Source organism: Squalius cephalus, assembly GCF_949319135.1.
Source record: "Squalius cephalus genome assembly, chromosome: 8".
Taxonomy (NCBI): Eukaryota; Metazoa; Chordata; class Actinopteri; order Cypriniformes; family Leuciscidae; genus Squalius; species Squalius cephalus.
Genome location: NC_137129.1, coordinates 37,396,475 through 37,468,563, shown reverse-complemented (window position 1 = coordinate 37,468,563; position 72,089 = coordinate 37,396,475). Strand labels below are relative to the sequence as shown.

General features: G+C 37.7%; 2 protein-coding genes across 2 annotated transcripts in view; both read left to right on the top strand.

Moving 5' to 3' along the window:
- The window catches only part of trappc9 (trafficking protein particle complex subunit 9), a 215,446-nt gene extending 210,235 nt beyond the window's left edge, over positions 1 to 5,211 (top strand). The window contains exons 22-23 of the mRNA XM_079879309.1: positions 809 to 1,032; positions 4,100 to 5,211. Of these exons, the coding sequence (XP_079735435.1) occupies positions 809 to 1,032; positions 4,100 to 4,276 (401 nt within the window). The 3' untranslated portion in view covers positions 4,277 to 5,211. The remainder of the gene's footprint in view (positions 1 to 808; positions 1,033 to 4,099) is intronic.
- Positions 5,212 to 24,528: 19,317 nt separating this feature from the next.
- kcnk9 (potassium channel, subfamily K, member 9) lies at positions 24,529 to 68,003 on the top strand. The gene is made up of 2 exons (XM_079878672.1): positions 24,529 to 25,747; positions 63,088 to 68,003. Exons 1-2 carry the CDS (start codon positions 25,189 to 25,191, stop codon positions 64,014 to 64,016), a joined length of 1,488 nt encoding a protein of 495 aa, XP_079734798.1. The 5' UTR covers positions 24,529 to 25,188; the 3' UTR covers positions 64,017 to 68,003.
- Positions 68,004 to 72,089: the final 4,086 nt, after the last annotated feature.

Here is a 72,089-nt window from a genome sequence, read left to right as displayed (position 1 = left end):
GAAATCATTCTGATATGATGATTTGATGCTCAAGAAATATTTCTGATTATTATCAATGCTGAAAACAGTTGTGCTGCTTCATATTTTTGGGAAAAACGGGATTTCAGAAATAGAACATTGGAAATAGAAATAATTGATAACATTGTAAATGGCTTTACTTTCAATTTAATGCACATTTCTGAATATAAGTATTAATATCTTTCAAAAAAAACCTTTAGTGTATATATATATATATATTTAATTGGTATATTTTTTTTGTGAGTTTTCATTTCATATCTTTTACAGCTGCGCTGTACATTTAGGAAAGTTCTTGACTTCTTGTGCTCATTCGCATCCAAAGAATTGGAAATATATTTCTCCTGAAATGATGCTTCATTTTTCTGAATCATACTGTAATCACAAAAGCCAAACTTTATATTAAAGAGATGTTTCATATTTGATGGTATTGGTTTTTCAGGACCTGTGTGCTCACTGTCTTTTAGATGCTGGCAGGTTTTTTACACTATGTTGCACATTTCAAGATGTTACAGTGAAAACCTCATTTACTGTAATAAGAGATCAGGTTCATATTGGGGTTTTTTAAATCACAGTGTGTAATGAGTGTTCTGTGTATACTTGCATCTGTTGGCTTCATCAGCCTTTTGAAGGCAAAGTTTGTATTAGATGAAAGATTATGTTGTTTTGAATGGAGAGTTTGAGGTTTGAACTCTCTCTCTCTCTCTCTCTCTCTCTCTCTCTCTCTCTCTCTCTCTCTCTCTCTCTCTCTCTCTCTCTCTCTCTCTCTCTCTCTCTCTCTCTCTCTCTCCAGATGTTGTGGTTAACGGTAAGCCGTGTGATTGTGACGTGGTGGCCGACTGCAGGGTCGGAGACGCTGTGCCGTTAGAGGTGAAACTGACCAACCGCAGCAAGAGCGCCGTCGGACCGTTCTCTCTGACCGTCGTCCCCTTCCAAGACTATCAGAATGGAGTCCAAAACTACGACCTGCAGGATGCCGTCACTTTCATCGGCTCCAACACCTTCTACATCGACACGGTGAGCCAGTGACACACACAGCAGCAGGACGCTGTGTTCACATCTGTTCTTTATTAGTAGTAATTTCTAGATAAGAGTAATAGTAAAGTCATTAAAAAGTTTGGGAATTATGTAAAGACCAGAAATACATTATTAATATATGATTATTAATATTATTATTATTATTATTGTTATTATTTACTAATAATAAAATACTACTTATAATAATAATAATGAAATACTAATAATATTATGCATATATCATTTATTTATTTAATTAATTTGTTTGTTTGTACAAAATAATTACAAGCAATAGAAATGTTGTTAAGATCATAAGTGTAAATTCAGTCAGCTTATATTTTTATACAGTGCTATGCATAAGTTTAGGCAACCATGCTAAAGTTGACTAAAAAGAGGAATAAAAAATCATATTTTGCAAATTTAACTTAATGCCTTATTTTAAAAAATTAGGAAAAATCCAACCTTTAAGGACACCAATTTTCTTTGTGAATGAATAATGTATCGTAAATAAATAAATGTTCTTCCTTAAAATACAGGGTGCATAAGTTTGGGCACCACTATGTTAAATTCCCATAGAGGCAGGCAGATTTTTATTTTTAAGTATTTTTTTAATTTTTTTTTTAGGATACTATGCATCCTGATAAAGTTCCCTTGGCCTTTGGAATTAAAATAGCCCCACATCATCACATAGCATTCACCATACCTAGAGATTGGCATGGTTTAATTTCAGTTAGCCTAAAAGCTAGTTTGATTTGCATTGCTCTCTCTAGGTATGGTGAATGCTATGTGATGATGTGGGGCTATTTTAATTCCAAAGGCCAAGGGAACTTTATCAGGATGCATAGTATCCTAAAAAAAAAATTAAAAAAATACTTAAAAATAAAAATCTGCCTGCCTCTATGGGAATTTAACATAGTGGTGCCCAAACTTATGCACCCTGTTTTTTAAGGAAGAACATTTATTTATTTACGATACATTATTCATTCACAAAGAAAATTAGTGTCCTTAAAGGTTGGATTTTTCCTAATTTTTTAAAATAAGGCATTAAGTTAAATTTGCAAAATATGATTTTTTATTCCTCTTTTTAGTCAACTTTAGCATGGTTGCCTAAACTTATGCATAGCACTGTATATATATATATCATTTTTAGATATCAATATATTAATATTTCTTTGTTAGTAAAGCTACTACTATTACCACCATCACTACTACTAATAGTAATAAATAATTTATATTAACATTATTTATTATAACAAATAAATAGTTGTTATTATTATAGTATTAGTCCAGTTTCCAACTAAACCTAAAGTGCATGGAAAGTAGACTGATTCCCAACTAAAATAACAAACTGACTGAGTGATCTGAGGCTTTTTCCTCTGAGACCAGAAACAGGATGAATGCAGTGCAGACTGGCTTCCTTTTCACTCTGTTCACTGTTTTGTCCAGTTAAAGATGAGTTTGGTTCTTTGTGTTCACACTTGGGATGTTCGGTTCAATTAAAACAAACCCTGGAGCGATTGCTCTGTTAGTGCGGTTCATTTGAATAAGTGTGAACGCTGCCATCCGAACTCTGGCGTTCATATTTCAGTCGAACCGCACCAGAGTTTGTTTGGAAGCGGACCGAGACCCAACCTACCAGCAACCAGGTTGTGAACGTATCCCCATGACTTCAGGTTCTGTATCTTTAGGTTCGGTGTAAAAAATGCCAATGTGAACGCTATGCGGATCAGAACTAAATGTTTTTGTTTGTTTTTTCAGACCAAACAAACCAAGCGAACCGAAATACAAGTGTGAACACACCCTTAAAATCAGAGTTTGGTTCTTTTAACTCTTTCCCCGTTTTCACTGTTATACTGTAGGGGGCGCTATGACACATCTTCTGAAAGAGTACTGAATCTCCTGATCAAAACACAGGAGAAGAAGAAGCAGAAACAAGCGACATTGTAATCATATGCATATGTAATATGCATATAGCGCGAGCATCAATAATAAACAGCATATCAGTCAAAACTGTGAGGCATTAGGGGTGTTGATGGACTCGATCTTCTCCATCTGTGTTTTGATCATCGTTCTGAATATGATCCAGATGTAGTCTTTGACAAAAATGTGATTTTCTCTAGCCTGGCAAGCCAGACCTACATCAAGATGTTAGGTCTGGCAACTCACCATAGACACGGCTCAATCCGAGGGGCGGGATAAACGGCTGTCTTTCAAATTCACTCTGCACGCAATAGGACAGCGCTTCAACCAACCAGAGCGTTTTCCCAACAGCGGAGCTAGTTGATAGATTCAACTTTTGCCATATCAGGCCGGCAAAACTACGAACACATCTTCCTTTTTTTAAGAATGACTTAAGTGCCGTTCTTTGCTCTTTTCTCAAAGAAAAACTTAACTCCAAGTCCTCCAGAGTCGCGGCCAAAGCCGAAAAACTGTTCTCCAGCAGCAGCCGCCATTCTTTGTTTTCAAGTAGCAGGAAACTGTCGCAACTCTGTCGTCATTATGTTAAGCCCGCCCTGCCTACTCTATACACGATGTGATTGGCCTGACCCAATTTAGGTTTTTGCAGCTCGAAAGTCAATGGAGAGTTGCTAGACTGCCCTGGCTGCAAAATAAATTGTATTTATTTTATTTATTTATTAAATTTTATTCTAGGTTTCTAGGCTAGATTTTCAAATTGTTTTGCTCAAAATGTTGCTTTTTTATAAAACTTACCCACATTCAAGTGTTGAAAAAAAAAGAATGCATGAAGCTATTTTTTTGTTTGTCTAAAAGCAGAGGGTCTGTTCTTTCTTTTGAAACACTGCATGTTCAGATATTCATACCACAAAATATTCTGGGGGCAATGAAACTTTTGTGAAAATGGTCAAAACTTTTTTCTTTTTTTTTTTTCTTTTTTTAAACGCTGGCGGGGAAAGAGTTAAAAAGGACAGACTGTCTTTGTTTCTGTATGACCCTGACAGGACGAGGAGTGTGTAGGAAACAGAGCTGTGTGGTACTGCTGTTGGCAGTGATGAAGTCAGCAGGTGTGTGTGTGAGCAGTGATGCAGGTGTGTGTTCTCATCCTCAGGTGAACCCCACGGAGAACTCAGTGTGTGTGGGAGCCCTGCTCTTCTTATACACCGGTGATTTCTATCTGAACATCAAGTTTCAAGACGACAGCACGAGCCGCGACCTGCCGCCCGCCTGGTTCTGCCTGCCCAGCGTCCACATCAAAGCCCAGGAGCCAATCGAAGCAGCCGCCTGAACTGGTGAACTCTGACCTTTGACCTGACAGACTCAGTAGGCTTCTGAAAAGGGGAGGAATCTGCCGTTATCTAAAGCACCTCTGAGCTGATCTAGATAGAACAAGTGCAGTACCAGTGTATAAAGCTTTTACAGCTTGGAGATTCAATTTCAATTCATGTCAAATCCTCCACTTTCCGATCAGTTTGACGGTTCTGAACCCATCATGCTCGTTCTGCTCTTTAGAGATAGGCAGACTGGATGAAGAACACTTTTCAGCTAACCACTAAGTGAAAACATCAAAGGAGATCTCACAGTTTGTTCCTGAATCGTTCTCTTTAAGTGATCGTGACTGCAGAGAAATGTAAAATGTTTTCGATTGCTCAACACCGTCATGTTTTCAATGCAGGAATCTGAAGGAAACATCTCCAGCTCATATTTCAACTCATAACAAGAAATTATATTGAGTTGAAGCCTATTTTTACAACTTTTGCTTTGCCTTGCGACAATTTGTTTTGCCTTACGAATGACAAGCACATTTTTGTCTAGTCTCATTACTGTAATGTCTTCGCTCAGGCATTTTATTTATTCGTTTGTATTACTCTAAATCATAAATGGTGAATAATTAAAATGCTTTAAATATACATACACATAATTAGTTGGAGGGGAAATGTTCTTAATTGTCATAAAAATATTGTCACAATTTCAAAAACTCTTAATGGGTAAAACAGGTTTCTCTTTTTCTTAATGCAAAGCATCATTTACTATTTCCTTCTTTTGATTTTTAGCTGAAATATGACCTGGACATGTTCTCGGCAGGGGTTCACATTAATAGTGCATGTAAATATGAGTTATGTCTGTCACAGTAGTTTCATGTATGAATCTATACAGCTGTAAGGACATTTGGATTTTGGAGTTTTTCTTGGGTTGATGCATAAATATTTTTTGTGACCCACGGCTTTGATTCATGTTTATGTAACTATGAAATTGGTTTCTTTAATGTGTTTGCTCATCAATCTGATGTCTATTAAGCTGATGATTTTAATCAATCTAAGGGACGATGTACTAAAAACGTAGACCTTTTCACGTAGAGACGACAAAGTTGTCAAAACGATTCCCGTTCACACGGATCCGTGAAAATGACTAAAAACGTTGTATTATTCATGCCAGGCCAGTAGTTGGCGATGGCACTTTGTAAAGAAACACTACACGCCTGTAGACTGGATGCATAATACGCATGCGTATGATGTCACCATTTTTGTGGTTTATATGTAGATGAATACGGTACCGTTTTCAAAAACTTGCACTTTGAAGCACGTTTTCAAAAGTTTGCGTTTTTAGGCCCCCAAAATGCTCTTGTCGTCTCAATGAATGGCCAATAGTTAAATCAGTTTTTAGTTAAAACGGTGTGGTGTAAACGGCACCTAAGATTCTAAGCTAAAGATTTGATATGTTGATCTCACTCTTTGCAGTTATACTAATTAGAAAAAATATTGATTAAATGTTAATGAAAAAATCTAAAATATTATCAAAATATAGTGGTTTGAAGAATTGTTCAGTACTTCAGAATTAATGTCTTCTATGCGTTTCAAAAACCTATAAAACTCAAAAAAGACCCAGACTTAAGATTGAACTTGAGCACAACACGATATGAATATGTTAAACCAAAAGCACATTTCACCTCATAATATTCCAGAAACTGAGGTGATTTTCCTGAGGTGAGCGTTTTAGCAACCGATGATTGCCAGAAATGTGTTATTAATGCTTTTATTGTGGTGTGGTCCAGCGATGATAATGCAAGAGGCGGTAGAGATGCTCTACATTATGTGCTATAATCGTAAGTGATTGCAGATGCTGTAATTCAATTAGCTTTAAACGTCCACTCAGGGATTCCTCTGCTGAGATGTTTCAAAAGCCATCTGAACAAATTGTCTTAAAGCACAGAATCATTACTTGAACAGGTCATTTGCTTTATTCACACATTATTCATAAGGTTTAGATTATTATATCAGATTATATATATTACAGTATAGTAATTTATGTACAACACTCAGGTACACTATACATACACATAAATTACATGCTTTTTTGGGGCGGTACATAATGGGTCAAACACAAGTAAATTGACGAGCGCAAACCTTAGTAAATCGCGTTGCATTTATTTAAGTACTCTCCTCCCATAACTTTTGCAAAAATAACCCTGTCCACGTCTTTTCAGCGCTAATTTTTCACTGCCGGTCTTTAGTAAATCCTGACAGTAGTTTTTTAACGCCAAAAGAGGTTAATAAATCTGACCCAAAGTATCCTGCAGTGAATGAATTATTCATTTACAGTAAATAATAGGCAATACAATTATATTTAAAAATATTATTTGCTTTTAGTATTTAACAAAAAAAAAATGTTAAATTAAATTAAAGCTGCAGTCCGTAGTTTTTTTAGAAGCACCATCTTCTGTTCGAAATCTGCAATTGCAGTGTTTCGCGGCATTATTAACTTTCATTATTAACTTATTGAATCGAGCTAAGGCAAGCAGATAGATTGAACACTGGCTGGTTATGTACTTGATCACAAATTTATTTTGGATAATTTTTAACCCAAAAAAGTTACGGACTGCAGCTTTAATTGATGTAAAGCAAAATGAAAAAAGAAACAAAGCAATCCTTAGCAGTCTTTCCTTGTATAATTGTATCAAATACAACATATTAAATAATCTTGCAACCACTGGGACAAAAATTAAAACTAAATTAAGAAGATTATTGATTGTAGACATTTCATTTCAGATGCCCGTAGAGTTCAAAATGTGCAAGTTTTTATATTTTTCCCCCATTCACAGACATTTATCTTTTTTTAAAACTTTCAGATAAGATTAACAGCTCAAGTCAGTCAGCAGTGATCAAAGAGAAATTAATCATTTTAACGACATTTTAAACTTTTCATATTTATCTCAATTAGCATGAGTTAATGAGCCAAGATGCTTAAACACACACAATCTCTGAATGATGAACCAAACAAACCCAGAATATTCAGTTTTGTACGATGTGCGCGCGTGTGCGTTTGCTAATTGAAAATTGTGTGTCATTGATGTCCGTGTGTGTGTGTGTGTGTGTGTTTCCTTCATGTTCCGTCATGAATGAGATTATCTCAGCACAGGTTTCCTGACGTTCACTTTGATCTGCTGTCACCACAGGATGGAAAAATTCAGTGGCTTCATCAAACACACACACACACACTCACACACGAAATATAGTGAAAATGCAGAATACTTAATCTTCTCAAGGAGATGAACTCTTCTACTAATGCTGTCTTACTGTTCCTCCCAAACAGACGTTAAACCTACAGCACATCACAGGGTGCCGCCGCTGGCCTGTGACATCATCCATTCGACCTTGAACTCAGTTTGAGGTCATATGCAAACTCTATTCAAGTATGCAAATACAGATGTGAATATTTTCGCATTGCAAGCATGCAGTTATAAGTTACGTCTGAAATCACATACTTATTTTGAACGAGTGCGTATTTCGCGAGCGCTTAAAAAGTACGTTCTATAAAGTATGGATGTAATCCAGACATTCGCCGTGTTGTCATTATCATGTGACCTACCAGCGTCGCTTCACTGCCATTCACAAATCCTCTCCCGTTAATTACTCATGTCGTTCCAAACCTGTAAGACTTTCGTTCATCTTCAGGACACAAATGAAGATCTTTTTGATGAAATCTGAGAGATTTCTGTCCCTCCATTGACAGCTACGCAACTGACACTTTGACGCCTCAAACAGTTCATAAAGAGATTGTAAAACTAATCCGTATGAATTGAACGGTTTAGTCCAAATATTCTGAAGAGACTCAATCGCTTTATATGATGAACAGATTTAATTTAGTCTTTTATTTATATATAAACAATTAATTCACACATCAGTTGTGGTAAATGGAAGCTCAAGGATGTTCGCTTTACGTGTGAGAACCAATGAGGTTCATTCTCATGTTCCGCAGCACGTTTGAGCTTCAACAAGAACCAATGAGGTTCATTCTCGTGTTACGCAGCACGTTTGAGTTTCAGCAAGAACCAATGAGGTTCATTCTCATGTTCCGCAGCACGTTTGAGCTTCAACAAGAACCAATGAGGTTCATTCTCGTGTTACGCAGCACGTTTGAGTTTCAGCAAGAACCAATGAGGTTCATTCTCGTGTTACGCAGCACGTTTGAGTTTCAGCAAGAACCAATGAGGTTCATTCTCGTGTTACGCAGAACGTTTGAGCTTCAACAAGAACCAATGAGGTTCATTCTCGTGTTCCGCAGCACGTTTGAGCTTCATCAAGAACCAATGAGGTTCATTCTCGTGTTACGCAACACGTTTGAGCTTCATCAAGAACCAATGAGGTTCATTCTCGTGTTACGCAGCATGTTTGAGCTTCATCAAGAACCAATGAGGTTCATTCTCCTGTTATGCAGCACGTTTGAGCTTCATCAAGAATCAATGAGGTTCATTCTCGTGTTCCGCAGCACGTTTGAGCTTCATCAAGAACCAATGAGGTTAATTCTCGTGTTACGCAGCACGTTTGAGCTTCAACAAGAACCAATGAGGTTCATTCTCGTGTTACGCAGCACGTTTGAGCTTCAACAAGAACCAATGAGGTTCATTCTCGTGTTACGCAGCACGTTTGAGCTTCAGCAAGAACCAATGAGGTTCATTCTCGTGTTACGCAGAACGTTTGAGCTTCATCAAGAACCAATGAGGTTCATTCTCGTGTTACGCAGCACGTTTGAGCATCATCAAGAACCAATGAGGTTCATTCTCGTGTTACGCAGAACATTTGAGCTTCAGCAAGAACCAATGAGGTTCATTCTCGTGTTCCGCAGCACGTTTGAGCTTCAGCAAGAACCAATGAGGTTCATTCTCGTGTTCCGCAGCACGTTTGAGCTTCATCAAGAACCAATGAGGTTCATTCTCCTGTTACGCAGCACGTTTGAGCTTCAACAAGAACGAATGAGGTTCATTCTCGTGTTACGCAGCACGTTTGAGCTTCAGCAAGAACCAATGAGGTTCATTCTCGTGTTCCGCAGCACGTTTGAGCATCAGCAAGAACCAATGAGGTTCATTCTCGTGTTACGCAGAACATTTGAGCTTCAGCAAGAACCAATGAGGTTCATTCTCGTGTTCCGCAGAACGTTTGAGCTTCAACAAGAACCAATGAGGTTCATTCTCGTGTTACGCAGAACGTTTGAGCTTCAACAAGAACCAATGAGGTTCATTCTCCTGTTACGCGGCACGTTTGAGCTTCAACAAGAACCAATGAGGTTCATTCTCGTGTTACGCAGCACGTTTGAGCTTCAGCAAGAACCAATGAGGTTCATTCTCGTGTTACGCAGCATGTTTGAGCTTCATCAAGAACCAATGAGGTTCATTCTCGTGTTACGCAGCACGTTTGAGCTTCAGCAAGAACCAATGAGGTTCATTCTCGTGTTACGCAGAACGTTTGAGCTTCAACAAGAACCAATGAGGTTCATTCTCGTGTTACGCAGCACTTTTGAGCTTCAGCAAGAACCAATGAGGTTCATTCTCGTGTTACGCAGAACGTTTGAGCTTCAGCAAGAACCAATGAGGTTCATTCTCGTGTTACGCAGCACATTTGAGCTTCAGCAAGAACCAATGAGGTTCATTCTCGTGTTACGCAGCACGTTTGAGCTTCAGCAAGAACCAATGAGGTTCATTCTCGTGTTCCGCAGCACGTTTGAGCTTCAACAAGAACCGATGAGGTTCATTCTCGTGTTACGCAGCACGTTTGAGCTTCAACAAGAACCAATGAGGTTCATTCTCGTGTTACGCAGCACATTTGAGCTTCAGCAAGAACCAATGAGGTTCATTCTCGTGTTACGCAGCACGTTTGAGCTTCAACAAGAACCAATGAGGTTCATTCTCATGTTACGCAGCACGTTTGAGCTTCAGCAAGAACCAATGAGATTCATTCTCGTGTTCCGCAGCACGTTTGAGCTTCTGTAAGAACCAATGAGGTTCATTCTCGTGTTACGCAGCACGTTTGAGCTTCAACAAGAACCAATGAGGTTCATTCTCATGTTACGCAGCACGTTTGAGCTTCAACAAGAACCAATGAGGTTCATTCTCGTGTTACGCAGCACATTTGAGCTTCAGCAAGAACCAATGAGGTTCATTCTCGTGTTACGCAGCACGTTTGAGCTTCAACAAGAACCAATGAGGTTCATTCTCATGTTACGCAGCACGTTTGAGCTTCAGCAAGAACCAATGAGATTCATTCTCGTGTTCCGCAGCACGTTTGAGCTTCTGTAAGAACCAATGAGGTTCATTCTCGTGTTACGCAGCACGTTTGAGCTTCAACAAGAACCAATGAGGTTCATTCTCATGTTACGCAGCATGTTTGAGCTTCATCAGGAACCAATGAGGTTCATTCTCGTGTTGCGCAGCACGTTTGAGCTTCAACAAGAACCAATGAGGTTCATTCTTGTGTTACGCAGCACGTTTGAGCTTCAACAAGAACCAATGAGGTTCATTCTCATGTTACGCAGCATGTTTGAGCTTCATCAGGAACCAATGAGGTTCATTCTCGTGTTGCGCAGCACGTTTGAGCTTCAACAAGAACCAATGAGGTTCATTCTCGTGTTACGCAGCACGTTTGAGCTTCAACAAGAACCAATGAGGTTCATTCTCGTGTTACGCAGCACGTTTGAGCTTCAGCAAGAACCAATGAGGTTCATTCTCGTGTTACGCAGAACGTTTGAGCTTCAACAAGAACCAATGAGGTTCATTCTCGTGTTACGCAGCACTTTTGAGCTTCAGCAAGAACCAATGAGGTTCATTCTCGTGTTACGCAGAACGTTTGAGCTTCAGCAAGAACCAATGAGGTTCATTCTCGTGTTACGCAGCACGTTTGAGCTTCAACAAGAACCAATGAGGTTCATTCTCGTGTTACGCAGCACGTTTGAGCTTCAACAAGAACCAATGAGGTTCATTCTCATGTTACGCAGCACGTTTGAGCTTCAGCAAGAACCAATGAGATTCATTCTCGTGTTACGCAGCACATTTGAGCTTCAGCAAGAACCAATGAGGTTCATTCTCGTGTTACGCAGCACGTTTGAGCTTCAACAAGAACCAATGAGGTTCATTCTCATGTTACGCAGCACGTTTGAGTTTCAGCAAGAGCCAATGAGGTTCATTCTCGTGTTACGCAGCACGTTTGAGCTTCAGCAAGAACCAATGAGGTTCATTCTCGTGTTACGCAGCACGTTTGAGCTTCAACAAGAACCAATGAGGTTCATTCTCATGTTACGCAGCACGTTTGAGCTTCAGCAAGAACCAATGAGATTCATTCTCGTGTTACGCAGCACGTTTGAGCTTCAGCAAGAACCAATGAGGTTCATTCTCGTGTCTCACGCTTCAAGCAGGTTCATTTGAGCTTCTGTTTGTTTCCTGATCAATGTTTATATGTGAATAAAATTCTATTATTTTAAACGCGTACCTGTATTTATATTGTGTTTACTTATTATTTGTAATTTCAGTTACAATACATATCTCTAAAGGCAAGAGTTTTTTCAGAAATCGTTCAGTCTTGGAGCATGCGATTGCAGCTGTCTTGTTTCTACAGTATGTGCACTCCGTCTGATGCTCAAGCTATATAATGGCGATACAATATGACAACAGAGCGCTTTCTCACGCTCCGCTGCAACCTAAAGCGCACTTCTGTAGATTAAGTGCACTTTCACACACTCACCATTGACCGTCAGTTGCTGGAGTGCTCTCGCAGCGCATGGAAGAAGACCCAGAGACCGCTGAAGTTATTCTTGCTGATTCAGCCACTCCAAAACAGACATTTGTTAAGTGTACATGTGTTAATGTGCATTTCCTCCCTTCAGCTCGTCCTCTTGTGTGTGCCCGCAGCAGTGCAATTTTGGGAGAGAGGCTCAGGGGGTAGAGCTGAGAGGGATGTGTGTGTCTGTGGAGTGTCTGATCCTGATCTTTTGAGGTGAGGGTCCGAGCGCCTCTGGTTTTGTCCTCTCTGTGCCTCTCTCCGTCTCCTTGACAACCACCTGTGAATAGAGCGAGGCTTATCAGTCAGCAGACAGCATCCTCAGGCACAGTCTCTCTCTCTCTCTCTCTCTCTCTCTCTCTCTCTCTCTCTCTCTCTCTCTCTCTCTCTCTCTCTCTCTCTCGCTGGATGTGCTAAATCATGGGTCGTGACCCAAAAAAGAATAGCAAAATAAATAGATAAAACACCTTTTAACAAGGAGCTTTATATGCTTCCCTGACAAAGACTGTATTTACAGTATTGTCAAAAAGAAAAAAAATGATCTGTTACTTTGTGGGTTCCAGCATAGACGGGTCACTTGGCATCCACTTTTTTTTATTAAAATGAAAAAATTATGCAATTATGCATGAAAATTATGCAATTTAAATTAAAATATGACCCATACTCCACATTTATTATGGGGTTAGAAGCTTTGTGCCGACCACTATGTGTTTGTGCAGTGAATTGTTTATAGTAATAGTAATAATAATGATCAAATTTTATTTGATCAAATAAAAAATAAAAGATTTTTAATTTATATAAATGAAAAAGTTCCATCTAAATTAGAAAAGAAAACTTCTTAAGTATAAATGTTGGTTGTTTTAAGAATGTTTCAGGATATTTTAAAGATATTTTTACTAAAGAAAAATATACTAATTTAGAATTATTATTATTATTATTATTTACTCATTCCCCTTTTATTTCTGTATATTTGGTATCGGTAAGATTTTTTTATGTTTTTGAAAGAAGTCTCTTCTGCTCTTAAGGCTGCATTTATTTGATCAAAAATCCAGTAAAATTAGTAATATTGTGAGATATTATTACAATTTAAAATAACTGCTTTCTATTTGAATATATTGTAACATAATGTATTCCTGTGATCAAAGCTGAATTTCAGCGTCATTACTCCAGTCTTCAGTGTCACATGATCCTTCAGAAATCATTCTAATATGATGATTTGCTGCTCAAGAAACATTTCAGATAATTATTAATGTTGAGAATAGTTTTTCTGCCTCATATTTCTGTGGAAACGGTGATATATTTTGTTCAGAATTCTTTAATGAATAGAAAGTTCAAAAGAACTGGATGTATAGTTTATGTGTTATAACTGTATATGAAAGCATAAGTGGCAGAAATCAGTTTGGCAGGATCAATTTAGTGTTTCAGTTTAGAAGTCAGCCGTATGTTGTTGGAAATTTTCATTGCAATTTCAACATGATTCTTTCAGTTAATCTATTAGTGACAGTAATGATGGAGGTTGACAGGTTGATGTCTCTCTCTGTGGAGTCGGGCCGAGATCACAGGGGTCTTTAGGACCCTGTCTGTTTTTGCAGGACTCAGGGGTGCCATCACCAGTTTTGGATGGAGATCATCTGCATAATTTAGTGATCAGTTCTTGGGCTGTCACACTTCTCTTCATGTCTGCCAGATGAATCAAATGAATGTGTGCTTCTGCTGTAGGATCTGTGTGTGAACGCAGTGAAGAGCGGCCCTGTGAAGTCTCAAAGCTTTTGTTTGTGTGTGTGTGTCGTGGAAAGCAACAGCAGTATTGTGTTTTGTTCACGTATTCTTTTAGTCTCTCTCTCCTCAGAGGTAAGTGGATAATGAGAAGCTAATTTATGAGATGAAAGGAAATCACAGGCAAGAACACCTTCTCCTGTGATATGTTATATTGTGTCTGTGTTCATCTGTCATTTTCATCTGCTTGAACGTTCTTGACTGTGTCGCCAGATACAGGCGCCGCCTTTGATTGTTTATTTAGCGCCTGCAATGCCAATATTATGGGTTCAATTCCCAAAGAATGCGTGAATGACTAAATGGATAACTAGAATACCGCTTTAGGTGAAAGTATCTGCCAAATACATAAATGTAATTTATGATTACATGCTTGAGAACTTGACAGGTATGGCATTCTCCAAATTGACCCCTTTTTATCCCTCTTCTGAAGTGTTTGTCTTATAAATTGTCCTAAAAAGAAAATTTGTCTATATGTCTAAATAGTCTATTATTAATTGAGCTTTTAGTACTCACGGCCTAATAGTAGAACTCAACTGTACTAAAAAAACTGTTTTACAAGGAAAATTTAAAATACCAATATTTTGGTAATACCAAAACACCAACTCTACCGGTAATGCTGCTTTGAGCGAGAATGATCAGTGTTAGGGAAAATTACTTTTAAAAGTAATGCATTACAATATTTCGTTACTCCCTAAAAGTAACTAAAAAGTTCTCATTTGGCAAATGTAAAGGGCCTTTCACACCAAAAGTGAACTGAATAAGCCTCAGGCTGAAGGAAATGCAAATCCACGCCTGTACAGTAGAGGGCGCAGCTCAAGATTGGAGAATAAACTCTTATTTCTGCAATAAAAACAAAATAATGAAAAACAAATTAGATGTTTATTTAAAGTCATATTTACTTATTAGTATGGTTGAAGGCCAGCAACAAAGACATTGGTTAATAAAGTGACATTAAATGCATAAAGTACATTTGTGTAATTTAACAAATCATTAATTAGCAGGTTTAATATTCCAAGTTTGTATTACACCGTTTTATTCATTCTGAGGAATGCTGAATCTGTTTTTGTGCAGGTGAGATGAGTAAATGCATGCTCACATTTAGATCTGCAATATCCATCATGTTCACACACAGCACACACACAACACCTCCGCACTTACTCACGATCTCTCAACATGACGACAGGAGAGGTGTCAGTCAATAAATGGAAGAACAAAGTAACTTGCATCACTTATTTGAAAAAGTAACTGATATTTTGTTGTAAATTTAAAAGTAATGTGTTGTTTTACTAGTTACTTGAAAAAAGTAATCTGATTGTAACTCGCGTTACTTGTAATGCATTACCCTCAACATTTTGAATTTCGATTTTCTTGGTGCAAATGCCTTAGGAATTGATGTCAGTGTGAAGAGAATATATATATGCATGTCAAAAATGAGTAAATATTGGAGCTGTTCATTAGGTCTTGAAGTGTAAATGTAGCCTGAAAGTGCTGCTGTTTATTAATCGGCAAGAAAAAGAGAAAATCACTTTCTTTGTTCTGACTTTTTACATGAATAATTCTTTGAAAAATCTGAAGCAGTGTGTCCTTAAAGGGAATACTTAATTGGTGAATAGCTACATGCTCTTTTTTATTATTATTATTATTAATTATTCATATTTATTGATTTCTAAAAACATAGCTGTGTTAATTAGCATCGTTTTTGCTGTGGAACTGAAATTGATATCAAGAATTATGAATTTGGTACCGAATTATGCATCTGAAATGAGTGTTTAGATGTCTGTCATGTGATCAGATGCATATCAGATTTAAACCACATTTAAAAGTGGTCACAAAAAGTGTTTTTTGTTATTTAATGGATGAAATTTGATTTGTACCAGATTTCACTGGAAAAATGAGTTGACAGTAAATATGCCTCAAAATGCTACAGAGAGTAAATAAAGACAAATCCAGATAAATGAAGTGCAACTGCCTGAAATAGACCTGCTCAAGAATAAGTTTATGATATTACCTGAAAAGAGGTTTTGGTATATTGATCTGCCCACTGAACCCTGAAAGCGAACTGAGAATATGTTAGCTGAAGTGGGTCTAATGTTGCATTATATATATATAGTTGCTATATTTAGCTCACTGTTCGCAAAGCAGATTTGCCAGTGTACCTTAAACACGTCGCTGTAGTTAAACTTATGAGTTCAGAACAAGTTAAGCTCTTTTTAACCAAATACTGGAGAGATCCTTTACAGCTCAAATAACACATTTTTATGGAAAGGATTAATATGTGCTTCCAAAAAAAAAAAAAAAAAAAAAACTCTTCAGAACGCCTTGCCTCATAGACTTCTGTTATAAGGGTATTACTGAAAATGTGATTCGCATTTGATTTGTACAAACTAAGGGACAAGTCAGAATTATTTTCTGTGCTAATCTGTGACAGCAAGTCACATCATTTTAGCATAACTCGTATCACATTATGTGTTTACAAATCATTTTATTCTTTCTCTTTGATCCACTGACATTGATACACATTGTTCTTGCAGGTCCTGGAAGACAGAGAGAGTTTATCCGTCCTTCGGCTCCACTGCTTAAACCGAAAGAAAAACACATCACTTTGACATTATTTATTTATTTTTCTGACTTAAATGAACCTCTCTTTACTTGAGGAATTGGACCCATTCCTTCCTGTATGCAAATGAGCTCCAAGGAACCACGAGTTCAATTAACTTCCATGTTTCCAGCATCTGAGCTCAGAGATTTACTTAATCTCTCTCTCTCTCTCTCTTATGAAGCAGCCTCGCCCTTCATTATATGTGCCAGCACAGGTGTGAATAGACAGAAAGGTCAAGAAGTAAAACCAAAGATGGGACAGTATGAGATTAGGCATCATTTAGACAGAGAAAAGGTTGCGCTTGATGAATGTGCAATGCTGAAAACGGGAGAAATGTCAGAAATGGATCTGAAATCTGCGGTCACATGTTTGGGAGTAAAATGCTGCTCATTTAAATAAATTGTTTGTCCTGTACTGTAACAATAGTACTGGTCCTGTACTGATACTTTCTCTGAAAACTAGTGTGATGAAGTGTTGGTTTTGATGTTGTACACACAAAGCCTTTCTGTTACAGGTGGGTAAAGTGAAACCTTATCAAACACTCTCTATGAAACAGACTTCTCATATCAGACCACTGGAAAACCTGAAGAATTTCAGCAGTGTTCAGTGATTCGGTTCATTCAAATGGATCAGTTGATGAATAGAAAGTAGAAACAGGTCTGCTTGAATAGAATGTAGAAACGTGATGTGGTCGGAAACCAGATTGAAAATTGTCAAAGTATCCATTCGACCTTAAGAATTTGTTCAGCTGATTGAAGACAACTTTTCCAATGATCTTGCCTATGAAAGGAAGATTTGAGATTGGTCTATAGTTGCTTAATATGTTCTTATCCAGATTGCTCTTTTTCAGGAGAGGCTTGACATCTGCAGTTTTCAGAGAAGTGAGGAGTTTACCACTTCTAGAAGATCTGCTTCTAAACTGTTTAACACACTTTTGAAAAAAAGATGTGGGAAGTGTGTCAAGAGCGCAGGTTGATGTTTTAAGGTGCTGTGCGGTTTCTTCCAAAATTTTGCCATCAATGTCTTCGAAATCAGACATAGTGACTACTTTCTCAGGTTGTGGTCTGATTGAATAGAAAAGAATAGAATGTAGAGACAGGTCTTCTTGAATAGAAAGTAGAAACAGATCTGCTTGAATAGAACGTAGAAACAGGTCTGCTTGAATAGAAAGTAGAAACAGATCTGCTTGAATAGAATGTAGAAACAGATCTGCTTGAATAGAATGTAGAAACAGGTATTCTTGAATAGAATGTAGAAACAGATCTGCTTGAATAGAATGTAGAAACAGGTATTCTTGAATAGAACGTAGAAACAGATCTGCTTGAATAGAATGTAGAAACAGATCTGCTTGAATAGAATGTAGAAACAGATCTGCTTGAATAGAATGTAGAAACAGGTCTGCTTGCTTGTGTGTGAAATCCTCTTTCACAGGTGTCCTCTGACCTACAGCTCTGTCCTGTAATGTCAGTTCTTCATTAAGCAGTCATCTTTCTGCATTCACACATCTAGAAATATCCTCTCTGTGTGTGGGTGTGTGTTGTGGGGGTTTTGAAATGTGAGAAAATGAAACTAAACTTAGCGTCAGTACATCAGACAGAACATTTCCCCTGTTTAGCCTTCATACGAGCGTTCGCCGATACTGCATCATCTCTCGCACCCAACACGTCTTTCTGCGTTTTTACCGCAGGATTATTCATGTTTGATATCGATGCATTCGCTGAAATTCTCAGCATACGCTGTGACTGTTTATGTACAGCTCGTGTTTGGTTCTCCTGATGCAGGTTACGTCTAGTAACTAAAGGGGGTTTCTAGTGAAAAATACCCACTGCGATCTGATTCAGAAGAGAATTTAACTAGGCCAGTAAAAAAAAAACGGTATTAACAAAGTACAATGTGGGTGTTTGTCCACCTCACGATGTGGGATGTAGTGCACTGAGTAAGAGGATCGTTTCACAGAGATGCATTAAGGAATAGTTCATCCAAAAATGAATAATGTCATCATTTATTCACACAGATTTTCATGATCGTACGGATCCTCTAAACTGGGACCTATGCAAAAGAAATTATATATACAGACTATGAATTTCCGGTTTATGTATACAATAACATATTTCATTAGTGCGTCACTGCCATTTTACTAAGAAAAAAAAAAAGTATGAATGTGTAACCTAGCCTGGGTTTCCCCATGCTGCCTTGCGCGCAGCGCGATTTTATTCACGCTGCTAGGCAGCCTGGACACCATGGACCAGATTTTCCCCTCAAAAAGGGAACCAATCACAGAACGGGCAGGGAGCAGCAAGACGATGACGACGTCAATGCGACACACCGAAGCAGTTTGTTTATATCTATGGATCCAACATGGCATCAGACGCGAAGTTACCTTTCGATGCAGCCTGAGATAGTGTTCTAAGTAGTTTAGAACACAAGTTTATTTCGTCTTCTTCCTCGTCGAATTTCTGCCGCTCTACATACGTCATCTAGTATAATTGAAACGATTGGCTATAAGCTACGTACAGCACATTTGATAGACATTCGTAGCGCCCAATAAACGGCTCTGGGCATTCGTAAACCACGCCTCAAATACGAGAAAATGAACATGTGGTTCCCAGACCACGTCTCAATGAGAAAGAGGTCTGACGTTAGCCAGGCTATGTGTAACCGGTCCTAGCGCTAACAAGGATGCTAAGGCCTGCGGCCTCTAGTGTCATTCACTAGAGCGCCTCTTGAGGCCAGGGGAGTGAGGTTTACACGCACAGCTCTTACTGGTCTATGTCCATTCCACTCACCCCCCTATACTAAACCTCACTCCCATCTGGGTCAACGGCACCAAATTTAACCAGTCCAACTCGACCTGCAGCAACCCGGTTCGAATCCGGGTCACGGCACCAAATGTAACCGGTCCTGCTTGACCCACTCCGGATTCAAACCTGCGTATCCGGCGTTGGAGGCAGGTGCTCTAACAAGGATGCTAAGGCCTGCAGCCTCTAACCCTTCAACATCACTCCCATTAGGGATCAACAGTTCAACTCCGGGTCACAGCACCAAATGCAACCGGTCCTACTCGACACGCTCCGAGCGGCATACGAACCGGCATCTCTTGAGGCCAGTGGAGTGAGGTTTACACGCACAGCTCTTACTGGCCTGCACCTTTTTAGAAGCACATTAATTATTAATAAAGCTGTACTTGTTCAAAATTTGGCTTTTGTTAGGGCAATATAGGCTATCTCTAATATCACAGCCTCATGTCTGCTTGTGACTGCCGAGAAACCACAATGTGAAATGGGCAGATGGCGCAATACAGCTGTGTGCATTGTCCTATTTGCCAAGTTCAGTCGGTATATTTATTATTTCTGCAAAGGTCCCTTTAGGGCAGGGATTGGGAACGTTGGTCCTGGAGGGCCACTGTCCTGCAGAGTTTAGTTCCAACCCTAATCAAACACACCTGAACCAGCTAATCAAGGTCTTCAGGATCACTAAGGCTACAGGCAGGTGTGGGGTTTTTTTCAGGGTTGGAGCTAAACTCTGTAGGACAGCGGCCCTCCTGGACCAATGTTCCCCGTCCCTGCTTTTGATCGTTTGCATAAATCAGTTTCATATTAGAAGATGGAGGATGAGATGAAACCGTACAAATGTCGGTTCTTGAATGTATCGTGACATGTCTGGTGAGATTTTAGAGCTGGTGAAGGGGTTTTGCTCTGTTTCTCACATAAACTTACTGTATTCTGAAGACATATAATGCATAAATCATACTTTTATGGGTTTTTTAATTTATTTATTTATTTTTATTAAGCTTGGCAGCAAATGGTCACTTTGTACATCCATATAAAAATAGCACCCTGTACATTCTGGAAAACATCTCCTTTTGTATTCCACAGGGGAAAAAGACAGATTTTGAACAACTTGTGGGGAATCACAAACACTTAATTTTTGGGGAACTATTATTCCTTTAAAGGGGTCATGAACTGGATTGTTTTATTATTTTATAATGTTGCCTGGGGTGCCCTTATAATGTTAGTATGATTTTTACATCAAAAATTGTCATAATTTATAAATAAAAGCCATTTTTCCAAGCCTGATTTCAGCCTCAGGTTTGAACGCTCCGTTTTAAGGGGCGTGTCTGCTGTGAGACTGCAGTGTAAACGCCCACTGCTGTGATTGGCTGACATGCTTGCATATGAAATAGCTAGTATTACATGAACTCTCTCGAAAACTTTACTACGTTTTTACTATTACAGCTATCAAGATTAACAAATCGTGAAAAGTATCGTTTAAAGCATTATATTTAAATCTATTCCATCACATGAAAGGTTGCAGCATGATGAGCACTGAGCAGATGACAGACAGTCTGTTGATCGCGTGAATAAAGATCTTATCATTGCAACGCAATTTTTGCACTCTCACAAATGCTTACACCAAATCACAATGCAAACACGATGTGAATACACAGTAAGAGCTTCGTTGTGTAGTTTAACAGTGTCAATATTTCATCACGAGTTTGGTAAGTGTCCAGATATATCTTAATATAGAGCTTAAGCTCTCGCGGCTCGCGCTGTGCTGTTTGATTGACAGGTTGGGCGAATGGAAAGGGATCGTTCTTTGATCGCTTTCTGTATATTTTAATAACAGTTTAAAAAATATTATTTTCATAATACTACGAGAAATTATGTGAAGTTGATCGTTTAGTCACTAATGCATAAACAGTATTGAACGATTTTAAGAGAAAGATATCTGAACTTGAATAATTACACATCAGAAATCACTGATCGCAGATCAGGCATTAGAATACACATGGTTACTTACATGTTGCTGGCAGATCCGTCGGGAAATTGTGATTGACTGATTTAATAAAGTTTAACCATGCTGGAATCCGAAGGAAGCTTATGCTTATTCTTCTTCCACAAACAGGCACTGCACAATATTTAGTAAACAGCATGTTTATTGCTTGGAAGTAGCTCGATCCGGTTTAGCAATTATCATGTCGTCCTATGTTATTTAGCATGTTTGGGCGAATCGGTGGGCGGGGCTAAACAGGCCGTGTTGAAGTAGGCGTTGATCTTCTTTTGTGGAGGCGGTGTTTTATCCTCTTTGACGTCATAGTTCCCCACTTTGAAAAACGAGTCGTTTGCTGAGCCTGATGTCTATAAAAGCTTTTATTGGACTAACAAGGTAGTTTTCAGTTTTGAAACTTACAGGATATTATTATAGTATGATGATCTCTTATATGTCAAAAGCTCAAGGAAAATTTGATTTCTCAGTTCATCACCCCTTTAAGGCTTTTGCAGCAATGTGTGTACTTGTTAGTGGTGGAAATTTTGATTCTTTCCAGAGACTCGTTCATTTTCAGTTCGTTCACCAAAATGATTCGTTCAGACTCGTTCACTGATTCGTTCAGTGACAATTTCTTCATAAATACTGCAGCAGGTGGCGAAAAAGAGTGTATTTTATGATATGTTTTAACGAACGTATTTACTTGTTAAAAAAACTGATTTGGCTTTGTTAAAATTTGTGCCTTATTTACTAAATTAATAAAATAAGTCTAAATAAGAGGTTCAGATGACCAAACCAAGGTTTTCTTGCATAATTAACATTTTAATTGTTTGGTCAGACATACACATTCATAAATCTGGGATTATATTAAACGTTGAGTTATGTTATGTATGTTAAATATGATAAACAATTATACGCACACCTATAACTGCGCTTTGAATGAGATTGAATCACATGCTAAATGACCGATCTACCCAGTACTCTCATACACGAACGAAAGTAGCCTACCAGTTTGATCAATTCGTTCACGAACGAGATCTCTCTCTCGTTCAGACTCAAAACAGAGCGATCTCGGTCAGTGATGGGCGTATTCGTTCAGTAGATCCAACCAATTACATGCCCCTTCACAGCCCTAACTGAAATGTTATTTGCTGACGTTACGCAAATGAGACCTAACCAATACTGTCATATTTTTTGGTTTGTTTTAGTTTTTAGAGAAGTGCATATGACATGAATAAAACGTAATTAATTCATTTTTGATCATACCAAATGAACACAAGTAGTAAAGTAAATTTTTCAAAGTGCAAAATACCACAAAACTAAGTCTAAAACACACAAACAAAAGAAAAGAAAAGCAGGTAAAGAGAAGTGTAAATTTAAATCAAGTAAACCGTCAAGTACAAAATGACAATGTTAATTTGTCTTTGTTATATTTAACCATGCTTGCGTTATTAAACTGTTTTCATTACAATGGTAAAGTGTTAATTTCCTTCTTTGATGCAAATACTGACTACACAAACCCAGCTCTATCGGTTCGCCACCATTATCGTTCAAACAACTGGTTCTTTTCGTTCACGAACGACATGTACCAGTTCGTTCACGAGAAGATCTCTCTCTCGTTCAGACTCAAAACAAAAGCAACTCGGTCACAGTCAGTGAAGGGCGTCAGAGAACGGGCTCTGAGGGCGTATTCGTTCACTACATCCAACAAATCACATGCTCCGTCACATCTCATACTCGAACGCTATTGGCTTGAGGTTTAGTCATTCTTGACAGGTTGAAAACACAGAGCTATCCAGTTCACTGAGCTGCGCATGCGCTGCAATAGCGCCGCGCGGCGGTGGAGGGAGGAATTTCAGTGAACGAGAAATATGAGTCAATGGATTACGTGAACGAGAACGATTCGTTCACCTAAAAGATTCGTTCAAAAAGAACGATTCGTTCACGAACGTAACATCACTAGTACTTGTGCAACACATAGGCCTATTCTTGATTCTTTCTGTAAATATTGTTGAAAATTAAGTTTATATATTAGAGGCATATTATCTAAATTGCCTTTATATAATCACAAACCCCTGCTTTTTGGCCCTTTCACCAGGACACTGCACAAATATTGGGACAGGACCTACATTCACCTACCAAAATACTCTATGGTGTCCAGATCACTACAGTTATTTTAGTCACAGGATCCTCACAGATGAACGCTCTGGAAAACTGAACTCTTTTCAGAAGGTCCAAATGCAGTTTTACACTGGCACAACTGTCAGTTGTTTGAATAACACATTGTTTTTTTAATGTCCAGATGTCTAGTTCAATTTATTTGCACATTTTGTTCGGACAGGGATCCGGTTTTATATAGAGAAGCAGCATGCATTCAGAAAAGATTCAACTATATCATGATGGTAAATAGTAACTGAAAAGTTAAACTGTCACAGGATAGTGTGTGTGGTCGGGGCAAGCTGTCACGTATATTGTCTTTTTTACATTTAATTGCAATGTTTGTTGGTTTGATGTTTGTATGTTACTTTTAACATGTATGTTGTTTCATAAAGATTGTTTCAAAATGTTTTATAGCGGTAAATGTGTATTAAATTAACTATACTTTTTTTCCGTTTTTTAATCACGTGATAAATGTTCAACGACAATATGATCATATTTTACTGGCTCTTCGGCTGAACTAATATTTATCAATTGCCTGGCACATTCTCTCTGCACAACATGCGCGCGCGCACACAAAAGTTCACACAGGAACAGTGACAAGGAATTGAACGAATTTTACTATGTGAAGTTGATTTTTAATGTAATCATGTTCATGTTATATATGTGTGTATACACACACACACACACACGTGTGTGTGTGTGTGTGTGTGTGTGTGTATACATATGAGAGAGAGAGAGAGAGAGAGAGAGAGAGAGAGAGAGAGAGAGAGAGAGAGAGAGAGACATTGAGCAAGAATATATATATTCTTGCGCAATGTCAATCGCCTTACCGCGCACATGTAGACTGTCAAAATGTCTTTCTTGTAATGACACGTTATAATGGACTACGATAGAAATACATGTAAACGAACATTTGTTTCTTCGCACTTCACACTGATGCTTTTCTCTGTTCATTAACGTGGTGGGGGGTTTCTGACATTTACATTGCTCTTAAACACGTGTATGATGCACATTTTGCAACATAAACTGATAGGTGAGACCAGACTTAACGAACGGCTGCAGATGATTTAACTTATATATATAGAAAACATTTAATCTGAATTCATTCTTTTCCGAGGTCACCTGTTGAGTGAGAAAATTGCACAAAAAAAACAAAAAACAATTCATGCTGAGAAACGCACACACACTCGCTCTTGTGCAGTGTAGAGTGTCATCTGTGTGCGCGCTTTGGTGATGCGTTTGTGTGTGTGTTTTCTCAGACTGGCACTCACTGAAGTCTGCCAGCGGACGCTCGCGGTGGCATACCGTGACAGTGCAGCTTTCCCGGAGCGGAGCCAAACGAGAGTCGAGTCCATCCATCCATCCATCCGTCCAGCCATGCGTCACCGGGGAAACAGATGGACACATTCGCGCTCGGACCTGTTTTTCGTGTGACCATCCAGCGCATTAAACTTAGCGTCTCGGTGAAGCCAGGGAAATTAAGTGAGTTTACCCTGGGTTGGATCACGTTTGGAGCATCAGACGTGCGCTGCGCGTCTCCGCCGCTCATCAGATGATGCGTGATCACGGGTCCTCCTCCGGTACCTCCGGCATTACTCACGCACCGGCAGAGTGAGAACAGCTTAAGATGATCCTCAGATAAACAGGTCGGGGAAACTTTTTCTTGAAGATGTTTAGGGGAGCTTCGGTCTTCGTTTGGATTTCTGATGGCCACGGTGATGAGTTTGTTTAAACGCACAAGAGGAGGAAATTTAACAGGTGCGTAATTGTCACTCGAGCATGAATCCCAGTGGCTTCTGGCACCTACTCCAGTTCAGAAGCTCTTTGGAGATCACGCGGGGAGCGCGCTAGTTGATGGCACTGCGCGCCGGGAGGACTTTGCTGTGGTTCGGGCAGGTTTTGCGCAGAGTTTCGCGGCTGCAGGGCTTGTGGTCCCGGCGCTCCAGCAGTCTGCTGTGTCTCTCGGCCAGCCAGGACCACGATCAAGGGACCTGTTACAACCGCAACCGGTGTCCGAAGACGCATCAGCAGCAGCAGCACTGCCCATATCCGCCCTTTCCAGACTGCTGCTGCGCCTTCCCGGGGGAAAAGAGGGGACATGAACCCCTCAGCCGCCGGTTCCTGGTGGCCATGAAGAGGCAGAACGTGCGGACGCTGTCCCTGATCGTCTGCACGTTCACCTATCTGCTGGTCGGGGCCGCGGTGTTTGACGCGCTCGAGTCGGACTACGAGATGCGGGAGAAGGAGCAGCTGGAGACGGAGGAGAAGCGCCTCCAGGGCAAGTACAACATCAGTGAGGATGACTATAAAAAGCTTGAGACCATCATCTTGGAGGCCGAACCGCACAGAGCAGGGGTCCAGTGGAAATTTGCAGGGTCCTTTTACTTTGCCATCACTGTCATAACCACTATCGGTAAGTTCCGGCTCAGTTTCTGTGTGTTTTTCGCGCAACGTGGTGAAACGAGTCTAAATGCACCTCGTTTGGACATGAATGTAAGGTTTATTGGAGCTTTATTGCACTTCATATATGCTGAGATGAACATCTCCGTGGCGCGTCTGGAGTCCAGACTGGGGTTTGTCTGAGATGAAGGGACGTTAGTAACGCAGGACTCTCAATGCGCAGAAAATCGCTGTTACTGGATAATCACACCACAGGTGTGCCATTTGTTGCATAATTTCAGGAGTCACAATATCTACAAAAATAACTAGCCCGGGCCTGTAGTTTATGAGTCACGGGGTTATCATTGTCATTGAAAGCGGCGAATTCATCATGCATTTGATTATGTAAACTCTTTATTTCAAAACTGCACTTGGCATGTTATTTTTGTAGAACTATCTTTATTAATATTTAACACATTCAGATAGCTTGAAATGACATTCAACTTGATGAATGTGCACGAGCTACTGATCTGTTAAGCATTAATGTTTGTTAATGACTCAGATATGGGCAACACTAATTACTTGTTTAGTGTATCGAGATATAAAACATTTGACATTTTGGCACGATCTTCTACAGCATATGTAATAGTGTAGACTGTAGGGAAGTTTGCAGCTCAGTGTTGTGAAGTGCAGTGCAGTGCCGTGGTGCTGAAAGAACAGCTCCCCAAACACGACATAAAACATTCATAATGCGTCTTTATGATCAGGCGTCATGACAGTTCATATGAGGACATGAGACGTGCTGAAGTGGATCTGTAATCTCTCTCTTTCTCACACACGTACGCACGCACGCGCGCGCGCACACACACGCCACTACAGGGTCAGATGAAGGCCAGGGTTTTGCGTGTTGCAGTATTGTATCTCTGATTGAGTTCATTTCTCAATGCATCAACACTCAGTGTCATTAATGGTTCAGTAGAAACACTGTAAAATCAATCCTGATGCAACAGGTGCGGGTTACAGCTCCAGCTGAGTCGCCCTCACACATCATGCACATTATTATTAGCATTATTGCAGAGCTTGCAAGGCAGAAATATATTGCGGATACAGTTCTTGCTTCATCCTAAACCCTTATGAAACGTGTGCAATCAATTTAGCTCGAACTTCTTAATGTTCAGATTCAGACTGTGATTTTTAGATTTGAAAAGTTTTAATGAAAAGCATTCAAATCTAGACGTATTTGCTTGCTGATTGGTCATTGATCTTTTCTCTTTTTCATAAGTATTACTCTGCAAAGATGATGGTGAGTGTCATGACAACAGCAAAGCAGCATTTCACTTACACAGAACCAAAGAGCGAGAAAACTTCAGCACTATTTTTGTGCTGCTTTGCAAGAATGACATTTTCTTCAGGAAATGCAAACCTAGTTTCAAAATGCAACTCTGCAGCACCAAATATTGTGTGTGTGTGTGTGTGTGTGTGTGTGTTGCACAAGTTCAGGTGCTGGTTTCCTTCCACAGGTTGAACATGTTGCCTTTATAACCAGTGAATGTCTACAGTCGTTCCTCGGTTTGAATACACACTCATTTTAATGCCGGATCATTCCAGTTATGCAGCACATTTTGAATTCTTTTCTGTTTTGATGAAAGGAAATATTTATATAAAAGTGAAAACTAGACTCGTATACTATGTGCTCTGGTCAACTTTATTCATTTCAATCTGATTATTTACATAATGGAAAGAAAGCAGGACATAAATAAAGAGGTAAAATGAGTCGATGGGGAATAGAGTGGTGCAGGGATGACGACAAAACCCGGAAGATTAATTCACCACTGGATCTCTTGAGATTGTATGAGAAATAAATGCATTAGATTAAGAAGAAGAAAAAAAAAAGAAGAAACACCTGTAGTGTTTCTTAATAAATAGCCAGTTTTCCATGCTAAAATTAGAGCAGTAACTTTTGTTGAGTTAAAAATAATTCTTCATATCTGATGGGCACATGTGAATAGTGAATGCGTGTTGTTGGATTACAAATTTATTATATGTTTTAATTTAGAATACTGATTTTAGCATTTGAGGTTTCATTTAGATTCCAGTATAAACTGAGAAAGTTAAGCAGCTGTTATGATGATTATTGAGTTTACAGCAAGAGATTCCTGTTTTTCCTTTGTAAGTTAAATAAGTCAGATCACGGAGACGCTAACCTATTGTCTTTAATGGCTCTTGGAGCCAGAGCCACAGTCCAGACGTTGAATCGTTGGGCTGATTGGATTAGCACATATGCGTTTGAATGGTTATGCTGATTGGATTGAGACTGGTAACACGCTGGCGGGTTCCTTAACCTGTATACCTAATTTGCATGCTTTGTTCAACCTCAATGTAAATCCCTCCCCCTAAATGTCTATAAATTTGCAAGGCAACTGTCTTGAGTTAGTCTTGATGATGATGAACTACAGACTACAGACTTAGAAGAATACATCTCTTCTGCTTATAAGATCCATCTCAAGTCTCCTGGTTTTTGCTTCGATGAAGGAATAATAAGTTCCCAACAGTGTCCACACAGCAGGCGTACTGTACAGCCGAATGATGATTCTCACTGTGTTGATGGCGTTTTAGTGGTGTGTGAACAGCAGCTCTTGTGTATAATGAATGAGCGCTCTGTGAAAGAACTCTAATGCTCAAACTGTGTTCTGTACAGTATGCTCAGGAGAAATGTGCAGCTGAGCACGCAGTGATTGTGGATTGAATCAACAGTCTGTTGCTTTGTGCTTGTAATTGCTGGTCATTTGTCGTGCGCAGATAATAAGAAAATAGCCGATGGTTTTGATTTCATTCTTTACTAATGCATCAGTAGTGAGGGACTCCATACAGCTTTCTTTCTTACTTTACCGTGGTAATGAAGCGTCATTTGGCAGTGTTTACTAAGGTAATGATACAACCATGTTTATAGGATAAGTACCATGGTGATTGCACACATAACATGGTAATGCGACACCATTTTTTAGGGCATAGTATCATAGCAATGCTTTTAAAAAAATATGTTCCGTGGTAATAATGTGGTATACTTTGAAGTGTTTTAAAGTGTAAAATATTATGGTATTTGAATATCATTCAGTCCCTTGTTTTACTTAAAAGTACCAGTGTGTGTGTGTGTGTATGAATTGCTCAAAGCATCGTAGATCTGGTGAAGAGTATATTAGTACAACTTTCCATTATGAATTCTGGTTTTGTATTGGGAATAAATGTGGATTTTAAATTAAATTCCATATATAATAAGACAAGTCTAAAAAGAGATTTACTAGATTAAGCAGTTCTTTTGCAGCCTCAATAGGTTTAGCCCGTTAAATTGATATTTTATTTATGTTTTTAGATGCAATTTCTACCTTCATGATGTCAAAAAATGTATCCTATTTCCATTCAACACACTTTTCTGATTTCATCCAATCAATTCCTAAATTTATTTCCGAATATCAAAAATATGTCCCATAATGGAAAAAAAATGGGTTGACTGTTGATTTGAACTTTAGCACAAATCGGCTTCTTATATTAATTATAGGAAATGAAATGACAAAGCATGGACAAAGGCCACATTTAAAGCTTCTCTTCTTTGATCTTTATGACTGTAATGAGATGGATCCAAATGCAGTTATTACATTAACAAAAAATAAACATAAACATATCAAACAGAATGAGCACACTAAACGTTCTCCATGAAGGACGAGACTCGACAAAGAACACAAGAAATGACATGTTTTCACGTGTCTTTATTGAGCAAAGCACTTCATTTTGAGAATAATTCTGCTCGCATTGCTTTTTAATTCCTAAACGATCAGTGATTGAACGGGTCAGATGTCAGGTTCACCGGGCTCAGATGAACACTGTATAATTTTATTCAGTTGAGTACAATGAATTGAATTGAGCTGGCACATTCAGTCCATCACTGCTGAATGAATCTGCACAGAAATGGAGAAGTGTGGCCTGTGTTTGAATTGATCTCTTGAGTTTGGATACTGAGATGGATCTGCTCCATCCTCGAGTGACCAGGTGCTCACATTAGCAATGTAAAGTTTCGGCATGAACGCAACTCGCCTCTTTTCAATCCGGTATAGGCTATTAAAGCTGTGGGACAAGAATGGGCTGTTTTCAATCTTTAATACAACATCAGTTTCGTTATATTGCTTTTAAACGTTCATTCTGAAGATTCAAATGAAATTCTCTTCAAAACAAAAACTAAATCCGCTGTTGTTAGTGTGCTTGCTGAACCAGTATTGATTTAAACTACATTAGTTTGTGGTGTTACATATTCAGTGGCCGGTTCAAGCGAGTGAAACACGGACAGACTACAAATGGGTCCAAAAGTCATATTTCTGTTGAAAAATGAAAAAACATTACCTGAGTAATGCATTAATAAGCTGCAGATATACAGTAAAGTTCTAAGACTTGTTGATTTAACATTGTTTCTTTCTTTCTACATCCATCCATCCATCCATCCATCCATTTGTCCATCTGTCTATCCATCTGCCCATTTGACCATCCATCTACCTGTTAGTTTGTTACCTGTTGTTTGTTATTTATCCATCTGTCTATGCATAAATCTGTCTATCAGTCTATTTCTTTATCCATCCATCCATCCATCCAGCCATTTACCATTTATCCATCCATCGGATCCACATTTAATATATTTGATATTTAAGTATGTGTGTTCTTATTTTTATGTTAATTTGTTTGATTTTTATTTGCTTTTTAACATTTGCTTTTTAGGGGTTCAAGCATGAAATGCTGAAACCCTATTGTAATTGTAAGGATTTGTAAAACGCATCGTGCAGGCCAAACCGTAAGGCCTAGAGACTTGAAACCTGGCCAGATGGTAGGCCTCAATTTGGGGACAACCTATCAGAGTATGACCCCGAATGGCCCATAGGTGGCGCTACAGTGACCAAAAGTACACTAAAAAGCCTATTAATCCTAAATGAAAACTCAGAACTTCACAAAAATTGGTGAGCCTATGTGACATAACATCATTAACAAGCATGCCAAATTTTATGGAGATCGGACCATAGGTGGCGTTATAACTGTTAAAAAGCTATAAAACCATACATTTCCTATGGTACATTGCCTGTATTGGCTCTAAATGGTGTTTTCCATCTATGATGTCAGTGGTTACATGCTTGCTAAATAAAACTTAATCACTTTTGATGCTTTTGTGCTTAAAGGCCTTCGATCAATCTATCATTCTGTCTTTCTATCTATCTATCTATCTATCTATCTATCTATCTATCTATCTATCTATCTATCTATCTATCTATCTATCTATCTATCTATCTATCTATCTATCTATCCTGTATCTATCTATCTATGATACTTTTGCGTCACCGGGCGCTCTCCCCACAGTATCGAGTGACAGTATGCATTAATAATTAACAGATTTATTAGTTTTGATGAAATCGAGAGGCCAGTGTATGTGCAGTAGTGTGTGTATGCATGCGGGGGGTGTAAATGTCAGGTTAGCCTCGAGCCTTGGTTTCCGTGGAGACACTGTGTGTCTTGGTCATGTGTGCGGCGCTAACTCGGCGCGGGGAGCTGGTTCCACTTGCCGTGATTAATTGCTCGGAATGTTTCCACCTTTCCCGCAGAGGCTGAGTGCGTAGAGTTTGTCCAGGCCGCATGTGCTGTTCCGTACTGAGGCGCAGCACGTTTTACCCACAATGCACTGCTCTGGGGGAGGTGTGAGAGCTGGAAAGGGTCAACCTCAGGGCAGTGGTAAAGAGGCTTCTGTAGATTTCAACTATTTGCTTGGACTCTGAAATGAAGGAAATGATGCACCAAAACAAATGCTTTTTGAACTACTTTTGTTTAACATTTCAAAGTAATTATTTATTATAATATATAGTTTTGCTTTATTGGCAGTGGTGTGAAGAAAAATGCAGCCATTTCTAGCCTAACCAGTGGCAGCAAACTGTGACTGTCCTTGGACTAAGTGAACAGGCTTTAACAAGGTCAGGAATTAACCAGGGCTCTGGGCAAAAATGCCACCAAAAGTAGCAGAAATATTATTTATTTTCTTTTAATATATTTCATATAGATTTAAGTATGCATATTCTTATTTTATATTCATTTCTTTGCTTTTAACATTTGATATTTAATATATTATTGATGTTGATATTGATGGTTTTTATTTACTTTTTAACATTTGACATATGTATTTATTTATTTGTATATCCATTTTTATACTTTTTAACATTTGATATATATCTTAATATTTTATTCTAAGCCTCTGCCTGATCATTGTGCAGTATTTACACATCTTTATTTGATCCTGTAAGTAACAGCCATAATTGTTCAGATCACAATTTAAGTTAACTGATTAAACCGAAGTATTAGATATACTGTATCTATTAATATATAAGTGATGTGTATTTTTACAAGGTTAAGAAAAATATATTTATAAAAAAGCCCCTGAAAACCATTTCGAGGGGGCAAATATTACCCCTAATATTAATTAGAAATAATAATAATTCTATATCTCCTGTCCACTTACATGTCTAACGTCAAATCACTTATGTCACCTAAATAATATTTACAATGTCCTGTATAATGTGTCCTCCCACAGATTGCATCCATGAGTTTGGTGCAGGATCTGTTTGACAGGCCAATGTTTGGGAAACCTGTTCAGGAACAGTCATTCCTCCTTTTGGTGACGTCAGTGGCACAGAAATGACATGCTTCTCCCTTCAAAACTATCCAAGGCTCCACCTGGCTGTCCATGATCACGAGAACGTGCCGTGTGTGATCGTATTTCAAGGGTTCTAGATCTCTAGGGCGTTTAGATAATGTAACATTGAACGTTTCCACCACGAGTGTTCCTGTTCCACAACGCATGCTTGATTGCAGGGAATGTAAAGTTTGTAGCGAGCGGCAGAATCTCGGATCAACAGCAGTGGCTTTCATCAGTGTGTTACTGTGGAAGCATTAGACCGCTCACACACACTCCTTCTCTCTGCTGCTATTTTTAGCTCCAGCTCTACAAGCCCACAGTCAGTCACACTCGCTGGCTTATCCAATAAAGCTAAATCGATTTTACACTAATTTCCGAAATGCTCTGTGTATCAATAACTCATATAGACTCTATCTATCTATCTATCTATCTATCTATCTATCTATCTATCTATCTATCTATCTATCTATCTATCTATCTATCTATCTATCTATCTATCTATCTATCTATCTATCTATCTATCTATCTATCTATCTATCTATCTATCTATCTATCTGTCTATCTATCTGTCTGTCTGTCTGACTAACTTGTTTTCTTCAACAAGTACCATGGTAATGCTATTTATTTATTTAGGCATGGTGGCATTTTAAAGTAATGTGGCATCATCAAGGTAAAACTATGGTAATGAGAGAAATGCCATTGTACTACAATTCACTTATATGGTGCTTGCAGTTATACCATAGTACCTTCATGGTACAAAACATGCAATGCCATGGTACATTTTGTTGTTGTAAATACCATGTCTTTTATGTAGCATGGTAATACCGTGTTTTGGGAGTGTGGTATCATAGCAATTCTATGATTTTTGTACATGGTATTCCTGGAAGTGGCTTGTAAAATAATAAGTCATGTGATTATATGATATCATCATATAATATAATGACATCAGCAATTAATGAAATGTATAAAAAGTTCAAAAGTAAATAAAAAATAATCAATATAAAAATAAATATTTTTTTTTTATGAAATATTATGAAATATCAAATGTTAAAAAGCAAATAAAAATCGAACATTGATATAATATAATCATTATCATATGATATCAGTATATGATTATATGATATCATATGACTTTCTTTCTTTCTTTTTTTCTCTCACTTCAATTCAAATCAATTCATCTCATTCTCTCTCCCTCTCTCTCTGTCTCTCTGTATCACTTGTAGCTCACCGCTCTGAACACAGGGGATGATTTGACCTTGTCTCTTTTTTTCGTCAGAGACTCGGATCATCTTCCCGTTCACGGAGAACTGCAGACACGGGAGTCCATCTATAGCTTTCTTGATGAATTTCAAACAGTGTTACGCTGCTTGTTTCACAATACCTTCTCTATTGCGTAACAGGATCTGCATGGCACTCGGCCATTTTTATGAGTGATCTGTTTTTCAATTAAGTTCAGCCGGCTTGCCGTTGAGGTCTCTCTCTGCTGACTAAACATGCAGTTACAACGCTTTGGTCGAGGGGAAATGGATGGTGCTCTTAAAGGGCTGTTTTGTATTGTAGTACATTGTTATTGATGGGGGTTTTAACAGGTCAGAGTTAAATGCTGAGCACTGCTGTTTTCACACACCACACCGGACAGGTACTGCGCTTCACTGACGGGTCAAGCTAAACGCTAGCGCTCGCGAATGAACAAGATATAAAAGTTATTGATTTAGACATGCTTTGTGTGGACTCTCTTAAATTAAAATAAGCCACAAATATACTTCCTATTGACCTTTACAGTGCAACAAATGAATCTTTGTGAGAACTGATTCAGCAGAATTTGGTTGTTTAAATCTTGGCTGCTATCTAAAAATATTTTAATGACATATTTAAAATATTAATTTAATTAAAATACTTGGTAACTTTATTTTAAGATGATGTAATTACACATCACTACATCTACTTACTATAGTAATAACAGTAAATTATGCATAATTACAAGTAACTAACCCTAAACCAAACCCTAACTGTAAGTACATGTAGTTAATTAATATTACTCAGTACTTATATGAGTAAGTACAATGTTACTACGTCACCTTAAAGTGTAACCAAATGCTTTAATTAAAAATGTATTCAATTATTTGAAATACAAATTAAATTAAATTACATTTTTTATTAAAATATATTTAAAAAAAACATAGTAATTGAGCATATCTCGTATTTAACCCAGAATATTCCTTTAAGACACAACATCACATTCTGTTTCATGTGTGAATGTTGTAGCCCTTTCTCCAAAAGCATTAACAAACCTCTTTATCCTTAAAGGAATGTTGCAGTGCATGCTGGGACACACATGTTGGCATGAATAAAACATGTTGTGCTGATCTGAGATGGATCTTAACGTGTGAAGATTCTCATGGGAGCAGGTCAGCATGTAACTCTGGTGTAGGTCTGTGTGTGTAGATCCTCTCCCTGACACACACGCGCTCACGAATGCATGTTCATGAGGGAAAAACTGCACAATGGCGTGGAATGTAGATTATATGTGTGCATGAGCAATATTGGATCATGTCTGTGACCACTAGCATTATCGTATTCATAGAGTTGCAAATGAGGTGAGCATGGATATGTTGAAGTCTGCAGAGATTCAGAGAACGAGCTGATGTGTGTGTCATTGTGAAGGCATGTCATCTCTCACTGGAAATCTCATCAGAAACACAAGCCACTGTTTGATTGACAGCTTTCAATGGCCCTTGGCATTGGCTTTAATATTTCTCTATTTCTTTCACTGAATGAGGTCAAAAGAGATCTATCTATCTATCTATCTATCTATCTATCTATCTATCTATCTATCTATCTATCTATCTATCTATCTATCTATCTATCTATTGTAATGCATATACTTAGTATAGTCATCCATCCATCCATCCATCCATCCATCCATCCATCCATCCATCCATCCATCCATCCATCCATCCATCCATCCATCCATCCATCCATCCATCCATCCAATGTCTGCAAAAGTAAGTTGTTTTTACTTCTGGGGACAAATTTAGTTTATGTAAACACACACAACACATTCAGTAACTGCATGTACGCACATTTCTACTACTCTTCACTTCTGGCATGCTCATTGTCTCACAGGTGGGAAAATAAGGTTTTTAAAGCTCATTAGCAGTGTGTGTGTGTGTTTTTTTTTTTTTTTTTGTCTGTATATGTGTGTGTGTGTGTGTGGCAGTTGAACTCAATCTGCTAAGTGGGTGGAAGATTCTAGAGGCGGTGTTGAGATTCATTTAGATAATGACACATTATCCATTATTCTCATCATCATGTTCTATCTTTACCTTACGCTCTGCATGGGCGACGCAAACAAGAATGCAGAATGTCTTCCATCCGTTTAAAGCAAAAATGCATAATATCATAACTGAGTGTTCGCTGCATTTTTGATCGATACAAATGACTTCAAATGCATTCAGAAGAAACGTGCCCCGTCAGATCACTTGGCAGGATTAAGAAGTTCATTATAATGAGCTGTTTTTGTGATAAATCACCACGTTTGATAAAAATGAGATCCTGGATTTCATTTACTGTACATTGTTGAGAATAATCAATTTTGGACTTGAATCAGTACAAGCTGAGAATGAATTAAACTGTGGATTTAATTACGGGGCATTTTCACAAAGGCTGCAATTTATTTAAAGTGATGAATGGCGGAAAATATGATATAAAGCATGTACATAATTTCTACTTTCACTCACAAGAAATGAGGGGCTGAGTGCCCAGTTTGGTCACCGACTTAATTCTGAAAGGGAAAAAAGGGCAGCTTCATGTGAGATGAAACAAATCCGCTTCTTCACAGCGCTGGGCTTCTGAGGCACAAAGTATTTGGACACTTAAGCTACATTTAAAAATATATGAACATCATTGCATTACATAACAAAATATTAAACCGACTCGAGTAGCATTTATTTGAAAGATTATCGAATTTGATACATGCATACTGTATACAGATACTTGATGTGATATTTTATTAATGGCATTCAGACATTTTTAAGTGTGACTTACATCTTGAAATAATTTTTAGGGTCATTTTAGTAACAAAAATACAAAAAAATCATGTCTGTTATATGCAGCAGCAAGTATGTCTTACATGCTCACATCAATGTCTGTGAATGTATTGGCAGAAGCAAGTCTCTGAACATCTTTTATGCCAGGACCAAATACATAAACATTGCCATATCCATTATTACCAGTACCACGCCAGTCTCTCCGAGAGTTCATAACCGTGACAGTTTCACAGTTTTAGTGTTTTTACTATTTGTGATCAAATAAATGCAGCCTTGGTCTTCATCAAAACATCTTACCGACTCCAAACTTTTGAATTTTTCAAACAAGTATTTTTGGTTATATATATATATATATTAAGCATAATTTACTGAAAGAGGTCTTTGAACTTAAAGATTAGATCTAATACTAAAGACTCAATCAAAATGGATAAGGATACACTGTTTTTAGTGTGATGTTTGTTTGGCAGTCCTCACCTGACTGTTAAAGGTGTATATATTGTGTTATATTGTTGATGTTTCAATCATTTAAGTACTTCAATACTTTAAAAATGTCTCTGTTTGTTTAATTAGCACTTCTGACTCAACCAATGAGTGAATCTGGGGGTGGGGCTAGTATGAAAACAATGACAGATATGCTGGTTTGTGAACAACCAAAAAAATCTAATGGCAGTTTGTAACTATTTAACATTTTGGCAACTCATACAATCTCATTAGTACATTTTTGTATACGATCTGCTAATGCCCCAGTGATGGGTATGTTTAGGGATGGGGTTAGAGGTGAAACTTCATGCTTACTTCATTTTTTTATACAAAATTGCTACTTCATAAAATAGTTAGGTTTTCCCATGAGATCAGGTTGGCACAACTGTTTGTAAACAATTATTATTATGTGCAGTTCCCCTTATTGCAGCTAGTGGGGATAAAACTACATCGATTACTACCTTCTCATTCCTCAGAGCCAGGAGGGTTTGACCCGCTGGTTAATGATGGTGCTTTAAACCCAAACCAGTAAGACCGACATTATCTGACCGACCGACACGTTGAGCTAGTAATTAAATAATGAAGTGATTGAGAGCTAATTAAGGTGTCTAGACGACAGGTCAGGGTGGTATAAATAACGCTAATGGGGGGTTGGGAGGTACAGAAGCTTGTGTGTTGAGTTTATTTCATTTTACAGGACGTAGAAATATAATGTTTAGACATGTATTGCTGTTAGATCTATTTATGTATTCCTGAATAGATGTGGATTTAATAATTGTCAATATTATAAGTGTAATATAATATTCAACATTTCTGAAAGTGCTGAAAAAAAGCTCCAAATATATATATATATACAGTATATATATATATATATATTTATTTATTTATTTTTATTTTTTTGCTGCTGTGTAGCATTTTGGGGGTTGCACTTTATTTTACAGTACGAGTACTTACAGTGCACTTCCTTAAGAAAATACTGGGTAATATAAGGTAACTACATGGGTTAAGGTTAGGTTTAGGGGTATAGGTTCCCAGTTATAGGAATTACTGTAATAAGTACATTGTATGTACATGGAGAATAAAGTGCTACCCATTTTTGTTTACTGTTAATAGTTTGTATAAACATTCTTAAAGAAGTTCCTGAAATATTTGGATATTATTCAAGTTAAAGTCACGAGCACATATTACAGAGGAGCAAAGAATATGACAAATCAGACGGATTGCTGATATGGTATAGTTCATATTGTATAGTATGCAAGGTTACCATGTGTGCATTTTGAAATGTCATTAAGTTGTTTAATTTAGCAATCTGTTAAAAAAAGCATTTTACGACAATTTTTTTCCTATGACCACCAGGTGGAGCACCTTCAAATATTTCCACAAGCTAGGGCACATACAACTTTCAATTATGCTAATAAATGTTATTGAGTTATTGATGTCATCTGTGCAGTTGCAGTTAGCCCTGTTTATTGGTTTGCTGAAGCTGTGTGTGATCTCAGTGTTGTAGATTTGTGGCTAGCATTAGCATATCAGGAGACCGTTTCCCATAGCACCCTTTCCTATGAACTCATAAAACATTCAGCACGCCAGTGGACTAGCATTAAAAAAGTTCTTTTTTATTAATAAAACATTGACACGAAGCAGTTATTTCCCTTACATATTGATCTGTGCTTTCTGAATATGGTATAAAGATAAATTCAACACATGAATCTGTGGTAAATCTAGTGGTGGTATGCGACTTGAGGTTGTTTTTGCGAGTTGATGGTGTGTGTTAGTGTGGTGTGTAATGTGAAATTAGTATGTGGACTTTATTATTATTCATAGCAGTATGAGAATTTAAAATTGTGTTTTAAAATTTTTATATGCTAGATGATTAAAATATGATGTATTAATGATTTTTATTAGAGGGCACAGCTTTCATTTTAAATTGAAAAAGAGAAGCTGGTTACCTCTTCGATCCGTTTCTCTGTCCTGCTCTCCTTATATCTCCTAATCTTGTCTTGCTTATCTTTTCTCCTTGTTTAATTATTGTCTCGTTTCGTCTTGTCCCTTCTCCCCTCATCTCGTATCTTCTCATCTCTTCTCAACCCCTCAACTCATTGAAAAAGTCCTCCAAGAAGCCAAAAGCGGACATATTGATCTACAAAGTTAATATCCCACCTCCTGTCCTTTCCACTCCATTCATCTCCCCTCCTCCTTCTTAATTCTTTTCTTCCCGTGAGTCAGCATAACTCAAATTTGGCTCTGTTCCTCATCTTTTGTGCTTTCGCTCGTTGTTTTCTCTTCCAGCATGAGGTCTGGTTGTTGACTGACATGTCGATGCTTCCCCGTTGATTTAAAATAAAGTGTAGCAGGTGTTGTTGATGTCATTTCCTGTTGGGGGGTTGTGTGTTTAATGGATAGTCTTATAGCAGGAGCGTTCCCAGAAATCGTGACTGTTGCACTTGCACTTCTAGCATAGACCGTCTGGGATGTAATTCGTATTTTATGACAGTTTATCCCTTTTAAGGCATATTGTGAATAATTATTTCTTGTACTGTTTCATTAAGTCAAGTCACCTTTATTTATATAGCGCTTTATACAATCCAGATTGTTTCAAAGCAGCTTCACAGTATAACAAACAGGAAAATAACAGTGTTAATGTTGTAAAATGTATCAATCAAGACACAAGTTGAATTTCTGCAGCTCTACAGAATTTAGTTTTTCAATTCAGTTCAATAACTGTCAATGTTGCAAATTTCATCAATTATGACACAAGTTCGATTCAGAGCAGCTTAACAGAAGATAATTGTTCAGCTCAAGTCAGTTAAATGTTGATTCAGTTCAAGTGTCGATGTTGCCAAGTTAGTATCATTATCCAGCTCTATTCAGTTAAATTTTGTTTCAGTTCATCCCAAAGATGTTCAATGGGTTTGAGGTCAGGCTCTGTGCATTCTTTCACACCAAACTCCTCTAACCATGTTTTTATGGGCCTTGCTTTGTCATGCTGGAATAGAAAAGGGCCTTCCCACAAAGTTGGAAGCACGGCATTGTCCAAAATGTCTTGGTATGCTGAAGCTTTAAGATTTCTCTTCACTGGAAGGGGCCAAGCTCAACCCCTGAAAAACAACCCCACACCATAATCCCCCCTCCACCAAACTTTACTGTTTACTGAGTTACAATAAAGTGTAGCAGGTGTTGATGATGTCATTTCCTGTTGGGGGTTGTGTGTTTAATGGCACAATGCAGCCAGGTAACGTTCTCCTGGAATCCGCCAAACCTATAGGCTTGCCCATCAGACTAGCGAAAAGTGTGATTCGTCACTCTACAGAACACTTTCTCTACAGGTTGACAAATTTCTACCGGTTAATCGTGTCTACCGGATCGCACATCCCTAACAGGTACTGTATAACTTTCAGGAGATTGTTGATATTACATTGTTTCTTCTCTAATAAGACCCGTTGGACTGGCTGGCATTTGAGCAGCATCAGCATCAGGAAAGCAAGCTCTGAAGTTTCATCTCTCTTGAGGATTTTTCTGCCTCTTTCCTGCTCTTACTTTCTCTGGCTCGCTTGACATCTCACGAACAGGTCTCAGTAACTTCATTCTCTCTTCCGGGAGCGATTCACCCGGAAAACACAAAAGTTTAGAGGGGCTTGTGTTTTCCTCAGAGAGGGCGAACAAGGATGTGAAAGATCTCTGCGTCTGAAGTGCAGAAAGTCTCTCAAAAGAGAGATGACTGAGATGCTAAGAGTGAGTTTTTAGCTAATCTGATGATGAGCATCAGGATGAGTTCATACAGTCACGTGACTGTAGGAAGTGTGTGCGTTTGTGCATGTACAGCAGAATAGAGAGCGAGTGTATATGCGAGATGTGGGTCGTATGGTAAAGATACAGTAATTAAGTTGTTTCTAACCTAATTGCCACAATCATTCATGCACAATTTTAGTTTAACGCTGACTAAACAGCTCCGTCTGCAGTTTAGAGGGTGCAAGTGTGTGTTTGTGTGTGTGACATCTGTGGTTAAATGCTTTTTGGCTGTGTGGCCCTGTTTAAAATAGACTGCTTTTGCTGCTAGATGCAATAATGTGATAGCAGTGGCACAGCCCACCTGAAAGAGCACTCGCTCACTCACTCTCTCGCTCATGTTTCGCAAAATCCTCTTTAGCATTTGTGGAGTGTTTTTATTTATTCATAAAGACACAGTTTTTATTTTATTCCAAAAATGCAAAACTTTTTCTTTTAGTGTTCGAGTTAGTCTGTGGTAATTATAATTAGCTTTATTCAAAAAATGCTTTATTTACCTTATAAGTGAATAGAGTTAGTCTATAAAGTTATTCTAGCATTGCTTATTGGGATGTACTTATTTGGAAAGAAAAATCATAAATAAATTGACTTTATTTATTTATTTAGTAACATTTTACAATAAGGTTTCATTAGTTAACTTCTTTAGTTAACGTTAACTAACAGTGAACAATACTTCAACATCATTTATTAATCTTAATGTTAATTTCAACATTTACTAATTCATTATTAAAATCAAAAGTTGGGGTAAACCATGTTATGTGGAGAAAAAAAATCCCCCCACAAAGATGGCAATATTGGAATTCCTTGTCTTTGTTGGGACATTTTTGATCCCCATGAGGGAAACAGCTTATAAATCATACAGAATGATGTTTTTTGAAAAATGCAGAAAGTTTTCTGTAATGGTTTAGGGGTTGGGGTAGTGTCAGGGGAGAGAATATACAGTTTTTCCCTTATAAAGGTAATCTTAGAGTTTGGGTTAATCTGGAATGATTAGAATTAATTGTATATTTTATGGTATTTAGATATACTATACGGGGATATGTTTATTAGCTATACTTGCAGGACAAATTTGTCAGCTCAAGTTAAGTTAATGAAACCTTCTTTTGGGGACATTTAGGGACGGTCTCATTTAGACAAATGATTCATAAATGATTTTCTTAGGTTTTAGGAAAGTTTGTAAATACAGTTAGCTTTATATGAAAGCAACAGAAGTCTGTAGTATGATCTCATTCACAAGTAAACATTTGTGTTTCCAGTAGAGCATGAATCATTACTTTAATCCATTTCCTTGTGTGCACATTTTATCTGACAGCAGCTCTCGAAGGAGTGTGTGTGTGTGTGTGTGTGTGTTTTAAAGGGTAAAGGGGTCATAAGTAGCTCCTGCCACGTCACAGTGTTTTTCTGTCACTCGAGCGACATTGTGTGCCTCACACACAGCCTTACACGCGCACACACAGAGTAATCCGCAGGTAGACATCTACAGACTATAAATATACAACGCTTGATGTTTAAAACTGCAATATCTGCTTGAGCTCTGTGCCATTTAACAATTTTCTGTCTTACATTTGACAAGATATCAGTGTGTGATCATTAGGGCTGTGAGCCCTCGTCCGCTCTGTTCATCTTCCTCCCAGCAGTCATTTTTACACCCGATTTTTATTCATTTGTCTATTCCTCTAAGTTATGAATTAATCCCAGTTCCAATATTACAACATAAGCTGTTTGGAATTCTATATTCATGTTTCAGTTAGGACATTCATTTTAGTGCTTGGTTTATAGGGTATATTTATGTGATCAAAATACAGTATAATATTGTAAAATATTATTACAGTTTAAAAAAGCTGTTTTCTAATTTAATATAATTGAAAATGTAATTTATACCTAAAACTGAATTTTCAGCATCATTACTCCAGTCTTCAGTGTCACATGATCCTTCAGAAATCATTCTAATATGAGGATTTGCTGCTCAAGAAATATTTCTTCTTATTATTATTATTAATGTTGAAAACAGTTGTGCTGCTTAATATTGTTTTTGTGAAAAGCATGACAGGATTTTTTTCAGGATTCTTGTATTAATAGAAAGTTCAAAAGAACAGCATTGATGTACAGTAGTTTTTTGACCAAAGAACCAATGAAGGAACACCCATTTCTTTTTCATTTAAATGATAATATGGTACTTGCATGGGAATTTTTTTTTTTTTTTTTTTTATGTTTTAAGTGTGCGCATGTCTCAGCGGACGTGACCTTACTGTCCCCATTAGATCTTATTCCCCTGCTGTACGTCCCCATAGGAGAAAGGGGGCCGAGCAGAGCCGGAGCATGTAATTGCTCCTTTAGCAGAAACTCCTTCATGGTGTGATGGATCTCTTTTTCCGTCAGCGTAGCTCAGCTCCATTTCTGAGAGTCCTGACGGCCTGTGCATCCTTTCATGGCCCTTAACCATGGATATAAGCTGCCCGGAGGAAGAGCGGCACTTGTAGCAGTCAGCAGGGATACAGGAATCGGGGCTGATACAGATGGCTTTTGTGTGTCTGTATGCCGTGGTGATGTAATGGCAGATGACAGCTGAGCAATTTCATTGTGTGTAAATAACCTTTGTACGTTCCGAGTGGAAAAGATTATGGATCTGTGAGTGAAAGAGCCGAACGCTCCATGCTTCTTCACATTTTTAGTATGCATTCTTGAAAATAAGCAATTTATTCTCAGACAGACCATTTCCTCCCTTGCTTACTGCGATTTCGTCAAGTAGGACATGTTCCTAGGTCAAATTTCTTGTTGGTCCTGAAATGTCATTCCAATTGGGTCCTTATCAACTGTATCTTTCTCCTCTGATTTTTTGGTTGTTAATGGTTGGGGTCATGACAATGGCGGTGTCCTGACTTGAAAAATTCCGCATGTTGCTTGGAAATGGGTGGAAAGAAGTAAAATAGCATCTTTATTATTCCATTTCTACAGAGAAACAGGTTTTTTAAAGGGATCGTTTACGCAAAAATGAAAATTCTGTCATCATATACCCTTGTTTCTAACCTGTGTGACTTTTTGTTTCTTCTGCTGAGATATTTGAAAGAATGTTTCAACTGTTTTTGTCCCCACAATGAAAGTTAATGGGATCCAAAACATCACTGGACCTCAATGACCTTCACTAGACATAAAACTTAATGGTACACAGAAGTCACAGTCCTCGATTTTGGGGTCACGGATCGATACGAGTTTGGTACAACAGGAAAAAGCTACAAATCCCCAATGCTAGGTTTCTTTTTATTTATTTTGAACAGACAGTAGTGAAAATTATAGTTTGTTCCACCTAGCGGACTTTAGTCCCCCTGAGGTAGTTGGTACTGTATTAAGCACTAAGCAGTAAACAGATTGCACTCTTGCATAGGTCATATTTCTATTATAGACCCCCTTGTCTCATTATTACAGCAACAACTACATAAAATGCTCCATCATTTATGGTCAGATAAGAGACAATAAAGAGCAAGACATCATTCAAAACTGTAAAGGGTCTATTTTTATTTGTATAAACAAAATCATTGTGCTTTTGTAAAATAAATAAAACTAACAGGGTCCCGCTTTCTGCCATCCCGGTTTTCTTTCCATGAAGTTTGTGGAGCGTGTCACAAAAATGAATCAAAACTCACCGTATAGGCTACTAGCAAGCTCTTGCGTGCCATCTGAACTCTTTGTTTTGGGTACTAGTGCTGCGTTCCAGTCCACTTTTAGACACGCACTTGCGAACTTCCCTAAGCACTTCCCCTCGGGGGAATCCCTGCCGCCATTTTGAAGTGCGTTCCACTTCGTGAAGTGGACGAGGGAAGTTTATATGGACAGACCCTCGTTCCCTCGATTTTGACCGAGGGAGCGAGTCTACTTCAAATGTACACTTCAGGCACCTATATGTCCCACAATGCAGTACGATTGTGACGTCACCACAGATCTCGTCTAATCACCACCACAACAGACAACTCTATGATATATTAATTATATTTTTTTTAAATTTAAAACAACCCAAACACACCTATAAACATTTGGATGCTGCATTAAACAAATTCTTAAAGGGAACAAAATGTAAATAATAAATCAACTCCACAGCTGATTCCAAGTGATCAAGGGCTTAGTGCGTTCCAGTTCAGACCATTGCAGTTTCCGCCAGTAGTGGGCACTCGCAATGACGTACATCCGAGTGAACGAGACGAAGGGAAGTTAGCGAGTGAAGGGTATGACAATTTTGGACTGGAACGCAGCACCAGTGTATAGTTCGTCTCTTCTTCTTCTGCTCTTTAACAAACAGCGTTGCATTACCGTGTGTGCCCCCTCCTGGATTGGAGAGTGGATCTCTTGTGACTGACTGTACTCCTCGTCTGACTGTTTGCACCATGACGTCCGTACCATAGAACATTAAATAACACTAGTGCAAAAAATGCCCGTGCAAAATCAGTTTTTGTGTGTGTTTTTAGTAATTGTTGGTTTGGTGTGATTGAATGCTCATTGTTACAATTACACAGCAAAAGTTCAGTGACATTTTTTTTTGTGCATGGTAGAAAGCACACAGTGAACTCCGAGAAAACGCTGCGCTTGAGTAAACAGTTTGTGTATAGGCCACTACAAATGATGCCCGTGAAAGAGACTGTGAACGCATTGAATAGGATATGTTTAGTTGGTGAATAGCATAGGCTACTATTACACAGTAGCGATAGCGTTAAGCGCACCAGAATGAAATATCATCTTCAGAAGTAAACAGCATAGCTGACTTACAGATTCAGTTTACATCCACAAATGAATAAGCGTGTCGATTCAGGGAGCAGTGCAAAGTGCCCGTGCAAAATCAGTTTTTGTGTGTGTTTTTAGTAATTGTTGGTTTCTTGGTAAAGAAAACACATTTTTACTCAAATTAATCAAAATGGATTTATCACGTTTTGGATCCAAACTATAATATTCAGAAGTAAACAGTGTAGCTGACAGATTGTCAGAATGTTTATTTTTAAACCACAACCTTCTTGGGGCTTCTTTGACCGATACAACTCTCTAGTGTCAGAATGTTTATTTTTAAACCACAACCTTATAAAAATGATATATTTAACGATATCTTTAGCATTTCTCATCCAAACAACGTCAAACTTGGCACTGCACTTACTCGTGACCGTAGCGAGACACCTGTCAAGTTTGAAATCCATCGGACTAACGGTTCGAGAGATATGTGGTTAACAGACACACAGACAGACAGACAGACACACACACACACACACAGACAGACAGACGTTTCTGTAATTTATAGAGAGATGTTTCTTTGACTCACTGTGTTAATGTAACTATCTGAACCTTGTGTTTTAGCCTATCAGATGTCACGGGAGATGGAGAGTAATGGAGAAGGCATTAGGCATGTTAAAGGTTATTCCATTCAGATAAACACCACTGAAGTGATTCAGACATTCATACAGACAGACATCATTCATAAAAATATCTTTCAGACAGTGTAGATTGACAAATCTCATCCATGTTAATTAGAGTTTTTGACTTAATCCGCTGTGACAATGACTATGTTTACATGTGCACCAATAATGTGATCATTTCCAATAATCAGAGTAAGGGCTTAATCGCAGTAAGATGTATACATGATACGATCAAACCTTTCCACTCCCATTTACATGCAAATTTTATTCTCTAAGAATTGTGGTTATTTTTACTGCCATGTGCAATGTGGTGTAATAAGTCCCTCCTTCTAACTAAAAGAGCCAATCGGCAATTGGTAAAGTCAGTTTTTGTCATGACTTGAGCATTTAGAAACAAAATTTATGAGACAGTTGTTATCAGATTTTATTGGTGATTTCAAATGTGAAATTAACAGCTTTTGAGAATTTGATGTTTCCGTATTCAAAAAGATAGGAGCTGTACTTGACTCGTCTATGACTGAGACGCTTCAAAGATGGCCGCCGAGTGAAATGACTTGCCTTAAAGGGACTTTGTTTATATTCATGTCGCACAACGTTGTCAACATGAACTCAGTTTCAAAAGTGCACATGTACAGTTTGGTCAGAGTGGAATAGATGCAATTAAAGTTTTTACATTCCTGTTTGTTGTTGGCATACGCCACGTTTTACTGTGATTATGGTTGCTCTGAGTATGAGCTTAATTGCATCAATTAGATCTAAGTATTGTTTTTACATAAGGTAAGGTTTAATCGCAATATTACCTAAATCTCTCTATAAATTGCATTATGAGGGTGCATGTAAACATAGTTATTGACAAGCAACACATCATGGCACGACATTTAGTTTGCTGCATAGTCCTGAAAACATTGAAATCTCAAGTCCCACTCCACATTAAATATATATGCTCAGAGCTGTTTGCTTTGGTTCATGTCTTAGAACTGAACTGAATATTTTACTCAGCAGTTTTACTTTTGGTGAGGACAGAAAAATGACACCATTCAGACCAAGTAACAATATTCATACCTACATACAAATGTGCATTGCAAGTAGTTAGGAAATGGAAATGGTTCACACAGAACACATTCTTGCAATCTGTCTATGCTACTTTTTAATTGTTGGTCCATATGCGCTAGGTGAAAGTCTGGATGTGGTGTCATGTATTTTTAGCTTCCTACGCCATGAGTCCCATGTTGTGTCAATTTAAAAACAGTTGAACTTTGAATAGCATTTCCAGTTCCATTGCATTTTGTCTAGATGTTTTTTTGTCTCTAACTGTATCTGAGTTGTCTGTATGAATACAAATCATCCAATGGCCTCTAGTTCTGCTCTAAAACACTCAGTTAAGGTGATCCTTGAGTTCTCTATCCTGTCTGAACATATACTTTTGCAGGTTAAAATGAAATCTTAAAGGCATCTTCACCTTTAACATTCGCTTTAGATAAGTGCAAGTCACCAGCAAATCCCGGTTCACCAATGTTACCTCATGGGAAAATGTGGATGTTGAATTTGATGTCATTTCCAGTTGACCATTTTCATTGTTGCATAATTCAATCAGAGCATGTAGACAGCTTTGTCCCTTTCTTCAGATTTCACATTCCTTTTCCTCCATTCACTTGAGAATAATTTCATTTCTGAATCATTAATTTACATTCAATTCAGTTACACTGCACTCACTTCCAATCACACTGGAGTGTTTTGGAGGGTCTTGCAGCGCACAGAGTAACACAGCGAGGCCTGGCGTTCTCATCTCCTCCTGCGCTTGATGATTTACCCTCTGGCCTCATTCAGATTAGCACACACTGAATGCAGTCTGACAGCGCACAATGCTGTCATTTCTAGACTGGATGTATCATCCTATTACATTAGCCTGTGTGTGTGTGTGTGTGTGTGTGTGTCTGTGTCTCTCTGTGTGTGTGTGTGTGTGTGTGTGTCTGTGTGTGTGTGTCTGTGTGTGTGTCTGTGTGTATGTAAATAAGAATTGTGTGTCATTTTGTCAACGGCAATTACGTGGCCACCAAACCTTCGATCATTGACATGCTAAAGCTCTCTAGATGTGTGTATTTGTGTGTGAGGGAGTAAAATATCTTACTGAATGCTTTTTTAAACCACACACACACACACACACACACACACACACACACACACACACACACACACACACACACACACACACACACACACACACACACACACACACACACGTATAAGTATGTGAGTGTATACATTACTGTAATCTACTGACAAGCCTAATTAGAATACATTAAGAATACTCTTATAGTGCTTTGTATGGTCAGGCTTCATAGAGCGTGTTACAGATTTTCTTTTTTGTTGTGAATGAGCATTTGTTCTGTTTTCTTTAGTTCTCAAAACTGGAATCTCAGAGGACCTTCTGTATTGTCTCTTGGGAGATGAAATGTCTGTTTCTCTTCAATCCAAATACTAATAGTCTTGAGGGAAGCAAACTAATAATAAATAAGGTTCCTTTAGCAGTCCTAATGACTGACCTTTGAGCTATCGACAACTGGTGTCAATACCATCTCAACTGCAGACCACTTCTGGAATAACAGCGGCTGGAAAAGGTCAGCTGTGTTTGTGCGCATGTGTTTCCTCACACTAAATTGTCTTCCTTTTCTTTTTGTTCGGTCTAATTATTGCTATTATTTTAGGTTTTAGAACTTTACATTATAGTGTTCCATTTAGCATTAACAGATACAATGTGTACCGCTAGAAAAGGCAAATTGCAACTGAGATCTCATTAATTTCTCCATCTTTTTTTCCTTGATAGCAATGAAATTACAATGTAGGTTATTTTCTTCGTTTTGCTAAGAAATGAAAGTCTTCTGCTTCTCAAAATGTTCTCTTGAGAGAAAGACTCCATTAATGTCCTGAAATGTCTTGAACAGAAAAAACTCAGAGGCACACAAACAAACAAAGACATCTGAGTCTCTACTTGCTGTTCATCTGCACTACAGCGGTATTTTTTGCCTCTATAGTTGGATCATTAATACCCAGAACCCGCCCAAAGTTTGTGAGAAATGTTCAAACACTAAGCTCTGTCCCCAACCAACTTAATCTGTATAACTTCGGATATGGGCAACTCACCATTTATCGTTCATTTTAAATCCTCGGTCCAAGGCGCACTTTACGCACGACAACATGTCACTCCAACCGCATCAAAGCAAACAAATTTTATGCGGTATCTTACCTCTTTCTCCTGAGGAAAGAGCTCAATCCAGACAGAGCAGGCAGAGAAACCAGCCTGCGCGGTTGAGGGGTTGATGGAGGCCGGGACGGCGATGGACAACAAACTGGGTCTGGCCGGTGCCCAGGGCCTTTCAGCTGACGGTGCTGACTGGCAAAGAACTGCTGTCCTCGTCAAAGTAAGACCCCTCCAAATACAAGCACTGACCAAACAGAGACAGACTCTATTCTTTCAAACTGTTAATCATGCCAAAGTGGTTTGGGATCCTACGGTAAAACCTAAAGGTATTTTAGGAGGTCATTTAAACATCCGAAGCGTATTTCCCAAGAGAGATGAGATCAGGATATTGTTGTCAAGAGTCCAATATTGATTTTCTCTGTATTAGTGAAACATGGCTACATGATAAAATTCCAACCAGCATAATTGATGTTCCGGGATATACTTGTTTTAAATGGGACAGAACTGTGGGCAGGGGTGGGGGTGACCCGAAGGGACATTGATTTGAAACTATTTAAAGGTCTGCGTAACCAAGTCGTTAGAGAACTCAGAATGTCCAAATCAAATTATTACATTCAAGCTCTATCAGAGGCCAAAGGGAATGGCAAAATAATTTGGAAGCATCTAAACAGCCTAGAAAATCCAAAGGCTACCGCCACCCGAAATAAATATGAACTTAGAATGTGTGAAAACATCATTACTGATAGTGCACAAGTTGCAGAACAACAATAGGCCTAACAACAATAGACCTGCTTGAAGATCAAGATAACTCATTTCAGCTCAGGGAGGATGGTCAGACAGCTGCTCTGAAAGCTATACAGGACCTAAACACCACCTTCTCAAAAGATATTTATAATCTAGACACAGCTCTTCTTAAAAAATATAGTAGCATTTTGGTCCAGCCTCTCACCAATCTTATTATTATTTCCATTAAATCTGGACAATTCCCATATGGGTGGGAAAATGCTTTGGTAACACCTCTTTTTAAATCTGGAGATGATAAAATGTCTTGTAATAATAGACCTATTAGTCTTCCAGTTTTTTCTAAAGTCCTGGAGAAGATTGTCTCAGGACAACTGATGCAACTGATCTCGAGAGAAACCATTATCTGAGTTCTCTGCAATTTGGGTTCAGGCACACAGTATTTCTAGATCTAAAAAAGGCATTTGATACAGTAAATCACAAGTCATTCAATCACACTTTTCCAAATTAGCTAAGTTCAGTTTATCTAAACAGTCATTGTCTTGGTTTGAATCATATTTAAAAGGCCGCGAACAATGTGTTATAATTAATAATGTGAGATCAACCCTTCTCAAAATTGAAACAGGGATCCCTCAGGGCACTGTCTTGGGACCTATACTTTTCAGTCTCTACATTAATGATTTGCCAGATGTATGTAGATGACACAGTAGTGTATGCATCTGGTAATACCTGTATTTCTGTGGCTGATAAACTAAATGCCAACTTAGACAGGCTGGCCTCATCTTGTTTCATTTTAAACACTAAAAAAACAAACTCCGTCTGCTTTTCCATGAAAAAACTACCTTTAACACAACCATTGAACGTACAAATAAATGGGGAGCTTATTGAACAAGTACCTGAAGTGAAGTATCTGGGAATAATTATAGACTATCAGTTGAATTTTAAAAGTCATATCAAGAAAATCAGTAAAACCATTAAGGCCAACTTGGGCTGTTTTATGATGATAAGAAACTGCTTGACTCTTGACTGTGCTTTTATTTTTAGAAATTCGATGATTTTCTCACATATATGGCTTAATTACATGGACCCAAGTTCACCAGTCATTAGTTGTGTCTATAGAGTGTCTTTATAACCGAGCCTTGAAAATCCTGGACAAGAAGAGAATAAGGTACCATCATTGCCAAATTCTAAGCAAATATAAGATTTGAAGTTTTGCAAATTTTATCTCCCTGCACTTTATTAAATTGGTCTTCAAATGCCTAAATAACGCTGCTCGCACACCGCTTTGCAAAACAATAACAAGACAGAAAAGTGTTACCAGACCCACCACCCGAGCAGTGTTAAAAGGCAATTGTAGTATCCCTTTCCGTAGAACATCATTTGCCCAAACTGCCTTTTCAGCAAAAGGGGCGAAATTATGGAATTCTCTACCAGACCATTTGAAATGTATTCCAACATTACCCACCTTAAAAAAAAAAAAAAAAAAAAAATTGTGCCTAATTCAGGAACAATATTGCTCTCATATTTAGTTTTTGTATTGTGCTCTCTCTGTATACTTTTTTTTTTTTTTTTTTTTTTTTTTGGTTGCTCTTTTCATTGCATTTCATTTCATTTAATCTCTATCATTTATATTAATGTTAGTCTGTAACTAAAAGCCCTACTAATGTTGTGAATTAGCTTTAGCTAAAACACTATGATACATGCATCAGATGACTGTTTAAGTTCATCTATGTTTTTTGTATCTGTCCCTATCTAAATAAACTAAAAAAATAATAACAGTGTCTCAAACTGTGCTAAGATGTGTCTGCAATGTAAGATTACACTTTATTTCAATGGTCCATTCTACTAAGTTACTTTGCAACTTCATGTCAACTAACTCTCATTAGCATTGGTAGACTGTTAGGTCTGGGTTCGGGTTAGTAGAATAAGTTGACGTGTAGTTGCAAAGTTACTTATAATAAGTAGAATGTCTGTTGGAGGACCATAAATTAAAGTGTTAGCAGATCTTAAGCAGACATAATTTCTTTCTTTAGGTTTTCAATGTATTGCTACAAAACGTTTATAGTACATGGGTGATAACATGCTCTGGATTTATATATCTATTCAAAGCGCGCCATCATGTAGGCTTTCTCTGGTTTCTCTTTTCTTTTTTTCTTCTTTTTTTAGAAAAAAGGCATATCCATAGATTAAAATAAGTAACTAAAATAACTATAATTAAAATTAATTTTCAGCATTCCAGGCATTTTAAGAGCTGAATGTTCTTTTCAACCAATTATTTTAAATTAAGTTCTATCATGACAACCCTCAGAAGAGTTTAGCATGGTAATGGATATGACAATGTTAATGTATTTGGTCTTGACGGATTAGATCTGCAAGCACAGATACTGCTGCACAAATAGCATAAGTGAAATTACCGTAGCAAATCTACACAGGTGGAGCTGGGGAAGGTGGAGGGTTTCAGAGGAACTTTGAAAGTGCGCTGCAAACTGCAGATACAACAGGAACCTATCAGCTTGTGTTAACGATATAACTGTCAACAGGTTGCGTTAAGGACCCATCAGACTGGGCCATCTAGAGTTTTATGACAGAACTTGGTATATTTTTAGCTGTTTTAGCTTCCTTCAAAGCTTGTTTTGGCTAATTTTAAAACATTTCATCCAAGTCACCACTTTGTAAGTTTGAGAACCACTAGACTAGAGCATAAGACCAGCACCCTTACGGTGTTGTGTGTTGTGTTCCGGTGTGTATCGTGTGTGGTTGTAGTGATCCGTAATGGCCACCCTCCTCTTGCTGACGCTCTGTCAGAGTAAAGCGCTCTTGTGTGCCACACGCTGACCTTTAGGTAATGAGTCATTGTGCTGTGTGTACTCTGTAATCTAGTGCTTCCAGCATCTCCACTACTGTCTGTGTGCTGTGCGATCTGCACTTAGCTTCTGCTGGACGCCGCTCCATCTGTTTATCTGGAAAGAGGGAGTCAAACATTAAACCACTCAGGGACAGATTTTTATCTGAACAATGGATATTCACAAATATCAATGACTATGTGTTTTAAAAAGCACTTTTGAAAGTTGAGCGATGGTTAAAGTAGAGCAGAATAGAGCACAATCGAATGGAAAAATGTATACAAAAGAGTGTGTATGTATTATTGGAAGGATATTAATGTAGTTAAACTGATTTTAAAATATACATTTATTGAGCTGAACTGAATGGAATTTGTTTGGGTGGCACATTTGGCTGGTTTTGTGATTATATAAGAGTGTTGGAATAGAACTGATTTAAACCATGATTTAAAATTCATAAAATATACATATAAGTGGAATTGAACTAAAACTGGGCTAAAATAAGCTAAATTAAGTTTAATTACATTTTTCGAGTGGCACATTTGGCTATGTTGATTTAATGGAATGGAATAGAATTCAATTGAAACAGCTGATTTTAATAAAACGTTCAATTGATCTGAATAGACTTGCATTGCATGTGTTTGGGTTGCACTTTTGGTTGTTTTTCTAGATTCTAAGGTTTTCTTGCTTGCTTCAAGCGCTCACTTGCAAACACTCAGACATCTACGCTGCACATTTATTTTCAAGAGGGAATCACTCTACATGGACGCATACCAACGCAAAAACACCCGCAGACACATCCACAAACAAAAGTCGGCTAACTTTTAATTGCTTTTGGTGGCTTTGACAATGCACAAACACTATAGGACTGACAGCAGTGTGTGGGACATCATATGATTCTCTGAAAGGCACAGCAGGTGCATTCAAACAGCGGGGATCTGATGAGAAATTTGACGCTTCAGTCCTCTGAGGGACTACATCTAAAAGGGTGATTGAGTTCATTAAATCACATGGCAGGATGACATTTGTGTGTGTGTGTATGTGTGAGAAAGTGAGTGTGTGTTTATGCGAAAATTCATTCATGCGTGTGCGAGAAAGAGTGTGTGTTTGTGTCCAGATGCAGTCAAGCATTTGTGTGTGAGCAAATGCATCCATGCATGTGTGTCAGAAAGACGTGTGTGTGTGTGTACGCGCAAGAGTGTGTCTATATGCATAGTTTTGTGTGTGTGTTTGTTGATGCAGCAACGTTCTACTTAGGAACAAAATGGTGGACCTGGTGTAGATTTAAAGATAGGTATTAGTACGCAACAAAAACAAACTTTTGGGGATGTTTGGATAGATGCTGAAATGTACAATATGGACAGATACAATTTATTATTTTTATGATCATTTTACGTTTTTTGGCTTATTTTATAGTCATTGTTATATGAAACAAATTTTTGTCACCTTTTGAAGTGAATTTAACTGGAATGATATTAATGGAGTTAAACTGATTTTAAAATATACATTCATTGAATTGAACTGAACTGAATGGAATTTTTTGGGTGACACATTTGGCTTTTTTTTTGTGATGGAATACAACTGATTTAAAACTTGATTTAGAATTAATTAATTAATGAATTATACATAATAAAATAAAATTGAACTAAAACTTCACAATCACAGCATATTGATAAAATGCCTTTTTTGTCACACACCAAAATATATTACATAAAGTAATGGTTAAACAGTTACAAAAATATTATTCATTTTTAAAGTTCTCAACGTGTATTCCTCTTCAACATTATGTACTTCTTTGAAACGAGTATGCACCAGAAGTCACACTGAACAGAATTGAATGTCCTCATTTCTAATTAAGTCAACTGCTTTCAATAAATGTGATTAAAACACAGTTTATCATACAGTAAATGCAACAGAATCAACTGATTAATTCCATGAATTCAGTATTAGATTAAATAAGGGTTTGTCTGTAAAGTTGCTGATGCGTGAATAATTTAATAATTAGAGCTATCAATATGGTATATGTTTCAGTGTCTTTACAAAAGTAGAATCACTCTTCATACAAAGGAGATCATGTTTAATAATCAAACTCTACTGTATGTTTTGTCTACAGTAAGAATCCACTTTGTCTTCGATATTTCTCATAAAACTGACCAAAAATAATTGATTCATTTTGGTTTTAGAGGAATCGGAAACTCATTTGAGACGCATTTGAGATTTCTATGGACTTTAGATGTAGACTCCATTTGCTCTTCATCTCATTGCTGTCTAATTGAGATATTAAAGAGATCTAATCTGTGATTTTCATTGCTGTTTGTTCAGTATGATGGAGTGAGATGCTGATTCAGTTCCTGTGCTTCTCTAATATGTTCTTCTCTTCGGGGATACACTGTGACTGTCATTTGATTCTGCTTGGCTCTGATTGGCCAGTGTAACGCCTCGTCATTGGGGACAGGACATGCCCTTCACTTATTGGTTAATATGAAGCCCAGGAATGGGAATGGTTTCATATATGTTAGAAGTGTCAGTCCTCCTTGTTTGTGGACTGGGCCATGATTGGGACAGTTTTGTAGTGTGGTGCCAATGTTACCAAAGGCCTTAAACTCCCCTCTTTACCATAGTATGCCCATTTATAGGACAATCTAAGTAGTAAACCTGCACATTCACTCGTTTTCCACTCATTTTCCATATACGAGAGGCAGAATTTAAGAATTTAATAAATCCTCACTTGACACTCTCATTACTCTTTTCTCCACATATATATATATATTGATATTACTGATTTTTAAATACAAATTCAAATCTCTCTCTTTTTTTTTTTTTATGACAGCAATGGATAATATTAATATACCTGTAGTGTTATTTTACTATTATTTCTATAATAAATATTATAGTATTTATTAATACTTTGAATTAGGTTTTGTGTTGAGTTATGTGCTTTTGTCATTCTTAGTAGTTTTTTCTTTATAGTTCTGTTTAGCTATATTTTATTTTTGTTTTAGTTTTAGTCATTTTAGTACTTGGCCTAAACTTATTTTATTCCCAAGACTACATTTGTAATTTTCATTTAAGATTTTTAAGTTTGTTTTTCATCTAATATTTATATTTTATTTCTGCTTTATTAACTGTGCAAACTCTATACTCTTTTCCCTTACCCTCAACCTAGCCCTCAGAAAACTTTCTGGATTTTTACATCCCCCCTCCCGAATATTCGAATATTGCCATCTTTGTGGGAACATTTGTCCCCATAACGCAAGGTTTACCTGGACCGCACACACACACACACACACACACCTGTGACTGTATAACCGGGTTTGTGTTCTGCTGAACAAATGGTTCTGTTGCTGCAGTGATGAAATAATGAGATTATCATATCAGAAAAAGCATGATGTCGTCTATCCGGAGCTGACGAATAAACGTTTATCGGGATCATCAAAATGATGCCTGCTTCAGGGAATAAAAAAACAGAGGCTGTGAGAAATCTCTGTTGTACTGTGGCACAGAGTATTGAATGAACATACGTTTTAATGCAGAACCAATATGACCGTATCAGTGATGCCTCTAAAAACACATGCACATTGTTGGTTGCTTTCCACCTATTATATTTAGCTAGTTTTGTAGTAAACTATATCAGGGTTAGGCCTTAAAAATCCATCTTCACAGCAACATGAGTTAAATGATAATCTGATAGGTTAACCCGTGCATCCACTCAGTGTGAATAACAGCAATGACTCAGCTGTTGTTGTTGTGATGTGATCGTGACCTATTATTGCATCAATTATTCAAATCTGCCAATAATGATTTAGTGTAATTACTGCACGGGTTATAAAAGTGTCAAAGCTCAATATTAATTAGCACTTGCGTAACGCTGGCGACTGAGACGGATCACAGATGCTCAGACTTATGAAGGTGATTCTATTGCTCTACGTACCTCGCAGGAGTTTGTTAAAAACTTTAAAACTTGCATTCTTATACCACTGCAGATAGTGCCAGGCTGAAATGCATTTCGTAAATGTTCGGTTTGAAAATCCCGATGCGGTTTATTTTTGAATCTGAATTCACAGTTTCCCATGCGTTCCTCCCATCAGCGCAGTCTATGTCGTAGCGAGAAAGACCACACGCGGTATGACTAAGCTCATCAACAGCAAGAACTGGAACGAAAACCCATCCGTGTAAAAGATCAACCCACTGCCACAGATAGCGATAAAAACGCTTTTAAATTCTCATGGTATCAAAGCTCTGCAAGGCTCTGCATTGACAGTAAATAAACCACCTACGTGCATCAGCTCTAATCTCCTCACATCCCACTCAAGAGCTCTCGCTAAAGCAAGCGTTCATCTTCAGAAAGAGGAGGTGGAACGCCGCTGAGGTGAACAGGGAATCACGCAGATTGAATACTATGTGTTTGTCGCTTGCTGAATCAATATTACCACGTACAGTTGGAAATCTCTACGCTGTAATCACAGAGTTTATGTTTCTGATATCAGGGCTTGCGTAGTCTTGCGTAGTCTTGCGTAGCCAGACCTTTGACCTGGCAAAAGGTCTCATTTTGCACAAAAAATACCGACTTGGCCTGACATGTAAAGAGATCAATTCGTTTGCTTTTGTTTTTACGTGCTAGTCATTCAGAAGATTAGTCAGCTAGCTGGCGGGTCAGCGTTTATCTTATGTAAATGACTCACGGCATGTCTTTGCTGTTTTTGGCTGCATTGACAGTGAGCGTGTGGGAGGAGAGAGAGAGAGATGCAGGTGAGAAACCAAAGCTTCTGGCGTGTGTTGTCACGAACGCTGTAAAAACAGTGATGTCTCGCCCGCTTAAACTTTTTGAAAGATGTCTCTTCCACGGTTTGCGCAAAAATATGAAGCAGCACAACGGTTTTCAACATTGATAATAATCAGAAATGTCTCTTGAGCACATCAGCATATTAGAAGGATTTCTGAAGGATCATGTGACACTGAAGACATTCAGCTTATCACAGGATATCACTTATTAAAATATATAGAAAACTCTTATTTTATATTAATTATAATAACATTTCACAATATAATTGTTTTTATTGTAATTTTGATTAAATAAATGCAGGTCAGAAGGAGAGACTTCATTCAAAAGCTTAAAATATGAATTATTCCACACTTTTGAACGGTATGGGTGTTAGTGATTTGCACATTTTTTTTTGTCTTTAACACTCTAAAGTAACTCAGATGTGTGCAGATTCATTTTACTTTTACGTAATTCCAAATCGATTTCCCAATATTATACTAAATTAATGTCATACATATGGAGTATGTACTAATGAATAAACTGTTCCTGCTGGAACAGTTTGTGGAAAGGAGAATTTTTTCCTGTTTTCACCATTAATGCAAAATGTCATGTGACCCACACTAGTCAACACAGACCCAACTAGTGGCAGAACTAGTTGACATGTTGCTTTTTTTTATGTTAATATATGAATATTTTTTAATATATAACATATAATAATTTTATAGAGTGTCTGTACGTTTTTGGGGTCTGTCAGATTTGTTTTATGTTTTTGCAAGAAGTCTCTTCTGCTCACTAAGGCTGGATTTATTTGATCAGTCATTTTGTGATTAAAAACAGTCATATTGTGAAATATTATTACAATTTAAAATCTGTTCTATTGTATTATATTTAAAAATGTAATTCATTCCTGTGATACAAAGCTGAATTTTTCCAGTCTTCAGTGTCACATGATCCTTCAGAAATCATTCTAATATGATTATTTGCTGCTCAAGAAACTTTTCTTATTATTATCAATGTTGAAAACAGTTGTGCTGCTTAATAGTTTTGTGGAAACCATCAGTTTTTTATTTTATTTTTAGGATTCATTAATTTGAAATAGAAATATTTTGATCAATTGAATGCATCCCTGCAGATTTTTATTTATTTATTTATTTATTTTGCTTGTTTGTTTTATGGAAAAGGGATGTCTAAAGCAAAAAACCTTCTTCAAAATTTACATTTGACTGAGCTTTCGAAAAGTGTGCTCTTCAAAATTAAATTATCGACAGCTCCGCAATATATTCCATCATTAAAATGCAGCTGTATTGAATCTTGTCTTCAGATATCAGTCATATATGCTGCCAATTCTATCCAAGTGCACTTTCACCTTTCAACCTATATTGAGCCCAGCAAAAAAAAATGTTTTTCCAATATTCCACCACAGCTGAGTGATAACATGTAATTTACACACCATATTTCCATGAAGTGCCTGTGTGTGCGCACATGAGGTCAAAAGAGCAACTCCAACACAATAAGTACCCAGTGAAAAAGAAAAGAAAGCTCTCCCTGGTGCCGCTTGCAAATCGAATCGATCAGGCTCGACTTCTATAAATAGAATCCATAACCGTACGCTCGAGTGGGCAGGCGGCCTTCAGGGAAACTGGGAGATCAATCCTTACAAGTCCAAAAGATCAGTAAAAGCCAGTTAAGTTCGTACAAGTGCTCTGCAGGAGTTGAGCCGCGTGGCCGTTTTGTGTTGCGGTAATGAATGCATGTGTTTGTGGGTGTTGAGCACTGTGGCGTGGGCCGTCCAGTGGGTGTTCAGAAGGTTTTCAAGAGGCTATATGTCAATGCGATGCATTCTCATTAAATCTGCTGCTATTTCTGTAGTGACACAAATTAAGAACAATTCTCTTTTTTTAGTTGAATAGTTGCATTAGGTATTATATACATTGTGTATCCTCTATATTTTAAAAGCATCCATCCATCCATCCATCCACCCTCATGATTGCGAGTGTGATATTACTTAGTTAATATTGAGTAACTTCACTTTTAGACAAAACATTTTAGTACTTAAAAAATAAACAGAATCACAGCAGTTTGTTTTCTCTGAGCAACACACACAGTAGTGGCATTCCTGACTGAATCTGTGAAGTGAGTGATTCAATGACTCACTCGTAAAGACTTCTTTAGTTCCTGAAAGAATCAATGTTTTTGAATAATTCAGTTAAGGGTATGAATCATTGACTCACCAATAAAGACAGTGACTGCATCCGAACTAGCATACTCTCTTGACTAGGTACTTATTTTGAATAAGTAATTACTTCACGGCCGCTAAAAAAAAGTATGTTCTATATATTATGAGTGTGTGTATGTGTTCGCCATGTTGTCATTATCATGTGACCTACCAGCGTCAGTTACGCCGCTTCACTGTCATTCATAAATCCTCTCCCGTGGCCTCATGGGATAGTAAAGTATCCATCGTATGCACACTTCAGAATCTCGGCAGAAGTAGTAGATCATCCAGGTACTTTTTGCCTACTCTTTTATGAGTACTGTAAATTTCGGACATACTTCTGTCACATACAGTTTTTCACCTACTATATAGTAGGGAAGAATGCGATTTTGGATGCAGCCAGCAACTTGTTTTGTTTTGTTTTGAATGGTTCAGTGCATAATTAATTAACTCATATATTTTTTTTCTCAGAAATACAGTACATAAATACAATACGAACCTCTTAAATGAATTGTTCATTCGTGAGACTGCAGCATTATATATATATATATATATATATATATATATATATATATATTAGAAATGTGTGAAATTGCTTACAGCAACTCTATAAGCAAGCCTGTTAAAAACCACTTTAAACCATTATGTTTGAGCTAGTATCAATTCAGCACGTATGCAACTGTAACTAAACCTTTTTGCATGATATCTTCTCAGTGCTAATGAAAGAAGGAAGATGCTTGTCTTGGCAGAGTAAGGTGGGATGTAATACATTTTTACTGTAGTCTTGTCACTTATTTTCTTGCTCATCAGCAAAGACTGTATTAGAAAGGCTCGATGTGAGTCAGCGAATTTAGTCTTTTTACTCCCCGATAAAGTCTAATTAAGCTAAAAGCTTTACTGGCTCCACTATCCTTTCTTCTTCTTTTTCTTTTCTAAACCTGTAACGCCCACCTTCCTGTCTCGCCCTAAGAAGCGGGCCAAGGGGGCAAGAGAGGAAACCTGGCACTAATTGGACACCCCCTGTAATCTCTGAGCCCAGAATAAGATGAAAGAGACACCTGGTTTGCGTGACCTATACTCAGTGTTTTGGCTAAGATGGTGCGTGAGTCAGCTCACATTTTCTGCCTGAGTGCGCTTGCAGGCGAAGGCAACATTTGAGAAACTTTCAGTTCTTGGAAATTGACTGATTGGCTTCTTGGAATTTGGTGAAGATGATAGAAGTTGGCCAGTTAGCAGAGTAGAATTGGATTAAAGTATGAAATCACACCATGTTGCTACTTTCTGCTTCAAACTTTACGACTTTGTAATTTAGCTAATGATTTTTACCCAAATTGGCATACAGCACAGTTATCCCAGGGGAAATCCATCTAGAACAACTTGGGAAAAGTGCCTTGCCCAAAACTGAAGTTTCTTTAATGTTTTTTGTAGCATCTTAGGTACAACAAACCATTGTTTGCTGCTAGTTGCTACTATTGTTAAACCACTGTTGCTATAGTTTATGATTTTTTGGAGATGATAATGTTACACTGTAAAAAAGTAATTTTAATGTAATTTAAGTTGAAATTACTTAAACATCCGAGTTGATTGTACTTAAAATTTAAGGCATTTTTTACAGTGTATGAGCAATTTGGACTCTGGAATCATTAAAGCACCAGTATGTAAATGGTTTTCTAGTTAACTATAATATTCAAAAAGCTCTTCAATAGCACCTGTTGTGAAATGAAATGAATAAGTGACCATGAATATGCAAATTAGCCCCGTCTTCTCTCACTCACACCAGCTCAGAGATCATTGACGTGATTGGTTACAAGGTAGTTTGTGACGTCAGAAACACCAGCGATTTCAAACCACGTCTTTTTTTTCACTGCAGTTTTAAGGAGAAAATACTCAGCAGTGGTGATGACTTATGAATTTGCGCATGGTTTGTCTTATAACATAGACATATAAACAACATTAAAAGCTTGATTTTCACCACAGGGGGATTTTAATATTTTAAGTGATGTTGCTTTGCAATTTTTTAGGGAAATTTGAACTTGTTTTAGGGATTTCATTTTAGATATGTTTTTACCTGGGAAGTCAAAAATCTTAAAACCCATGCAGTGCAATGGTGGCAGCTCATGCACCGTAAAAACAAATTTATTCAGTTTACTTAATTCAATTGTGCAAATTGCAGCATGAATAAATTAATTGCTTTGTTTTATTATTTTTAGCTTTATTTTACCATTACAGTTTTATTTGCTATTGTTATTTGGGTTATACTGATAAGCAAATAAAATTGTAATGGTCTAATAAATTAAATTAATAAAAAAAAACCAATTACCATTGTTGTGGTTTGCATGCTGAATGTTGAAGTCTGTGAGTGACTCAAGCAAAATGGCAAGATATTGTCACAAATATAGAGGGATTATATCGACCCAATTAAAAGTTTATGCCATAAGTGTTAGCAATAAAATGTTAAAAGATCAATATTAAACATGATATATAGTTATGTTATATATCATTAATACATTCATTCAAAACATGGAAATAATTTAAGTATAAATATATATAATATTTATTACTTCACTTCCTTTGAAATCAAATCACTTTGATTTAATGTTGCATCACTACATCAATTGGAAGATAATTACAATAATATAAATGAAGTTCCAGATGCCCAACCAAAGGGAACACTAATCACAATAATGGTGAGAAATTTTAGGAAATTAACATGAATTTATAAAGTCAGCTTATGTGATGTTCTCCCAAAATTCTTAGTTGTATTGACAATAACATTTAAGATGACTGGAAAATGAGCGAATGCAACTAAGAAGAATGATGACTGCAGAAGTGGAAGACATGAGTGAAGAGTCTATTAAGAATTGCCCCGCCTGTTTTTTTTGTTTTTTTTTGCATTGGCAAAATAGTACTCAAACCAGTCAAGTAATGGGTTTTCTGAGTAACGAAGGCATAGTATGCAAACAGTACAGATTACTAAATTGTTTTAAGTAAGTTCAACAAATGTTTGGACATTAAGTAAATTTAACTAAAAATTCTCAGTAAGAACTACTTTTAGACTTTACAGTGTGCGGGGTTCACAGTCACACCTGCAACATTTGGTTACCAGCCCAGATTTTTAAGCATCAGCATTCTCAGCACACTCAGTTGTGTTGTTTGTTGTCATCTTTGATCTGATCACTTCTCTCTCCGGTCTCCAGGTTACGGTCACGCGGCTCCGGGCACGGATGCGGGAAAGGCGTTCTGCATGTTTTATGCTGTGCTGGGGATTCCGCTCACGCTGGTGATGTTTCAAAGCCTCGGCGAGAGGATGAACACCTTCGTCAAGTACCTGCTGAAGCGCATCAAAAAGTGCTGCGGGATGCGCATCACGGACGTCTCCATGGAGAACATGGTGACCATGGGGTTTTTCTCCTGCATGGGAACGCTCTGCATCGGCGCGGCAGCTTTCTCCCACTACGAGGACTGGAGTTTCTTTCAGTCCTATTATTATTGTTTCATAACACTCACCACCATCGGGTTTGGGGATTTTGTGGCCCTGCAGAAGAACAAAGCCTTGCAGAGAAAACCCGTCTACGTGGCGTTCAGCTTCATGTACATCCTAGTGGGGTTGACGGTCATCGGGGCCTTTCTCAACCTGGTGGTACTACGTTTCCTGACCATGAACAGCGAGGACGAGCGACGGGACGCCGAGGAGAGAGCTTCCCTGGCGGGCAACCGCAGTAGCATGATCATCCACATCCAGGAGGACACGCTCCAGAGGAATCGACGGAGACGAGAGCAGCAGCAGCACCGCTTCAGGCCAGAGGTCACCGATCTCCAGTCCGTTTGCTCCTGCATGCACTACCATTCGCATGAGTTCGGGAGCTCTGTCGGTCTCGGGTTGGGAATGGGAGGAGGAGGAGGGGGAGGAGGCGGTGGCGCGTTTCCGCACCAGAACTCGTTCGGCTCTCAGTTGAGCCCCCATCAGTACCATCACTACCACTCGACGGTGTCCTACCGCATAGAGGAGATCTCGCCGAGCACGTTGAAAAACAGCTTCCTTCCCTCCCCCATCAGCTCCGTCTCACCCGGGCTCCACAGCTTCACAGAAAACCTCCGGCTCATGAGACGACGCAAGTCCATCTGAGGAGCGGCGGCGCCCGGTAACTCATCGCCAACCACACACACATATCCAATGCTGCTGCTCTACCAAACCTCATTCCTGCACTTTTTTCGACATTTCCTGGCCCTTGCGAGATGACGTTGGATCACGCGAGCAGGACGCTTGAAAGTTTGATGGATATATAAGAACTTTGTAAAAAAGCATGAAGCATGGATATCTATTTTTGCAGAAAACTTCACCTGGGCTTTCTTTGCCCTTTTGAGCAGCGCACCTGAGTGGGTTTGGATAAAATAATACCATCCTGATATCTTATCAGACGATTTGTGTTTTGAATAATACAAAGGGAGAGATATATATAATTTTTTTAAGGAACATGTGAAAATGTGTTTTATCAAACGGTGAGCAGCCTCTGGTTCTTTCTTAAGATACAAGTGCCACACCAACGAAGAGGAAATAACGATAAAACTGATTTGAAAAGGACTACACAGTATCAGGTATTGTTTTCTATAAGCAATTCTATTTAAGAAGAATAAGACATTGATTCACATCATGCCAAAATATTGTTGCCAACCATAGCATGTTGTATTAGTTGTTTGATGTGCGTCATCATTTCCGTTAACTTTTTTTTCATTTTTTTCATTTATTTTTCTTTCGTTTTTGTTAGTTTCATTTCAATCAAACGTTTTCTGTAAATTATACATGTGTGTAGAGACTTTCCAAGTGCGTTATATTTAGAGGTGACAGACGAGAGACAGCAAAAGTCGGTCTTGAGAGGAGAATAATTGCATGTGCTTTGTTCAAACTGGTATGCGTATACTGTTACGAGGCGAAGCGATGCGATGGCTACTTTAGCTCTGGATTCAATATAAAAAGCAAATAACCCTTTTAAAAGTATTGTTTGAAATGAAAGTCCAAAACATCCACTAAAACTGGGCCTCACAATGGGAACGTTACGGCATCGCAAATGATTGTTTTTCATCGGGATTTATATAAAAAACAGCACGTTGACTCGACTATTATTCCATTGTGAACAATCAATGTATAATGTATGCTTACCCTAGCAATGATTGCTTTTCTCTCAACCATTTATTTGAATGAGACTTATTTAAATGCATCAATAAAGACAGTTATTTATGTATTTTACACTTTGATGATGTCTTGAGAAGGATGCCCTGCAAATCAGATGGTACCTCATAGGCCTAAAATTGCTCTGACGTTGATTGAAAAACATAGTGCACCTCTTTTAGGTGAGAATGTAATCAACAGTTCTCCTTCTCTGCTTGTGCTAGGGATTGATTTTTTTCACTAGCTGAATTGCATCTCTGATATAACAGCAATCATGTCACTTTCCAATTTGAAACTAAATCTTTTACTGGGTCTGTTTCCTGAATATAATATATAAGTGTCTGCGTCACAGTTAGGATCATCCAATAAACCAGAGTTGGAGTCAAGACCAAACCCTACAAGACCCAGACCATGACTTGACCCCTCGAGGCCCAGATCCAGACCAATACCTCTTCAAGTATGAGTTTGTCCAGTTTAATGAACTGAAATGGAGAAGATGCTGAATTTATCACATCATTCACTTTGTACAGTGGCTAAATAGTCATTCAAAGCCATTGAATTTCATTGATTTCTGTAATCATAGATACCTTGTTGAATCACCTTTTAGTAGGAGGTCCTAAACTAAGACCAAAACCGGACTTAGAGTAATGCAACTCAGGCCACGTTTATGTGGCTTTGATGGGTCTCAAGATCAAGACTCCAACTCTGACAATAACTAACATCACAAATTCTGGCTAGTAAGAATTTGTGAAAGTGACATGTGAAGGCCAAGTATGGTAACCCATACTCGGAATTTGTCCTCTGCATTTAACCCATCGAAGTTAGTGAGTAGTCAACACGCACACTCTGCAAACCGTGGACACACACACACACACACCCGGAGCAGCGGGCAGCCACTCACTCCGGCACCCGGGGAGCGATTGGGGGTTAGATGCCTTGTTCAAGGGCATCTCAGTCATTTCCTGCCGGTATTGAGAATTGAGCCCGCAACCTTCGGGTTACCAGTCTGACTCTCTAGCCATTAGGCCACAACTGGGTATAGAATGGGTATAGCAGTTTGTTTGGATTAACGGTTCCATTACTTGTCAATTTTTTTGCATTTCCTTGATTTCAGTTTCATTTCACCACCTCATTTTCAATTGAGAGTTGGTCTCTAATTTTACCTCTGTGAAGCAAATAAATCAGAAGCAGTCAGGATGGTTAGTTTTTATCAAAAATCCAGGATTCTTGGGCAGGCGACTGGTAATAGTTTAGGTGAAATGTGACACATAAAGCATGAATTGGTTATTAAAAAAAAAAAGGCTTTTGGTGGTAAGTGACTTTCGGCTTGGAACCCTGTTGATGTTTTCTTGGAAAAATAAATCTTGAATAATTGTCTTGATGTGGATCACTGAGGTATGGAAAGCCCAAAGTGCCCGCCAAAGTAATTCGGTTTCAGACAAGACTAATTAATGAGAGAAATTCCAGAGGGACTCCGTTGCTCCCATGCACTCTTTTAGTCAATTTCCGAGTCTGCCAGCGGGAAGCGTTTCCAGGCTCAAACAGTGCACCCTTCTAATACCAATCAACTTGACGTCTGACATTCTGGATTTCACAGCATATGTTGCAGCACTCATGTAAATTTATGTAAATCGCTACCATTTTATAATATTGTACAGTGCATATATTGTAAGTAGTTATATCCTTGACAAATTAAAAAGGCATATTTTAAACTCAGATGCATTCCCATTTTTACAGCATTCAGCATACTGTATATGTGCCTTGAAGGGGTATCTTTCAAATGTGGAGTTTGTATTTCATTAAGGCACATACTCAAATTCATATTCAGATATAGAAGCAAACAAATTAAAACACTTTGTCTAAAAAAAAGCTCCCCCATGTATCCATATGGGGAAAATACCAGTTACATCAAATAAAACCAAAGCAACTAATCCTCATAAATGCCGCCGCCGCCACACAAACATATATTTTAACGTAAACACTGTCTGAAATACGTTCTCTGTTTCACTAGCACAACAACAACAACAACAACAACAACAACAAAACGCATTGTTTTCCACTTTTTATGGTTGTCACATTAACCTATGTATGTACATGATGGTTTCTGGGGTAAGGACAGAATAATATGTATTTTACATTAATAAATTGTTCTTGCATACTATATATAATAGCCTGATGACAATTACTCAGACAGATAAGCCTGTATGTATGAAATGGATGAAATGTAATAACTTTATGACTGGCAACAGATCTACTGCTATGGGTGGGCATTGACATAAATAAAATGTGTATCAAAACAGTTCTGTTTACTTACAGTACATAAATCAATAATAAAACGCAAATTTCTTCTTGATATTATTATAGGGGTGACATGAGTTAATATGATGATATAGCAACTAGCCTCAGTCTCCCCTATATATAATTTAATTGACAATATATGTTTTTTTTGTTTGTTTGTTTGTCTGTCAGCAGAGAAACAAACATTTGTTGTGACCATCTCTTTTTCATTTGTTTACTCTCAGCTACTATATTTTTATCTTGATGCTAGAGGAATATTGCATTGTTAAATCAGTCTGTCCACCCACAGCAGTGTGATTCACTCTGCCGTATATGATTAGTCACAATAATCATCCTGTTGCTCTATATTCATTTCTACAGTGATCTCTTTCGGCAATAGAATCCATTATTGAGGGATCTTTAATGATCCCGCTACATCAAATAATCTGTGTGACCCTCTCTGACTAAAGAAGGGAGTCCGTCATGATACGGATTCAAAGTCCAGACTGTCAGAACAACATATTGTTTTGCCTTTATTGGGAAAACTTGCAATGGGCATTTCAATTTGTTTGTTTGTCTTATTTGTTGTGTGTGCATGACATAGTGTGGCCGGCTGACCTCTTGACCACATGACTGGGGTGAATTAAAAATTTGAATTAAAAAAATTTCAACTTCCTTCTTCTCTTACCGAGTGCTCTCTGATTGGCAGTTTCTGTATTACATGACAATCTGCATAAACACACATTCATTGGTTTTATTGGTGACAGAAACTTCAACTTATTATAAATATAAAAATCTTTACTGTAAATACACACATTTGTTTAAACCAGCTAGATTAAACACTTGCATCAGTGTTACTTTAGTTTAATTGAAATACTATTATAGTTTTTATTCAGATTCACATTTTATACTATTCGTATTCATTTTAATAGTAATGTTTTAGTACTTTTATTGAGTTTGTGTCACTTTTTTAGTTTTTAAAAAGTCTGTAGTTTTTTATTGATTTCAACGCTGTAAAAAAAGTTGCTGCCTTACATTTTTAAGTACAATCAACTTGGATGTTTAAGTCATTTCAACTTAAATTACATTTAACTGACTGCAATTCTTTAGTTTAATCTTGTTTAACTTATTTTGATGAGTTAAAGCAATGTTAAAACATATGTTGTCATAACTTATTAATCATTTATTTTTTTAACAGTGATATTTTTATTTTAGTTATTTTAGTACAAGCTACAAACAAAAATGAGAAATGTCAGTTGGCTGAAACTAAAAATATATATATACAGTATATTTTATTTTTACATTTATTTTATTTAAAATAACTATTTTTTAATGTTTTTTTTAGTTAACTATAATAACCCTGACTCATATAGATGCACTTACCACTTCATACTTGCACTGATAACACAATCAGCATTCACATCTGTGCACATGACTTTTTGACAGCTACTGTTTGCAAATAACCATGTTGCCAAAGTCTTTTTCTGTTTCCAGTTTCCTGTGTTGCCATAAGTGCTGTCAATAAGCGTGCAGAGCATGCTTTCTCTCTGGGCCCAAAATTAGTGCGTTTTCTCAGTACATGATGGGAGGTGAAAGGTGCTGGATCACACCACACAATCCTTCCCACCTTATCTCTCACATCAGGATCTCTTCAGCAGCTGTCGAAACTGGCTTGTAGGCGTCATTTGCGTGCCATTTAAACTTTAACTACAGGCAATAGATCAAATGCAGTGACGTTTATTGCTGCTTACGGTATAGTCATTCTGCTGTAGTTATGTACCATGCTTTGCAATGTAAACTACTACTAAATACTACTCTTTTGGCGTTTTTCACATGGGAGTGAAAGGATTTCGGACGCAGCGTTAGTTTATATATACAAATAGTTTACGCATCTTTCTTTAAACAAAGTCATCAGGAACAAGTTTAAAATGTATAATGTTTAATGTAAACAAAATCATATAAACCTTTCCTACTGAATAAACCATCTTTAACTAGCCTATAAGGTTTTAAGCTGGGAGACTAGCTAAACCAGGCTGAAACACAAGCTAACCCATCTTAAACCAACTAGACTGAGCAAAGCCTATGCTAATTTAAGTCATTAAGTCAAGTTATTAACCATATGGATGTTTCACACTTGAAATTGTTAACACATCGTGATTTAGTTACTAATTCACACTGTACTGGCAACAAACTTTGAGATTAACATCACAAAAGCAAGGAACGCCTAATAATCTCTGGTTAAAAATGCTAACGCTGTGCTAACAGTATATGCTAATACACTTTCAGTTTATAAGTGCGAAACATTTTAAGTCAAGGTCTAACGCTGCATAAGATTCAAAATGGGATGTGGGATAGTCCTACCTGTTTCTCTGACTTCCGATCATAAAGACGCTCAGAAGATGACATACAAAGAAACAAATTGCAATGCTAACATTTGCTTGCAGGTGTTCGTTTGTCAACACAGAAGTCTCCTTGAAACCAAATTGCAGAGGATAAATGATGCTATGCAATGCTAAGTTGTTCTGCAGGTGTACGATTATCAGCAGAGAAGGTAATTTACACACCTGTTTCTTATTACCACGTAGAAACTTTGACATATTGATGCATTTTACTTGCTAAAATGTGAATGTTTATCATTAACAGTGTACATCACTCTGCTTCAACCTGCCTAAGGGGCTTTAATAATCTGTGGAGGAAAAAAACTTTTCCTTTGCACAGAATCTACTGTACTTGTTCAGACACTTGAAGTGGCTTTGCATTTAAGATTCTTTTACTCGTTGCAAGATGGATAAAGTTGCAGTGGGATAAAGTTCTAGTAGTAATGCATTAAAGATAGTTAGTGGAGTGCAGAGCAAATCTGACTTATACACAGTGGAGCTAGCAGAGGCAACATCACCTTCTAAATGTGTGAAATCTAAATGAATCCTAGTGAAGGAGCTAGACTTTAAGAGAGAGAAAGAAGGGGCTGAATGTGCCTGTGAATTTCACTGTGAACCTATTTGTGGAAACCACACTCACGTCTTGAGTGGAAGAATATGAAGCTGTCATTTTCTGCCAATAAAAAGTGTGTGTCTGTGTTTTAGTGAGTGAGAAAAGCACTGTTAATTCGAGACTAGGCGGTGAGTAGGAGCTAATACAGTTGTGATGGGCAGTACAAGCTCCAAGTTTTTGTTAGCGCATCTATATTTCATTATTCATTTGTCAGTGCAGTAAAATGTTTAGAAAATGAACAGATCTGATTGGAAAATCTGATTCAATGATCCACATGCTCAGTTGCAAATGCACATCAACTTACAGTTACAGTTAGCCAGTGTTTATATTAACAATTTGCATTACTTTGTGGAAGAATTGTTAAATGGCATTAGGTCTGTTTTTATACAAATTAAGGTAACACTCTAGTTTAGGGACCAATCCTCACTATTAGTACTTATAAAGCACCCAGACAGCAACATTGTGTCGGCCCAGGCCCGGCCCACGTCTGGTACACGTGGATACGGTCCAGATGTGGGCCGGATCTGAGCCGACACAATGTTGCTGTCTGGAAACATATTAATGCCTTATTCTGTGGGACCATATTCTACATCCCTTAATACTACCCAATACCTAAACTTAATTATGAGTTTACTGAAGCAAAAAATAGTTAGTTAATAGTGAGAATTGGACCCTAATCTAAAGTGTGACCCAAAATGTGTTATTGAAAATTGTGTTTTTTTTACTGAATTTGCTTTTGTAACCATTTTATAAAAGAAAAGTGCATGAGGCTGTTTACTCCATAAGTCACTGTAAAACCACTCAATGCTTATTGCTTTACTCCAGTGAGCACAAGTTTTATATTCTGGAACCGTTTTGTAAACTGACATTGCCCTGTGTCATTAAAATAAACTGTGTACATTTATAAAATGAGCAAGTAATTTATTGCATGTAAACATTTCACTGCACTGCATTTAATTGGATATTTGACTTCACTGCACTGAAACATCCTAAGATTGCTTAAACTATGAACAGCATTCGTAACCCATTTTACAGTAGTGTCCAACAAGATCAAAATTGTAGGGCAAGACTTGATTGTATTATCAGGAATTGATTGTATGATGTAAATTGTTTTATACCAGAAAATACTGTAGCTGTAACACACTTTTGAGGAGGCTTTCTGACCATGTCCTGAATGCTGAAGGTCAAGTTCACACAATTTATCCAAATGATAACGCTTGTTTTTCAGATCTTTTGTGATTTGCCATTTTACCCATAGGCTTTATTATATTAACGTCAACTAGCATTAAGTAATGGTGTTCACTCTATGTAAGAAATTGTTCACTCTTTGTAAGGTGCATTACCTACAACTGTAGCCTAAAACAATGACTAATCTATTTGTTTAATTGGTTAAGATTATTTTTTGCCAGTCACATGGGTTTGGTATGGAAGCTTGTTTTCACCGTGGAATAAAAAATAAAAAGTTATTTGCAACTATTTATCTCAAAATTAGGACTTTATCACAATTGCGAGTTTACATCTTGCCCTTCTGACTTTATAACATGAAATTGCGACTTTATAACATGCAATTCTGAGAAAAATAGTCAGAATTGCGAGATATAAAGTTGCAATTGGGAGTTCTAAAGTCAATACTGTGAGATATAAACTCGCAATTCTGACTTTCTTTTTCCCTCGCAATTCTGACTTTATAACTCGCAATTCTGAGAAAAAGTTAGAATAGCAAGATGTAAACTTGCAATTGCGAGGAAAAAAAGACTGAATTAT

What these genes read in the sequence shown, in the direction of transcription:
- kcnk9 (XM_079878672.1), top strand. Translation starts at nt 25,189, where the DNA reads ATGGCACTGCGCGCCGGGAGGACTTTGCTGTGGTTCGGGCAGGTTTTG. An exon ending in CACTGTCATAACCACTATCG is followed by an intron (nt 25,748 to 63,087) that starts GTAAGTTCCGGC and finishes TCCGGTCTCCAG; the next exon opens with GTTACGGTCACGCGGCTCCG.